At 35.6% G+C, this 69,658-nt stretch overlaps 6 protein-coding genes and 2 long non-coding RNA genes across 22 annotated transcripts in view; 2 read left to right on the top strand and 6 right to left on the bottom strand.

Annotated features, from left to right (window-relative positions):
• Positions 1–9,592: 9,592 nt before the first annotated feature.
• On the top strand, positions 9,593–13,459 carry LOC137496482 (uncharacterized). Of its 3 annotated transcripts, XR_011016872.2 has the most exons (6): positions 9,593–9,885; positions 10,193–10,248; positions 10,804–10,863; positions 11,666–11,780; positions 12,045–12,156; positions 13,223–13,459. It is a non-coding gene; the product is annotated as an uncharacterized lncRNA (long non-coding RNA). The 3 variants fall into 3 exon arrangements; XR_012385521.1 differs by lacking the exon at positions 11,666–11,780 and having other exon boundaries at positions 9,789–9,885; positions 13,223–13,451; XR_012385522.1 differs by lacking the exons at positions 9,593–9,885; positions 10,193–10,248; positions 10,804–10,863 and adding an exon at positions 10,967–11,038.
• A 9,224-nt stretch (positions 13,460–22,683) lies between these two features.
• lectin lies at positions 22,684–34,280 on the bottom strand. Of its 7 annotated transcripts, XM_073911990.1 has the most exons (8): positions 25,961–27,079; positions 25,679–25,790; positions 23,890–23,954; positions 23,724–23,788; positions 23,452–23,537; positions 23,230–23,352; positions 23,021–23,129; positions 22,686–22,870 (listed from the first exon to the last, which is right to left on the bottom strand). In XM_073911990.1, exons 4-8 carry the CDS (start codon positions 23,782–23,784, stop codon positions 22,791–22,793), a joined length of 459 nt encoding a protein of 152 aa, XP_073768091.1. In that variant the 5' UTR covers positions 23,785–23,788; positions 23,890–23,954; positions 25,679–25,790; positions 25,961–27,079; the 3' UTR covers positions 22,686–22,790. The 7 variants fall into 7 exon arrangements, with proteins under 7 accessions (NP_001188329.1, XP_073768091.1, XP_068079500.1 ...); XM_068223399.2 differs by lacking the exons at positions 25,679–25,790; positions 25,961–27,079 and adding an exon at positions 33,870–34,280; XM_073911993.1 differs by lacking the exons at positions 25,679–25,790; positions 25,961–27,079 and adding an exon at positions 24,122–24,287.
• Positions 25,308–50,163, top strand: LOC141376158 (uncharacterized). The gene is made up of 3 exons (XR_012385523.1): positions 25,308–25,717; positions 25,805–25,897; positions 46,218–50,163. It is a non-coding gene; the product is annotated as an uncharacterized lncRNA (long non-coding RNA).
• On the bottom strand, positions 37,099–39,209 carry si:ch211-125e6.14. The gene is made up of 4 exons (XM_003199234.6): positions 37,926–39,209; positions 37,709–37,831; positions 37,483–37,594; positions 37,099–37,331 (listed from the first exon to the last, which is right to left on the bottom strand). Exons 1-4 carry the CDS (start codon positions 38,028–38,030, stop codon positions 37,264–37,266), a joined length of 408 nt encoding a protein of 135 aa, XP_003199282.2. The 5' UTR covers positions 38,031–39,209; the 3' UTR covers positions 37,099–37,263.
• si:ch211-125e6.13 lies at positions 39,266–40,585 on the bottom strand. 3 transcript variants are annotated; one of them, XM_073912084.1, is made up of 7 exons: positions 40,536–40,585; positions 40,385–40,447; positions 40,220–40,284; positions 39,972–40,057; positions 39,757–39,876; positions 39,528–39,636; positions 39,266–39,445 (listed from the first exon to the last, which is right to left on the bottom strand). In XM_073912084.1, the coding sequence occupies exons 3-7, from the start codon at positions 40,278–40,280 to the stop codon at positions 39,366–39,368; spliced, it is 456 nt and encodes a 151-aa protein (XP_073768185.1). In that variant the 5' UTR covers positions 40,281–40,284; positions 40,385–40,447; positions 40,536–40,585; the 3' UTR covers positions 39,266–39,365. The 3 variants fall into 3 exon arrangements, with proteins under 3 accessions (XP_073768185.1, NP_001153806.1, XP_073768184.1); NM_001160334.1 differs by having other exon boundaries at positions 40,385–40,473; positions 40,563–40,585; XM_073912083.1 differs by having other exon boundaries at positions 40,385–40,585.
• On the bottom strand, positions 42,669–43,986 carry si:ch211-125e6.12. Of its 2 annotated transcripts, none has more exons than XM_073911451.1 (7): positions 43,958–43,986; positions 43,793–43,854; positions 43,625–43,692; positions 43,375–43,460; positions 43,160–43,279; positions 42,931–43,039; positions 42,669–42,848 (listed from the first exon to the last, which is right to left on the bottom strand). In XM_073911451.1, the coding sequence occupies exons 3-7, from the start codon at positions 43,686–43,688 to the stop codon at positions 42,769–42,771; spliced, it is 459 nt and encodes a 152-aa protein (XP_073767552.1). In that variant the 5' UTR covers positions 43,689–43,692; positions 43,793–43,854; positions 43,958–43,986; the 3' UTR covers positions 42,669–42,768.
• A 1,108-nt stretch (positions 50,164–51,271) lies between the features above and the next one.
• Positions 51,272–53,407, bottom strand: si:ch211-125e6.11. 2 transcript variants are annotated; one of them, XM_005167658.4, is made up of 6 exons: positions 53,310–53,407; positions 53,129–53,193; positions 52,203–52,285; positions 51,863–51,985; positions 51,657–51,765; positions 51,272–51,482 (listed from the first exon to the last, which is right to left on the bottom strand). In XM_005167658.4, exons 2-6 carry the CDS (start codon positions 53,184–53,186, stop codon positions 51,415–51,417), a joined length of 441 nt encoding a protein of 146 aa, XP_005167715.1. In that variant the 5' UTR covers positions 53,187–53,193; positions 53,310–53,407; the 3' UTR covers positions 51,272–51,414. The 2 variants fall into 2 exon arrangements, with proteins under 2 accessions (XP_005167715.1, NP_001124136.1); NM_001130664.1 differs by lacking the exon at positions 53,310–53,407 and having other exon boundaries at positions 51,393–51,482; positions 53,129–53,246.
• An 11,927-nt stretch (positions 53,408–65,334) lies between these two features.
• dop1b (DOP1 leucine zipper like protein B) overlaps positions 65,335–69,658 on the bottom strand; it is a 54,778-nt gene continuing 50,454 nt past the window's right edge. For all 3 annotated transcript variants that reach the window (XM_073912891.1, XM_017357831.4, XM_073912890.1), the window contains exons 38-39: positions 68,868–69,000; positions 65,335–66,678 (exon numbers count right to left, since the gene is read on the bottom strand). In XM_073912891.1, coding sequence (XP_073768992.1) covers positions 66,430–66,678; positions 68,868–69,000 — 382 coding nt within the window. In that variant the 3' untranslated portion in view covers positions 65,335–66,429. The remainder of the gene's footprint in view (positions 66,679–68,867; positions 69,001–69,658) is intronic.

Here is a 69,658-nt window from a genome sequence, read left to right as displayed (position 1 = left end):
AGGGGTTAAGCTGGGTTGCAGCTGGAAGGGCACCTGCTGCGTAAAAAATATGCCATAATAGTTGGCGGTTCATTCCACTAAAGTGACCCCTGATTAATAAGGGACTAACCCAAAGAAAAATGAATGAATATTAAAGGTACTGTTTACCCATAAACGAACATTCTGTCAACACTTTTCAGTTTTCTATTCAGAATGTCTTTCTTATGTTGAACACAATTGAAGATATTTAGAAAAATGCTGGCTGCTGGGACCCGTTGACTTCTATACTATTTTGTTTCTTTACTATTAAACTCGATAGGTCCAGCAAACAGCATTTTTAAAAATAAATATCTTCTTTAGTGTTCAACAGAAGAAACTTATAAAGATAAAAAATGTTCATGTTTTTTTATTTGCAGCGGTGTTCATTACAGAATATTTTTTTTATTATACAGTTATGAATTCTGTTTAAACATTTTCTTTTTGATTTATGCATGTGTGAAAAATAAGGGACCTTTTGGCAATGCTCAGTTTTTCTTTATTTACAGAACTGTAGACAGCCTAGTAAAAGGGGTGGTTCTTTTTTCTCAAAAGTGGACATTTTTGCAATTGTACGCCTCTTTTTCTATTAAATTATCAAATTTAAATACTGCATTTTAGAGACATTGTAAGCACTATTCTGAATTAGGTTGTCGAATGGTCAACATAACTACACTTTTTGACTATTTTAGCTAAAATCATATTCAAATCAATTTTAATGTAAGCCGCTTCACACCTTTTTTATTGGTCATCTTTTTTTTTTTTTTTTTTAAATGAGGTCCAAGATTTACAATAAAAGTTTCTTGTTTTCTCCATTTAAAAACAATAAAGTAGTAAAAGATGACTTCACTTACGTCAGATTGTATGTTGCACAGCTGGATGTTGGACTCATGAAAAATATTTGTTAACATTGGCCAAAACTGATTAGCAGAAGTCACACCAAAGCGACAGCCAACAGATGATTCTGCTTGGTCTTACAGGCTTCTTCGATGGGTTATTTTTACCATGATGGTATAGCAGATAAACTAGGACAAATAAGCTCACGTATGGGAAAATTCTGGACCCCCCACCCCCCCTCAGATTAAGAATTTTAGTTACACGTTTGAGTAAAATTACATGATTTGAAGCATTATTTTGCACACAAAAAACAAAGAAGATGAAATGTTAATAGACAAATCCCTTTAATTCCACAAGAGTTAAGAAATCAATAATTCATGGAATAACCTTGATTTTCAGTCATAACAAATGAAAGCATTTGTTATTTTGATCAGGTTTAATTTCTCAGAACTGTAAAACATTATATTTCATCTGCTAGAAATGTTGTTAAACTTGCACGATATGTTTTCAGATCTTTATAGATCAAAACAAATCTTGATATTTTACTTAAACAACACATTTAACAAATAAATCAGAAGAAATAAATTTGTTTCTAATATATGTTTGTATTCAAACATAGTGTTGAAAAGTAACTGATTACATGTAATTTGATTTATAAAATTGCTAAAATAATTAGATCATATTACATTTACTTGTAATGCAATGAGGCGTCACTGTGATGCAGAGGGTAGCGCTGTCACCTCAAAGCAAGAAGGTCGCTGGTTCGAGGCTCGGCTGAGTCAGTTGGCATTTCTGTGTGGAGTTTACATGTACTCTTCATGTTCACATGGGTTTCCTCCCAGTGCTCCGGTTTCCCCCACAGTCCAAAGACATGTAAGCGATAAGTGATTTGTGAAAATTGGTGAATTGGGTAAGCTAAATTGAAGTATATGTGTGTGACTGAGAGTTATGAGAGTATATTTGCCACTTATGGGTTGCAGCTGGAAGGGCATAAAAAATATGCTGGATAAGTTGGCGGTTCATTCCGCTGTGGCGACCCCAGATTAATAAAGAGACTAAGCCAAAAAGAAAATGAATGAATCAATGTAATGCAATGTGGGCAGCACGGTGGCTCAGCGGTTAGCACTGTCACCTTACAGCAAGAAGGTCATTGGTCCGAGTCCCGGCTGGGTTGCCATTTCTGTGTGGAGTTTGCATGTCCCCCATGTTGGCGTGGGTTTCCTCCTGGTGCTTTGGTTTAGGTGAATTGAATTGAATACATTTAATTGGCCATAGGTGTAAATGTGATGTGTATAGATGTTTCCCAGTACTGGGTTGCAGCTGGAAGGGCATCCACTGTGTAAAACATATGCTGGATAAGTTGGCAGTTTATTCCGTTGTGGCCAAGGGAGCCAAGGCTGGAACCAGCAACCTTCTTGCTGTGAGGCAACAGTGCTACCCACTGTGTTACCGCGACACCCAATGGAATGCTTAATACCCCCGTAATGTTGTTGCTAAGAAAAATTATTTTTTTTCTTTCTCTTTGTAGTATAAATAATAAGGTACTAACAATAAAATGTGATAAGTTAGATCAAAAGAAATCAAAAAATGTAATCAGATTGCATTACCTAAAATGCAGCTTTTGGTATGTAATTTGGTATAACTTATAAGTAATAATGGACTACGTTTTAAACAACATAAGTTATCTGAACAGCACTGAAAAGAGAAAGAGAGATAATTAAATGCTGAAATACCCATAATTTAAAAATATTGTGTGTTTTGTGTTTGAGACTATGGTGATGGGACAGCAGTTTCTGTAAAGAATGTCAAACAAAGTATATTTCTGGGGGATGTTGTTAATGTGTTGTCTCTTTCTTTAAAATAAATTGTAAAAATATATGCAGAATTTTTGAAAATAGAGAAACTCTAAGAAATAGGAACTCTAGATATCTACTTGCACAATCACCCTGAGAAGTCAACCTAAGTGTCTAGGAGAAAAACCGGTTGCATACGACATGTTTTCCTGCATGCTTGAAAGACTGGGCAATGTCTTAAAAACGAGTGCATTAACAAAACAAAAACTAGCAGAGTGTGAGAGGAGGCTGTACAACCATCACACTGCACATTTTGATGCAGCCTTTAAGCAGATTCTATGTAATCAACCCTGAAACTGAGAGAGTAAAAATTATTCTCAAAAAATGCATTAAAGAGTGGTCACATTACATCATCATGCCATAGAGCAGTTAGACTGGAAATCAAAGCAGTTTCTTGCAGTTCTTTCAAAAAAACAATTATGGCAGACTGAAATAAGCAAGGGGCGACACAGTAGCTGAGTGGTTAGCACTGCCACCTCACAGCAAGTAGGTTGCTGGTTCGAGTCCTGGCTGGGCCAGTTGGCCTTTCTGTGTGGAGTTTGCATGTTCTCCCCATGTTCGCATAGGTTTCCACTGGGTGCTCCAGTTTCCCCCACAGTCCAAAGACATGCGGTATAGGAGAATTGAATAAACTAAATTGTCTGTAGTGTATGTGTAAGAATGGCGAGAGTACTGGGTTGCAGCTAGAAGGGCATCTGCTGTGTAAAACTTGTGCTGGATAAGTTGCAGTTCATTCCTATGTGGCGACCCTTGATGAATAAAGGGACTAAGCCCGGGGAAAATTAATGAAATAAGTAAATTTACGTTTTATCAGACAGGAAATTAAAAGTCAGGTATAAGATTGCAGACATGGGCCAATATTCAATAATACAATAAATACATGGGCATTTCAAAATACAGTGAATAAAAAAATGCAGTTTATTATTTCAAAATATTAAAAGGGGTAGCACAGTGGCTCAGTGTTTAGCATTGTGGCCTTACAGCAAGAAGGTTGCTGGTTCGATTTCCGACTGGGCCAGTGGGTATTCTGTGTGGAGTTTGCATGTTTTCCCAGTGTTCGTGTGGGTTTCCTCTGGGTGCTCCGGTTTCCCCCAGAGTTCAAAAACATACTTGTACAAAATGTATGGGTGTTTCCCAGTACAGGATTGCGGCTAGAAGGGCCCCCACTGAGTAAAACTTATGCCAGCAGAGTTGGTGATTCATTTCATTGAAGCAAGCTCTGATTAATAAAGGACTAACCTGAAGGAAAATTAGTGAGATTAGGGAGATTAGTAAAAGATTCAATGTAAAAACATTCTGTCAACATTTTCTTCCTTTACTTGATCAAAATCCATCCGAGATTCTTTTGTATTGTTAAACAAAAAAGAAGATATTTAGAAAACTCATGTTTTTGTTTTAAAGTTCAGTTGTAATTTTTTAAATGAAAATCAACATATATTCTATAACAAATGTACCAATTTCTCACAGTTGATATTAGTGCATTAACTACCCACATAACAAAGTTTCTCTTTCCCACACAATCAGATTTTGCTTGGCCCACATGCCGCAGTAAATTACAGTACTTGATTGACCAAGTCTGGCTTTAGGTGCCTATCCTTCTATACAAGGGTCAAACAAAGACCATCTGGGCCAAGTCTCAACCAACTAGGCCAGCACGGAATCTGCGGGTGCAGAATTCCGCAGATTTCCACAGATTTTTAGCTCTGAATCGGATTATTGATTATTGAGTTTATTTATTTATTTATTTTTTTTGTAAATGTATGTAAATTTACATTTATTCAGTTTTTAAATTTATCGCAGTAATATTATTGACTAATATGACAATATTCATATGATTAATTTACAGTACATTTTGTAAAGTAGTATTTTCTGTCTTTTAGTAGATATATTATATAAGAAACTTGCTTTGTTTACCAAATGAAGTGGTAAACATTACATACAAGTTAAAAAGGTATTACTTTTTAGTTATGATGCTCCCAAAATAATGCTGCATAAATCCACAGATTTTAACAAAATTCTGCGAAGAAATAGCAAAAAAATGTCCGCAGATTCTGTCTGGCCCTAGTAATAACCTATAACTGGGCCTGAACTGGGCCAGATATCTTAGTGTGTCACAACTGCAATGAAATTGATAAACCTCTTTATTAAAAAATAATTTAAATGTAATTTAAATTAATAATTTAAATTTCTTTACTCAAAAATTATTTAAATCTATTTTAAAAGTGGGTCAGGATAGGCCAAACGTACGTGGCCCACATACAGTATACATTTTGAACATCTGGGCCAAATACTACTTTTCATCTGGCTCAAGTTTTGTGTGCTGCCTTAAAGATGGTGCCACCTCTGCCAAACTCGGGCCATGTTTGGCCCACATGCTGTATGTCAGTGCCAGATAAATGCCTGATGTGCCAGCTTTATGCCAAATCATGGCCAGAATTTTGTGCTACCAGGGAGAAGTCAACTAATTAAGCATTGTTGTAGTGTTATCAATGTATGTAATCCTTTTTCAGTTTAATTTGTTTAAAAATTTGTTTACTTTTATATACAAGCAATAGTATTACTGTATACAATACCATAGTATTGCAGCAATAAACGATGTACAGTTTATTTTGTTATTATACCTGGTGAAGTAAACTTCAGAAAACTTACAGCTTTTGTTAGTATAAACTGCAGCAACAAATACATATATAACATCACATTTCTAGAGCATTACATTCTAGGATACAGAATGCTGTACAATTCACATTACAACATTATGTACTCAAGCAACGATGTATGCTGTATACTATACTGTAAAAGGGGTACAATATTAGTCCAACCATCGCAGACACATTTTGTAGACTGCAGCACTGATAAACACAACAACCACTTGCTTTAGAAGAAAAAGTGCAGTTGTTTCAGCAAAGTTGAACTCGACTACAATGGCCTGGTGAATGAAATGCCTGATGGACAGGTCACCTGAATAACATGAGCTAGTCTCTGCTTGAATAGAGCTTGACCCCTACAGTCCATCCGTGACTAGCACACAATTGATTTTCACTCAAAAGCCTTTTGTACGATGCAGAGAAGACCCCATGTCAGACAAAGTGTGGACATGGGTCCTTGTGCAGGGTAGAGAATGGTAAAGGTTGTAGTTAGTCACCTGACCAAGAGAGGAAAGCACCTTCACTACCAAGGCTGGGATCGTGTTGCTGGTGAACTCACCTGAATATCAACACTGCTTTCAAAATTCACGTTGAATTGGGAATGTTTGTAACTCCATGTATAATATCCAAGTTCATTTATGACAAAGAAACAACGAGCGTGTTAAAATGTGATGGATCAGACTGCACTCTAACTTTCTAAGGCAAATCATTATTAATCAAATATATATAAACAGAAATTGTATTTAAGTTAGGCATTGCGCATAATAGTTGTATTTCAGGGTTTTCCAGGGCAGAGAGGGATTACGGTGCAAAGTCTTGATAACCGCTAAACTAAACAAAAAGTATTAATAATACCGATGTTCCACTGAGACACTTGATGTCGCTGTGGTTCCATGAAGTGTTTCCCAAATGGCGGTTTGTCACATGACGAAAAAAAGTCGTTTGCATCTTAAATCAAGCACCAGTATTTAATTTAATTTAATTTAATTTAATTTAATTTAATTTAATTTAATTTAATTTAATTTAATTTAATTTAATTTAATTTAATTTAATTTAATTTAATTTAATTTAATTTAACATCAGGAAAAAACATACTACACAAAAAAGGTGAAACATAAAAAATCTAATATAACAATAGTAAAAAATAAACAAATATAAATAAAAAAAAATCAATAAATACACAAAGCATAGTGTGCAGTATTTCAACATCCAATGATTTTAAGAATTAACAGCGGAGTCAAAAAAGTATTATAATAATTAATACATATCTCAGATTTTTTGCTTTTCAACAATTTCACAGAAGAAATAAAGAAGTCAAAATCAATTAAAAAAACTGGTAATGTGGGAGTTGACTTTCTGTCTATGTAAAATTCTGCCAATAAAATAGAGATTAACAATGTAGACTTTTGTTAGATTTGTTCTCATAATAAAATATAATATTGTTTAATGTAAAATAAAAGTTAAGTTTTGTCATTTTTAAAAATATATTTGGCTAAATCCTTCCAGAAATTGTTTACAATGTTGCGGTTCTCTTTATCTGCATTGCAGCAACCACAGATATCCTCCATTTCAATGTACTTTGATAATAAAGATTTTACTGGGTAAATTGTGTCATATTTTAAAATAACTTTCCTTAATTTTATTATTAGTGTATTTGAAGGGAGTTAACCAGCCTCTTTTTCAAGTAATATAAACTAGAGTTCCAGAAAATTTTGCCTCTAGGAGTAATTTTATTTTGCTTCTGAAAAATATTACAAATATGTATGTTAGTACATTTTTATCAGTCAACTTAACACCTTCTAAATGTAATTTTGGGTTTCCAAAAGACAGAATTACAGCAAATATGATTTTAACAAGTTAAATAATTTTCGAATAGATTTAATAACTAAATTAAATTCTCTTAACAGTATTGGAAAATTGTAAATAGACATGAATTGTTCATGTGATAGAATATTCCCGGAACTGTCAAAAAGTTTTAAAAGATGATTGATGTCTCTACTATACCAAGTTACTAAAAATAAAGATTTTTTGAAGAGGTTATATTACCATTATTCCAAGGTGTGATGTTGTGAGAGTAACAAATTTTCCAAGCAAGAAAGGCTTGTTGATGGAATTTAGAGAGTGTAAATGGGATTTTAGAAATATTATAATCACATGTTAAAAATTTTTCAAGCCACCTATTTGGTTAACTAGATTATGAGGAATATGGTTTCAAAACGAATTGGGGGTAGATGATATCTTTTAATTCAATTGAACTTAAATATATTGATATCCTCAAAATAAAGCATCTCTAGACCTCCTTCAGCTTTCTTATTAGTGATAACTCTTTTTTGATTCTTTGAGATTTGTTTTTTCCAAAAAAAAAAAAATATTAAGTTATTGATATATAAATAAGTTATTGTTATTGATGATGGCTATAAGAATCTTCAACTAATAAAGACAGGGAGGGATAAACGAATCAAGATAAACCTTCAGCTTTACACATCAAGACACGACAATAAATGAATCACGCACCAGTACCTTTGTAAGCCCATCTTCTTATGATGACACTTCTAACCTTGCCCTAAAAAGCCATGGATATACCATCCATGATAACAACTAAACATGTTTTGCTTCATTAACCCTAATGTAACACCATCATATTAGTAAAATTGTAAAATTGGCTAAAAGTTAATCCATTCACGTTTCCCTTATTTAAAATTTCACTTGCATCAAATGTTTCAAAAGCAATCCAACAATGCTAAAATTGTAAAAAAAAAATTTTTTTAAATATTTGTTATTATTATTGGCAATATGCATTCATTTTATAAAACATGTTAATCAAAACACTAAAAACTCTAATGTGGAAGTGAAAAATAAGTCACTGCTATTAGCCGTGGGTCATAAATAATTATAAGTGTTACTTTTGTCCCCACAGGAACTCTTGCCATTTAAACCTGATTTACTTTTAAACTGAGTTAAGAATGTACACTGTAAACGATTTCTGTTGTTTTCACGGTATTATACTGCATTTCTCAACAGTTATTTACTGTATAAGCTGTGCACAGTGTGTTACTGTATATATTGCTGTTTTCACAGCATGATAATGTATTCTCAACATTTCCATACTGTGAACATGATTAACAGTATGCTACTGCAGATTTTACAATGAATTTTGGGAAAAAAAACAGTTACTGTGCATCTAAATACAGTACTGCAAATGACCATGAAAAACTCTACACACACTTTATATTATTATTATTATTATGTTTATTTTATTTTTTGACAAAGTATTTTGTGAAGAAAAATAAAATAACCTGTTTCTTCAGACTGTTCAGTGCATAAAACTGTCCCCTGGTTTTCCATTTTTGGGTGTACTGCACCTTAATTTTATAAGGTTAACATGAAAATATTAAATCATTGTTAATCAACATAACTTTGTGCTTAAATAAAACGTAAACTGGAACAAAAGTAATTGATTCATGAAACCAAAGTCCGCTTAAATGTCATAATGACCAGCCTGCTTTAGACGGATTCATGAGGTTAGGGCACCCGTTATCACCATGGAGGTCACATATCTCCGCATTTTCAAAACAATATTTTAAAATACCCACCATCTCTATAAATAAACCACAGACTTGAGTTTAAAACAACTACATTCCCGCATGAAAAACGGTTAAAACTAAATTTCATAACACATTCATTATAGAGCCATCTAAGACCGGGGCAAGTCTCACATGTCTAGCCGATTATAACCTCGTTTCGCCGGATACATGAGTGATGATGGACACCCTGGAGGTCAGAATCTCCGCTATCGGCAAAGCACGCTTACAATTTACACATGATATCTATAAATAAACCACAGATTTGAGTTTGTAAGAACTACATTCTCGCATGAAACACTTTTAAAATTTCATTTCGTGACATATTAAACGCAATATTTATAATATTAGCTGGGCTTTCTCATCCGCCATTACCATTTGCTTGTTGATGTGAAATGAATTCTGGGAGAAATATATATATATATATATATATATATATATATATATATATATATATATATATATATATATATATATATATATATATATATATATATATAAATTCTCAAAACACTTCAAACGAACTTTATTCGTATTGTCAAGGTCAGATATATGTAATAATTTCGCTGGTAAAGTGAATAAAAAACAATGTTACTATATTGTAATCAATATCACGTTTGCACTGGTTCGGTTCAGCACTCGAGCGACTCTGAATCGTATTGAACCGAATTGAACCGTTTGCTCGGGAATTATTTGATCACACGTGTTCACAAGCACATTCAGCAATATGCAATTAGTGTATAATAATTAGTGTATAAATGCGTGTGGCCAAGCAGTATAACGAAATAGTAATGAATCATATACAAAAAGGAATCGGTTTTAGGCGGATTCGATTCTTTACTGTTCACTAAGGAGCCGATTCATAGAACCGAACGGACACGACTCGACATGCAGGCAACGGCTCTCCTAATTTGAAATTCACCTGTCGTGTTTCATCCAGCGAATTCATCCTCGGTAAGTGTTTTAAAGTCAAATTCTGTCCGTTAAAGGATTGTTTTATAAGTATTTCTGTGTATTGTGTGTGTAATTTATAAGAATTAACCAAGTGACATTAGTTGTAGGTTCTTATGTTATGTCACGCTATCCGTTAACAAACGGTATTTTAAACAAGAAATAACAGACGCCAGGCGGTCATTGTAGTGTTTGCGAGGTATTAGATACAGTGAGTTTATCTTGAGTGAGTTTTTGACCATACGTTAAGTTACCTGAAAAAACATAACTTTAACTTATTGTAACTGCATTAATGAATTCTCTATTTCAGCACAACACTGAGATGAAGGCGAAGTCACCATGAAAAGTTAAACGTTTACCGTTAAGGTAAGCTCTGGTCTTCACATAGTCATTTTGACTAAGCTATCATTATGGTAAAAATTTTTCAACTGTAAGTTAGTTATTTAAACTAAACTCATAATGAAATGAGTCTTAACTGTTTTATAAAATGGAGCTGAAAATTAAATGCAGTTAAATTATTTTAAGCTAACGTTAATATTAACAAAATACATATTAATTGTCTATTTCTCAATAATGTTAATGAGCTTGATGTATAGTGTGTCATTAATTGTACATTTAATTTTTGGTGTTCAGGTGTACCTGGGATGAGTGTACGTTCTGAGTACACAGATATAAGCCAAAGTCATTATCACTATATATATATATATATATATATATATATATATATATATATATATATATATATATATATATATATATATATATATATTCATCCCAATCTAAGATAAATTGATGGGGTCAGGGAATGATTTGTGTACAAATGTATTTTAACCCCATACAGATTGGTATGGTTGTACCATAGATTTAGATTAATTAATGTTAAGTCTTATTTTACTCTTATTATATTTATCTGTTTTTCAGCTACAGTAATTGATGTTGAAAAACTGATGCAACCAATTACTCCTCACTTGATTATTCAAGGTAATGTTGATGTCTTCCTAATTTTGATTAGATTTTTAAATGTCAAGTTGTTCACAGATTTGTTGTGAGGAGTTTCATGTACAACCTCTTTTTCTTCTTCCAGCAGTTCCTAAGATAAAAAAAAAATCTGGTGTTAAAACAGCCACGGCTATGCTATTTGCCTACCAAGTGCTGAGTAAATATTAGACAAACATTTTTTCTATAACTGTTGTCTTTGTGTTTATTAGCAATTTTACTGGGCGTATGTGTTTGTTTGTTTTTTCAAACAGCCTGGAAACTGTAAGTTTAGTTCAGTATGTTATTTTATGCTATTCATTTTTGTCTTAACATGGATTGCATGTTGAAGCTATCGTTTTATAGTGGGAAAATGTAAAAGAGAATCACTGAATACAATGGCATAATGATTCTGTTTGTTCACAGAAGGTACTTGATTTAGTTTTCCTCAAGCGACACATCAGTTTTTATGACTATTGCTTTGACACTTGAATTGAAGGGACAGTTCACCCCAAAATGAAAATAATAGCATCTTTGGCATCCTCCATTGTTTCAAAATAGTTATATATTTAATTTGTTCCGTTGAACACAAACTCGTATTTTTTAAAGAAATTTGGTTCAAATATGGATGTCAATAGTTACTGGTTACTAACATTCTTCAAAATATCTGCTTTAGTGTTTAACAGAAATTCAAACTAGTTTAAAACACGTGGAGTAAATAGTGGCAAAATAGTAAACTATTCCTTTAAATATTTTATTCTGAGACTTATTTATATGTGTCTTTTCTTTTTTCATATTGTCCTTCTAGCCCAGATTGTGATGGACCTGGAATGCGACACCAGTTACTCTTAAGACAAGAACCGAATAATGCACAGATGTGGAGGGATTTGCAGCCAAACTAACTTGAGGGAAGGAACCTTTAGGTAAAAGCACCTGCTTTATTTAGATCTGAAGTATTTTATTTGACATAGAGATTTATTGTTTTAATTCTAATTTAAAGCAAACAAGGTTGAGCACCCCTAGTCTAAAAGCTCAAAAATGCTGTTTCCGTGATAAGGTTAAATGTAGTTCAGAAATAGATTCATTAGGATCAATGCTTAAAGTAAACATTTTCTTCTCTCTGTAGACCAAACATGTTTACTATCCCTCACATTTTAATAAATTGTTTCTGTTTTTGTTTCTTATAGTGTGGGTGAACAAACTACCTGGATGTCCAACAAAGGCTGCACAAGAGCTCATTTGATAGCACACATTCTGTCCTGTCTACATCTCTGATGACCTGGAAGTGCTTCGACATCAGTGAGTAATACATCTTTATATTGTCATGCATACAGGATTTCTGTAAGCTTAGATTTAATGATAGTTTCTAATCAGCAGTGACTGTTTGAAAAAATTAAGTATTTAAATTATTCTCAACATTTTACTGATGCTGTGCACAGTAACGTTATGATGATTTAGTTTGAGGAAATGTCACTAGAGGGTTTGTATAAAAAATAAATAAATAAATAAATTGTATGAAATAACTCGATAAAATGTTTATTTGTCTCGCTGACATGCCATCACTGCTGCATATTGAAATACAGTAATACGAATTGACCGCAGAATATTACCACAAACATTTCATGAAGTAGGCTAGACTGCTCTTTAGTTCTCTACTCAACTTTAACACATTTCCTCGTGTCGCTGAGCCTCTCTGCAGATTTTGCCAAAAATGAATGCTTAGTGATTACTTTGTTTTATGCAAACCAAATATCAGTAACTCATCATTAGCATTATTTTAAAAAATCACCCACGGCTTTCATGTTCTCTAACGCAATCTTGTCTGTAAGTTAGAAGTGGATTTATACGTGTTAAAAGCCTAAAAGTATTTAATTAACATTAGTCACGTTAAATTAGATTATTTTTATTTATTTAATTTTAAATATGTAGCCTCTTAAAGTGAGAATGAACTGTGTTTACCCCTCTTAAATCCGTGGAAGCACTAGTAGTGTGATCATGGAATCAGATATTCGAGCCATACAGAGTCGGACATTAAGTTAAGACGAGACTTTATTTTTTACACACCTGTGTGGACACTTGACTAGCGATCTTCAAGAACAATGCTCGCTGATCTTTTCCCCGTTAACGTTAGTGTAATTGTGAATTGACAACAAACTGTATTTCACCAACAAAAACAATTTAAAAAACTGTTATATATATTATAACTGTTATATATATATATATATATATATATATATATATATATATATATATATATATATATATATATAAACAACAGTGCAGTGTTTCGTTTCTGAATGAATAAATGGTTTGAGGGATGATTAGTTTTTACTTCAGTGATTGATTTTGCTTGTCATTTTTGCAGGATCATCAGAAGTGCTGCTGCCCTTTTTCACTGTCCCTTTCCACATCATTTGGCCTTCATCATTTCCTGTCTTGTAGCAGTATTTTTACCTGTTTTTAAAATTGTAATAATTTTTGATGCATTAATTGTTGACTGGTTTTAATGATCAATTGTTTATTAGTGTTCTGTTGCTTTGTTATATTGAATTATTGCTACTGTTTTAGCATGGTTTACACAATAAACCTTTATTTTGAAGTTAAAGTTTCAGTTTCTTTATTTTTCTTGTATTTCTTGAAGTTAAAATAACACTTGTGCAATTTTTGAACATTTTTACCCATTATAAAGTAGCACTATTAGATAAAATAAAATAACATTTAATAACTGTAAAATACTATACAGTAATAATAAAAGTAACGTTAAAATACCGTAGTTCTTCATGGTAAAAATGTACAATAAAATACTGTTTTCAGTTTTGCAGTATGTGTATCACTACTGTAATTGGTGTTACAGTAAAAATCAACAACAGTAAAATGATGTATTACACTATACAGTAAATGTAATACTAATGTAATTAGTATTACAGTAATGTTACTGTTTTATGAAATACAGCAGCTACTGGATAATTGTTGCCAGTAACTTACTGTTAATTTAACAAGAAATCGTTTACAGTGTACTTAAATCAGTTAACAAAGTGAAACTGGAATGACAGATATCTTATTTGAGCAGTTTAGGTTTTTAGGAGACAATGTAGTTTTACACAATTTTATTTGTAATGTACATTAGAATTTACTGACCTTTTACTTCCACAACCAACTCAGTTACACACTATGTTAAACATGATATTTGATGGAGCACAATAGGGGCACTTTAATTTGTAAAAATACTTAGCATTATAAGACCTGGTGGGTCTCAGCCGTTCTTTTTTTTTTTTTTTTTACATTAGGCCTACATAATGTAGCACAATTCTTTAAAATGCTTTCATGTAATTTGTATGCCTAAATTCATTCCTGTCTTCTCTCTAGAAAAAGCACGAGCTTTTAAAGTGTTTACTACAAGTTTTTTTGTTCGGTATAAAATAATTTATTTAAAAAAAGTCTAATTACATCATGAGTGGTATTTAAATTCAGGCTTTCATAAATGAAGGGGAGGGGCGGTGTGTGTGATTACAGGTCAATGGTTTGGGAAGCACTGAAGAATAAACCACAGATTGGAATAAATAACAATAACACTGTGATGTCTGAGACACTTGATGTCGCTGTTGTATAATCCACATTCTATCAATATTATCTGGATGATGCAGCATTTACGATGCAAGTTGAGATTGCATCACTCAGCGACGCAATTTCAGGCACAATGCACTCAATAAAGTGATTGACATCACGGGTTAGGGGTGGGGTTAGGTGAGCGTATTAAAAAGAAATGGATGCAGCTCAGATTGCACTGACTGCACCAGGTCTGCATCCAAACCCCTCTCCAATCTAAAGCAGGGTTGTGAGAGTCTGAAAAGTTAATACTTATTTTAAATGTATGTTAAAGTTAAATAAACAGTTGGAACAAATTTTGTCGCTGTGGGATTTTGTAAGCCCCTCCTCACAACACTGTTGATAATAGTGTTCTAATAACCACACTTTAAAATATTATTATTAAGTATGCTTTTATAAACAATTCAACACCCCAACACAGATGATTTGCTTTGATTTATTGATTTCAGAAGCATTTAAGAGCAGAGAACAGAATTGTAATTTTAAATTGTGCATGTATACTGTATATTTCTTTATTAGTTTGTTTGTAAAGTTAAGAAAATATAAATGTCAAAGTTGTCTTAAACATAGAGCTGGATGACTGCATGGTCCCACACATTTTTGGCTCAAATATACCCCATTGACTTTGAACAAGGCGTATCACTCCAGCAATGGTTGGCTGTAGGATGGAAAAATGAAGCAAGTTAGGCTATTCTGATCATTACAGTGGTGATAAATAAAAGCAAAAACAACTTTTATAAGTATTTCGCTTCCTGACAAATGAGCCATTTTATGTTCCTGTAAGAAATTTGAAAACTGCAAATAATTCTTGTAACTAGAAAACAAAAAACAAAAAAAAAAACTACTCACTGCTAAAGTTTATCTCCGTGCAGTGCTCCTCATTATGGCTGTTGTTAGGCTCTCCAGTGCACCAATCTGTATAATCATACACAGATCCATCAAACCACAGCCACTTTCCTTCCTAATGAGTGAAGAATGAATTTATGCTTTACTCGGACATCAGTAAGCTGCAGATTTATTTATTCATTCATTTTCAGCTTGGTCCCTTTATTAATCTGGGTTCACCACAGCAGAATGAACCACCAACTTATCCAGCATATGTTTTATGCTGTGGATGTCCTTCCATCTGCAACCCATCACTGGGAAACACTCATTCACACACATGCAATATGGGCAATTTAGCTTACCCAATTGATATAGCACATGTCTTTGGACTTGTGGGGAAAACTGAGCACCCAGAGGAAACCCACATGAACACAGGGAGAACATGAGTAGCAAATTATCAAACTACTTTTGGCAACTTTACCTTCTGTTAAAAACTAGTGCTGGGCAAAAATTAATAGCAATTAATCAAATCCAAATAAAGTCTGTTTTGACGATTTAAGAATGTGTACTGTGTATATTATACAGTTGAAGTCAGAATTATTAGCCCCCTTGTTTATTTTCCCCCCAATTTCTGTTTAAAAAAATGTTCTCAACACATTTCAAATAACTGATTTATTTAATCTTTGCCATGATGACAGTAAATATTATTTGATTAAATACTTTTCAAGATACTTCTATCTAGCTTAAAGTGACATTTAAAGGCTAAACTAGGTTAATTAGGTTAACTAGGCAGGTTAGGGTAATTAGGCAAGTTATAATGATGGTTTGTTCTGTAGACTATTGGAAAAATATATAGCTTAAAGGGGCTAATAATTTTGTCCTTTAAATAGGTTTTTAAAAATAAAAACTGCTTTTTTTCTGGCTGAAATAAAACCAATAAGACTTTTTTTCAGACATACTGTGAAATGTTCTTGCTCTGTTAAACATAATTTGGGAAATATTTAAAAAAGACAAAAAATTAAAAGGTGGGCTAATAATTCATACATACATATAAATTAATTAATATACAAAGATATATTATGTTTTAACAAACTTTTAACAAACTTCAGATGCAATTTGTCACCATTAATCTTTGCTTAGCAATATTAAAACACTATGTTTTTGTGTAGTCTATTCATATATTACAAAGTAATCAACAGATAAGTCTTACATCTTCACCATCATGGCCACCAATCCAGCAACGTGTGGAACCAGGTACCAGAGAAAGCAGGAAATAATTTTCCACTTTGTTATGCACAGAAGCGAGATTTGCTCCAAGACTTTGACAGTTTCTCTGAAGAGGCATGTTTTAAATGGTTAACACAAATTGTAATTTTTGTAGCATGATCATAATTGGCTTTTAAAATCACAGTGTTGTTTCAAACAACATTCAAACATTATCATTATCATTCAAAGGGGATTTATAAAGCTTACAGTCCTCACTTTAGATTAGGTCACAAAACTGTATGAAGTTCAGTAAATAAAGCATTTATTAACATACAAATTAACTATGACCTTATTCTCCGCAGACGAGCGGGCGCTGCCATTTGAATCTTTTTGGCACGAGACTGGTCCTATTCACTTCCATTCATTTTTAGACATTAAAAACTGCTCATTTCGCTGTTTGATGTTGTAAACTGATATTTCCTTGTTATATTATTTTACTTGGTCTGTATAGTCATGCAAACATTTGTTTGTAGAGCAAGTAGTTTGACCGTTTTTTGCCGTTTATTATTCCTTGTCATTTCTCCCATAGGCGACTGAAACGAAAGTTCTAAGACAATCGCGAAAACAGGCGCACTTCCGCATTTTAGAATAAGGTCATGATAATAAGATATAAATATGTTAATTTTAATAGTTTATTAATTATTTAATTTAACTCATTCTGAATGATCTTTAAAAACCACCAACTATTCTTAATTAAATGGTTTGTAAATAATGCAATACTTTAGCAATGAAAAATTAAATCCTGAACAAAGTATGAAAACACAATAATTAGGCACATTATACATGTTCTTATAAGCCAAGAAGACAGCATTTGTAGCTGCAGTTATAAACCGCTTACTAATGCTTATTAGTTAATGCTTAACATAATATACACACTATTTGCTAATGCTTAATAAATGATTCATAGTTTGCAGTTATTATAAAGTTACCAATATTACTTTACAAACTGTATTGTAAATAAATCAAATAAACACTTTCATATTAGTCAATAATATAATGAAATTAAAAATAATAAATAAGAATAAATAAATTTATACACAACTAAATAAATAGACTCAGTGAGGTTTACATGGACATAAGTAATCAAATTATTTGCCTTAACCTAATTAAGACAATATTAAGATTAAGATGTTTAAATGAGTTGCTTTTTGAATGTTCCTTTCATGATCTCATTTAACATGTTATATCACATAATTTGATTAATGTCATTGCGTCACAGCGCTATCCACATTTCCTCCAGAGTTTCATGTAATTTCAGGTGAATAATTTTTAATTTGTCGACTTATATACAGTTTGGCACCTTCACTTAGGAACATTTCATGCATGTCCCCCGTGACAAACCAGATATTGGCTGCAATTATGAACTGCTGGAACAGTATAGTTTGAAATGGAAGTTCATGCTAAACGGAAGAAAAAAAAAACTCCACATTTCATGATACAGGTGTCTGTGTTCTTCTCTGAGGTGCTCAAATAGTCAAAGTAGGTGCAAAGAATAGTAAACAGTTGACTTAATTGTCTTAATTGCAATAAAATTGAATTATTGGTTTCCATGTAAATATACTCAATGATGGGCTTAAAATCTGCGGATTTCTGTGCGCACAGATTCTGTGTGGACCTACCCATGAGTCACGCAACAGTCTGTTGTGTTCTGATTGGCCTGGTTTCTTTACAAGGTTTTACACTCGCAGTATTTAAGTGAGAACAAGAAAACAATAGTGTTTGAGGTTCATGGTATGGCCATTGCCATGCACTGAATGAAACCTTATTATCCGACTATATGCCTATAAAAATTATTCAAAGATTTATCAATTTTAAGTTAAGTGGTTGGGCTTTATTTGGGCTGAATTTAAACAAACCAATTAGGTTGAACAGTACTAAAATTTATTTGTTTAAATTCAACCCGTATAAATTGTTTGCAACAATTCTGCAGAAATAATTTTTTCAGTATAGGTATACCCAGAATTTATTTAGAGTGCACCTTTAATTATCATGAAAACAATCAAACAAAATGGACAGAACATGTTTGTATATAGTCAGGTAAAATACATCAGTACATAATCTTGTAGAAATGCATGAGACATTTAGGGCGCTATTTTGACGATACATGCGCAAAGTGCAAAGCACAGAGCGAAAAAGCAATAAGGGGGTGTCGGAATACGTTTTTGCTATTTTAAGGACGGTAACATCCACGTTGCGCCATGGCGCATGGTCTAAAAGGGTTGAGCATATTTTCTTAATGAGTTATAGGTGTGTTTTGAGAATAAACCAATCAGAGCCAGCTTCTTTGTTCCTTTTTTGACCTTTTGTTTGAGTACATTTCTTTTTTTGTTCTTGCACTCTGATTCATTGCTGAACCACATGCACAATGTAAGATTTTTTCTATGTTATTTTACATCTTTGATTTGCTATCCATGGTTTGATTGAACCACAACTCTTGCCCTTGATTCACCTACTGTCCATTACCTGCTTCATATATAAGATTGTCACTGCATTTCTGGGCTTTGTGTTGTGTGTTGAGTGTTGTGACACTGCTGCTCAATTTAAAAACCAGACACTTTATCTTAATTCTTTAGCCTATATTTTTATTGACAACGACTGTTTGAAGGGACAAAAACAAAAAAACACACACACACACACACACACACACACACACACACACACACACACACACACACACACACACACACACACACACACGGAATAAAAATGGCAAAATGGCAAGTTTCTTATTGCAGCGATGTACAACAGAAATTCGCATGCTCAAACTCTAGTGTTACCGCAGCACAAGCTGGGATTTTGAGGCTATCCTGGCTGAATCTAGCCTCAACTAAAGCTGCGGTCACACTAGAGTTTGAGCTTGTGAAATTTCTGTAGTACGGCGCTGCAAAGAGGGCAGGATTAAACAGAATGATTAGACGTTTAAAAAAAGCAAGTGATCGGTCTCCCTAAGTTAAGTGATGTATTTCCGCAGCCAGTGGTGAAGAGTAGTGAAAAATTATATTCAAGTACCATTACTTGTCTAAAAATGTAGTGCAAGTAGAGTAAAAGTATCTGTTGTAAATATTACTCAAAATGTAAGTAAAAGTAAACCTTTTAAAAGCACTCAAGATTATTGAGTATTACACTGTGAAAAGCTGATGCATTAACATGTAATTTGTCCATGTGTGTGTAAACATATTCTGTAGTGCATTTAGTTATTGGCCAGCAGGCACACAGCATTATAAGACATTAATGTTAGGTTAGATTTAGATTGTAACGTCAGGTGCCCAAAATTCATGTCTAGCCAGTGTCTAAGGACAATGTTATTTTGATGTTCAATAATGGCATCAAAAGACATTGATATTTGGTTGATTTTAGGTTGTGTTAGAATGTGACCAAAATTCAATGTTGAGTCAACATCTTAAACCAACGTCATATTGATGTCAAATACTGACATTTATTCATCATGTATGGCAACCAAAATCCAACTTCTGATAGATGTCATGGTGGTAACGTCCACACAACAGCAAGCTGTAAACATTGGACATGGATATTTGGTTGATTTTATGTTGGACATTGGACATTGATGTCACACTGATGTTGGGTTCTGATGTCAATCAGATTTTCATTTGCAATTCCAAAAATGCAACGTCCCCACGACATTGGGGTACAACATCAATCTGACATTGTGTTGATGTCTTGTGCCTGCTGGTTGTTTAAGGTAATTTCAGTCATCATACAGCAAACATCTATCATCTTCTCATAAGTGATCTAAACAGTCTCTGGATCATTGTGTAAAGATTTTGGATATCTTATTAGACACTTTTAATGCTTCCAAACAGTTTGCTGCAATTGTAAAGTCGTCTAAGTCTTGAGGTAGTTCATAATGATGCGGTTTACCTTCTATGTGTGATTTGATTGGACAGGAATTACAAGACTGATTTTTACAATCACCATAGACATAAAGAAATAAAGTAGTGACTGCAGGTTGAAGGAAAGTAGTGAAGTAAAAGTACAGATACTGCACTAAAAATGTACTCAAGGGAAAATAAAAGTACACATTTATAAAACTACTTTTGAATTACTGAATTACAATTTCAGAGAAAAACTACTCAATTACAGTAATTTGCCTATTTGTAATTTGTTACTTCACACCACTGTTCGCAGGTCAGGATTCACCAAGCTTAAACTTTGTAATTTCAGTGAACTGTGAAACTTGTTGAATGAGCTTGTATTTTCAGTCTGACGCATTCGCTTGCGTACAAATTGAAGTCTATGAGGGGAAAAGTGCAGTGTGACCGCAGCTTCAGTTGCACAAAAGCAGACCAAATTAAGCTATGAGCTATGCATGAGGTTACTATGCATGGATATTTGTTCTTTGTAGCTAAGATTAATCCTAGTGATCTATATGTTAGTTTCGTTGTCAATGCTAGAAATTAGTCACTCCATGCTCTTGGTTATTTACATATATTTTCCAACAACTAGAAAAAAAAATTATGTGTGTATATATATATATATATATATATATATATATATATATATATATATATATATATATATATATATATATATATATATATATATATATATATATATATATATATACACACACACACACACACACACAGTTGAAGTCAGAATTATTACCCCCCCCCCCTTTGATTTTTTGTTGCTTTTTTAATATTTCCCATATTATATTTAACAGAGCAAGGACATTTTCACAGCATGTCTGATAATGTTTATTCTTCTGGAGAAAGTCTTATTTGTTTTATTTCGGCTAAAATAAAAGCAGTTATGAATTTTTTAAACACCATTTTAAGGACAAAATTATCAGCCCCTTTAAGCTAACTTTTTTTTTTCAATAGTCTACAGAACAAACCATCATTATACAATAACTTGCCTAATTACCCTTACCTGTCTAGTTAACCTAATTAACCTAGTTAAGCCTTTAAATGTCACTTTAAGCTGCATAGAAGTGTCTTGAAAAATATTCAGTAAAATATTATTTACTGTCATCATGGCAAAGATAAAACAAATCATTTATTAGAGATGAGTTATAAAAACTATTATGTTTAGAAATGTGTTGAAGAAATTTACTCTCTGTTGAACAGAAATAGGGGAAAAATAAACAGGGGTTCTAATAAAAAATAGATGAAGGATTTGAGGGAAAAATACATATACAGCGCTTAGCACAAATTAATACATCTCCCTTTAAAAAATGTATTTTTATCTATTTCCCAGTGAATATAGACAACTTTTGGTGCACTTAAACAAAACGTTTTTTTAACTGTTATATTCATTGAAATAAGACATTGTTCACCTAAAATCTTTAGGTACAGAAAGATAATATAAACTCTATGGAAAAAAAAAATGCAAAACTAATTAGGTTTATTTGTAAAATCAACTAGTAATGAATGTTATTTTAATGTATTTTTATGAAGTAAAGGACACACAAACAATGCAAAATATTTTGCTGATAGCCTAGTTGAATAGTAAATAGGGCCAGGCTGGATTGCCAGGTGTGTGCAAATTTGCAGTTCAACTCCAACCCTGCCTCCAATCTTAAATGCTAATTTTACCCTTACGCTCCATCGTAACATCACAACTCGCAAGACAACTTTAAACCTTAAAAAGAATCTCATCATGATTTAATTTCGATGTCATACCCATAACGACCCCATGGTCATTTAACAAATGCCAAAAATGGACACTAATCCGGACTATCCACATTAGGCTTGACATAGCGGCTTATTCTCAGTCCTGGATGAGCAAATGTGCAACAGTTTAAGCCAAAAGTGCAGTACTTAAACGGCAGCTGTTTGACACCTTTGCTATGAACAAAATCTTTTCAATTCTATAATTTTAATATTAAAATAACACCTGGCAGATTATGTACAAAATTAAAAGAGCAAGATCAAAGGGTTTATTAAAATTTGTCAGATCCTTTTATTTTAGACACTTAATACTGGGTTACCCAAACAGGAGTTGAAAATATCGTTGTAGTGATTTTTCAACCAAATGTAAAAGTACAACTTAAAATTTGGGACAGATTTTCATCAGTGTCACTTGAGGTAACAGCACCGTTGTGAGCACCTTTGATGAAGTTTAACTGTAATCCATTGAAAGCATGCCCACAGTAACCATGAAGACCATTTGACACAGATGATTTGCTTTGATTTATTGATTTAAGCAGGTGATGAGAAGAGTATCTTAATTGGCATATTTAGCCTTGTGATTGAACAAGATGAACACTTAAATTAAGAGCACCCATCCAGGTTTTTGGCACATATATAGCCTTGTTCAGTTGAACAAGGCAAGTTATTCCAACAACGATCCGCTAGAAGAAAAAATAAAATCTAATAAATAATAATAATAATAATAATAATAATAATAATAATAATAATATTAGTAAAGTAAGTTGGACTAAATGCTTTGCAGAAACTTTATATTTTTGACAATTATACACAATTAAATTAAGCAGTCTTACATGTCCAGTTGATCTCCAAGCAGTGCTCCGTATTCATGTTGTTAGGCTCTCCTGAGCACCAGTTGGTATAACCAAATGAAGATCCTTCAGACCAAAACCAGTTTTCTTCCTAATGAGTGGAGAGGTTTAGAGCTCTTGTATGTAGACAACATTGGAAACTTAACCGACAATTGTTTACTCCAATATAACAAAAGTTAATTAAGTCTTACATCTTCACCATCATAGCCACCAATAAAGAAACGTTCGGAGTTGGGTATAAGACTCAGCAGAAAATCATTTTCCATACCATTTTGCACAGAAACAAGATTCCCACCAAGAAGTTGACAGTTTCTCTGAAGATAGACATTTTGTTTTTATAGTCAATGCAAACATATTTACATACTTTGCTAAGATCATAAATTACTTAAAATTAGTGTTGTATCAAAAATTACCTCTGCTGTGACCCAGTTCACTGGTACAGAGAAATATCTAAAGCATCGAGATCCAAACCTACTCCATTGACGTGTGCATCTCCTAGCTTTGCATTTACAGTATAAATACATGGTTATTGTGATTCCCAAAGTTAATTAACTTTTTTTATTTATATTTTTGTATGATCATGGTAAGTACATCTATTACTTTTCCCATACAACTACAAAAAAAGTATAATCTTGAAAAAAAAAAATCTCTCTCTCGATAAATAATAATACGAAATGTTGATTACCTGCTGCATTCCCCATGGAAAACAAGGAAAGCAGCAGAAGACTTCTCAGCATCACCATCATGAACCTGAAAATAAAACAGAAAAGTTCAGCGTCTGAATTAAGGTGCAGAGGAAAATATTTTGTATATAAAAAGTGGTTCAGAAGCTCTTGGTGCCTAAAAATTACTTTGATGTTCAGACAGAGGTCTCCAATGAAGTTCCAGAGGAGTTTGTGAAGTTTCTCAATCAGCCCTGCATCCACAAATAATGCACAAACACTATAAAAAAAGAACTATAAACATGGAATAAATTATAAATTCACAGATACAAACACTGCGATTCTAAATAATTAGAGAAACCTTAAGTAAAGACAAGTCAAATAAAAGCTAAAGAGTGCTGAGGAACTCAAATACACTCACTGATTAACTACAGGTGATACAAATTGAACTAGGAATCAACACAGGTGAAGAAAATTAGTGGCAGAAATAAGCGAAAGTATCTGGATGCAGCATTTATGATGCAAGCTGAGATTGCATCACTCAGCAATGCAATCTCAGACACAATGCACTCAATAGAGTGAGTGATGTCACTGTGACGGGTATGGTCGGGTTAGGTAAGTGCATTAAAAAGCAATGGAGGCATCTCAGATTGCACTGCTCCAGGGGTCCGTTCTTCGTACGTGGATTACTCAGTTAGCTGGATTTGGATATTGACGATTTGACACGATCCAGGATCGTTTCGTTCTTCAAAGCTGATCCGAGAGTTGTTGTCATGGCAACAGTTCTGCTAGGTCAAACCTGATCGGGAGCAGGTTTAATTCATATAAACAGGATTAGATCGGCTTAGTTCAAAAGATAATACAGAAAGTATTTACCGAATTCTGATATTTTCTTACAGTAGTAGTTATATACACTTGGGAAAATAATACATAATTTTTAAATATATATATAAAGTTATAGTCATTAATAAAATAAATAAAGTTATACATATTAATAAAACGTATGCAATCTGCACCCTCGAAATGAAAGTACAAAGACTGCCATCTGGTGCAAAGAGAAAACTTATTGAAATGAACTTTTTAGATCGCTTTAGAACAAATTGTGTATAATAGAAATGCACAATATGTGATTTTTTTTTTAAGCAATAATACATTTATGCAGTCATAAACATGTTTTGATAGTTAATATGCCAGTGATTTGATGCTTCACAAAAGTTGCAGACACCTTTACCAATATCAAAATGCTTTTGTAAACAACCAGTTATTCTTTATACACCGATTAAAAAACGGCTACATTAATAAAGAAAATCTTTTCTAAATGTAGAACTAAATGCATTGATTTGCATTGAAATACATGATGAATACTCTTGTCTTGACAAATGAAAGTGTAAAGCCTGCAGCTCACAACAAATGTGGAAAGTTCTTGCGTGTCATATTTAACAAACCATTTACTGCTAATTTGATGTAATTTTGCTCACATGGATAATTGAATATTAATCAGATGATGTCATTACGCTGCTATGCCGTCAGCCAATCGTTGCATTGCTGATCATGATTTCGAGGATCGATAGATCTGTCCTTCATAACACACGCAGCGATCTCAGATCAGTTTATCCAGACATTCTAATCTGATTCGTGAACTTGTTTGAAGAACCAAATTAGCGAGAGATCAGTTATCAAGATTAAAAGATCCAGGATCTGCCAAATCATCTTAGATCATTTAAGCGAAGTACGAAGAACGGACCCCAGGTCTGCATCCAGACCCCTCTCAGAATAAATGCAAACTGGATAAAGCAGAAACACTAACATAAACATAGACTGTGTTTCAAACCAAGTACTTCTCTTCTGTTGGGTATGGAAAAAGAGTAGGCTATGTTTAAATTTCCAATGTTCAAAAAAGAGTAGGCGAAAATTACTTTAATCCTCCTGAGATTTGGCTGTATGTATAATCAATTTGCCTAGATATGTGCATACTCACCTACAACATAAAGGGAGAATACAGTACGTGAAGAAAGAAGTACGTTTGAAACTTGAGTAATCATAAAAAGTGTAGGCGAGAAATGCCCGGATGCCGTGTTCTCATATGGTTACTTATATATCCCAGGAGGCCATGGGAAAGCAATCGGCATGGAGAAGAAGCAGGAGAAGAGGATACGTCATAATATGGAGGAAAAATGGAACGTGGACACTTTGAAACGTAAGTTATAGAGTGGAGGAACTATGACGACAATTTGTATGCAAAAACCCGGAAGCGAGTTACCATTTTAGCAGTTCCGATTCCCTCATCCCAAAGTCAATGGGTTTTTTGAATGGAGTTTCAGTAAAATCGCTTAAGGTTCGTGGCTAACACAAACTCAATATACTTTCACGTTTTGTTCTACGACATGAAACACAGCAGTTACAACACACTCTTCATTTTTTAAATCGGTTATGCTTCTTTAAAATGACGGTTGATATCAAGTTGCTAAATAGGACTACAGGTGGTGTCGGAGGCATTATACGTCATCGAGCTGATCTGGTCTGGAGCGTAGCTCGCTTGTGTTGGGCATTTGGATTTGTCTGTGTATTTGTCATGAATTTTATTTTAAAGTTTGTTCTGTTTTTCTAATTGGGAATTCATATTGTTTGTAGACAATGCCTTCACTTGTAAAGGCTGTCGAGACAGACTAATTTGTTGATCATTAAATTTAACGATATTATGAAGATACTGCTTAACAGTGCAGCCTGTCTCTTTCCTTCTTTCAGTAATGCAAACGTGTGAAGAAATGTGTAAAAATACATGCATATTAACTGTCATTTTAACGTGATCAAGTGAGTTTCCGTCGTATTTTTCTTCATCTAAACACATTTAATTCTGTCATAACTGCAATATTTACACTCCTCCTTAAAAGGTATAGCATATGTGACTGTATGGGCAGCTTTTTGCTGAACTTTGTGACAAAAAACAAGTTTTGAATGTTCTGTGTCCATGATGGAACTTGGAGGCATTTAAAAGACTTGTTCCTCACACATTCCTGTCATCTGTTAAGGTAAGCTGGTTGTATGCACGCGAGCGATACACTTATTGAAATGTCTTGTGATAATACTATGTGTAGGCATATTTATACATTAGAACAACAGCAAAGCAAAACAGCTGTATTTCCTACGTAAAAACAATTAAAAAAGATTGTAGGTCTATGTGTTTTTGCGTATTTATTTGTTTACAATATATAGTGTGCATTATAATATAATAAACTGAGAGATTAACTCTTTGTCATCGACATTTATTCTAAACATAAGCATCAAAAGTTATCTGTAGGAGTGTGGTGCTGACGCCACATGCGAGCGCCCCAAGGGCACTGTAGTCCGTTTATAGCCTAATGTTAGATTTTCAGTTCTTGCGTTTGCATTTAAGATCCAAAAGTGCTCAAAGTTGTATTTTCGTGAGAGGATTAAATGTGTAAGTGTTATGAACAGTGTTTGAACACAGAGCTTATTATTTGCAATCTTCGAAAAGCCTATGGAAGAATCTGAGAGCGCTAGCATTTACAGCAAGAGAATGACATGCTGTACAGAGTTTGTTGTTGTCTTAGAAATAAGTTATATTGATTACATATTATATTTATTATTTACATAACGCTTTCATCGTAATACAACAGCTTGTCACCCAGTGATAAGCACAGTAATTCAGCATAATTAACGTTATATTGAGTGGCGTTCATCTGACAGGTCCATTTGCAATAGCACTCTCCCAATGGATATTGAATAAGACAAAATGACCAAGCATCCAGCCCCAAAATACAATCTCATTAAAACTCCAAATGATTTTACAAGAGAGAAATTAAAGGTCTGCAAGTCTATGGATGCCTACAATGTTGTTCTGTGTAGTCATGTGCAAGAAATAATGATCCATGATGACCAGATTTAACACTATGTAAAGCTAAAAACCAATATTCTGCCTAGCCAAAGACAAAGAGAGCAGACGGAGCTGTACAAGGATTAGCAATCATCAACAAGCAAAACAACTGCATTCTGACAGTGAACTGCACCTGTACAGCAGGGTATGTGAACTTACACATAGAGGTTGGTTTTATGTTCACACATTCGGACTTTCTCCTTAATAATATAATTTCATAAAAGCATTATTTGCAAACTCTAAATAGCGAAATCATATTAGCAGCCAATGACTATCAATGTACAACATTGTTCACAGTCAAATAAACAGTGTTAATGTTGTTTTCAAGTCACATTTGCAGGTTATTTCAGACCGAATATTCAAAGTGCCGTGGTAAACAATATAGGGAGTGTGTCACAAGTTGTCACTGAATGAATGTGTGAATATAAAACGCTAGGTTACTTGCGTAACCCCGGTTCTCTGAGAACAGAGCGAGGTATCTCACTATGGGAAACGCCTCAGGCGTGACAGACTGTGGAAGCACCAATTACACCACGTCCGTCTGAGGACGGACAAATCACAGCTCGCGATTAGGAGCCCACCCTCTACTTTATAATCCGCTGTGATTCCCCGAATCGGCATTCGAAGCATGCTCTTCTTGAGTGTAATGCATGAAGGGAAGTCTGGTGAGATACCTCGCTCTGTTCTCAGAGAACCGGGGTTACGCAAGTAACCTAGCGTTCTCTTTCAAACATTCGCTCGGTGTCTCACTATGGGAATGATATATACCACTCCCGTAACGCATGCTTTCCGAAGCCCCCGGACAGAATCGGTAGAAAGACAACCTTTCAAGCTTATAAGGGACACACATTAAGAATCGCGTGAGCCAATGAAGGCGCGGTGACGTCAAGGCGGTAAAACCTGAGAAATGTATGCGTGGAAGACCAACTTGCCGCTTTACAAATATCTCTTACCGAAATCCCTCTGAACAAAGCCCATGAGGTACCGATACCTCTTGAAGAATGAGCTCTTAAACCCTCTGGGGAACGAAGACCCCTAGATGTATAGGCCAGTTCGATCGCCTCCACTATCCAGTGCGAGAGCCGTTGAGATGAAACAGCCTCACCCTTACGGCGAGTGACCCATGACACAAATAACTGATCGCTTCTCCTAAACGATCGAGTCCTGTTCACGTAGAGGCGTAACGCCCGTAAGGGACACAAAGTGTGTAACTTTCTCTCCTCCGCTGACAAATGCGGAGGGGGATGAAAGGCATGCAACTCAATAGCAGAACAGTTATAAGCCGAATCACTGACCTTGGGAACGAATGCCGGGTTTGGTAGCAGTGTAACCCTGTCATCATCCCGGATAAAGTCCATGCACACTTGATGCACCGACAAAGCATGCAGCTCGCTCACTCGCTTAGCTGAGACTAGAGCGAGTAGTAAGGCCGTCTTCAGTGATATGAGCTTAATAGGAATATCCTCCAGAGATTCGAATGGGGCCCGAGTTAAAGCGTCCAGAACGAGAGACAGATCCCATGACGGGACCAGCCGTTTCACCGCTGGTCTCACGCGCTTCACTCCTTTCATAAAACGACATATAAGGGGGTGCCGTACAACTGAAACCCCTTCGAACCCTACATGGCAAGCGGAAATAGCGGCCAGGTAAACTTTAATGGTAGAGAACACTCTCCCATTATCCAGTAAGCTTTGTAAAAAGCAGAGAATATCCCTCGCCGAGCACTGGAAGGGGATAAGCCCTTCACTAGTGCACCAGTCCTCAAACACACGCCATTTCAGGTCATACAGTGAGCGCGTTGAAGGAGCCCTAGCGCTCTGGATAGTGCTTATGACCTCCCGTGGAAGCCCGAGAGCATTTAGATTTAACCCTTCACGGGCCAGACCCAAAGGTTGATTTGTTCTGGGTGAGGGTGAAATATCTGTGCCCCCGCTTGTGACAGCAGGTCCCGTCGCAGCAGGAGCGGCCAGGGCTCTCCTTGCAGAACTTCGGCGATCTCTGCCAACCACACCAACGGGGGGCTATTAGAAGGAGAGACAACCCGCTTTCTCTTACTCTGTCCAGGGTGGGAGAAATTAGACTTAACGGTGGGAATGCATACAGCAGCACGTTTGGCCACGGGTGCGCCAGCGCATCCACACCCAACGGCGCATCCTCGTCCTCGAGAGAGAAATACAGCGGACATTTTGCGTGTGCCCGCGAGGTGAAGAGATCTACGGCAGCCTTGCCGTACATCTCCCAAATTTGATTTACCACCTGCGGGTGGAGAACCCATTCTCCGTACGTCGGGTTGCCCCTCGACAGAAAATCCGCCCCCACATTTCTGACTCCCGGGACGTGCGTCGCGCGCAGTGAGCTCAAGTGAGCGGCGCGCCAGACAATCAGCTTGCGCGGTAGATTGTGCAGCTGCAACGATCGCGTTCCCCCTTGGCAGTTGATGTACGCCACCACCGTTGTGTTGTCCGTCCTGACTAAAACATGAAAACCCTTCAAGAATGGAAGAAAATGTTTTAAAGCCAGAAAAACTGCCATCAGCTTCAGCATGTTTATGTGAAGCTCGCGCAGTCGGTGTGTCCAACGACGTTTACCGATCTGCCCTGAAATACGGCTCCCCATCCCGTTAGGGATGCGTCCGTAGTGACGACTTTTCTCAGAGACACACTCCCCAGCGGAGCCCCTGATCGGAATATGCAGGGGTTTTTCCAGTGGTGGAGAGCCATCACACACTCCGTGGATATCCGTACCTTGCGCGCAAGGTGCCTGAGCGGGCACAGGTGCTTTGCGGTAATCCAACGCTGAAAATCTCTCATCTTTAATAACCCCAGTGGGATCACAGACAGAGATGAAGCCATCATGCCCATCAGACAGAGACAGGTTCTGAACGAGACCAGGTTTCCTTTGCGAAAATGGGTCAGGCATAGACCGAACGCCGTAATCCTTCTCTCCGAAAGCATGGCGGGGTAAGTTACCGAGTCTAGGCGCAGGCCCAGATACTCTATCTCCTGGGACGGAATCAGCTGGCTTTTGGCGTTGTTGATTCTGAATCCCAGCCTTGTGAGATGAGACAAAAGAGTCTCTCCATCCCGCTCCGCGCGCTCGAGTGTGCGAGCGCATATCAGATAATCGTCCAGATAAGAGGATATGCGCAGACCCTTGTGTCTCAGCGGAGACAGCGCTGCTTCCATGCATCTGCTGAACACCCACGTAGCTAGACTGAGCCCGAATGGAAGAGTAACAAATTCGAACACTTCGTTCTGAAAAGAAAACCTGAGATATTTCCTGTGTGCTGGATAGATGCTTATATGAAAGTAAGCATCCTTGAGATCGATCGAGGCGAACCAATCGCCCCGGCGGATCGAACGAGTGAGAGCTCCTACTGTGAGCATCTTGAATTTGTACTTCCTTAAGTGCTTGTTTAAAGCACGCAGGTCCAGTATTGGGCGCAGACTCCCATCTTTCTTTGGGATTAGAAAGTAACGTGAGTAAAAACCCGTCTGAGTTTCCTCCACTGGAACTCGTCTTATAGCTCCCTTCTCCATGAGGGAGGATATCTCTGCCTCCAGCACCTGAGCCAAATCCTCGTTTGCCACAGATGCTATAACCCCATTGAAAGGAGGGGTTTTTTCCAGCACCCCTGGTTACAGTTGCGAGGACCCACGGGTGCAGAGAACACTCTATCCAGGCCTCCGGGTGAAGAGACAGAGGCTGCTGCCAAACCGGCCCCACTGGTGGAATCTCTGGCGCCCTCTTGTGGCCAGAGAGAAATTTGGCCAGGAACGGTTTGGCTCGGAGACTGGCCCGTTTCTCGGCTTTGAGCTTTCGCTTTTCTCTGTGTTTTTATTTTGTTTTTGGCTTTCTGCGCCCTCGGCATTGAGCCTGGATGCGACAGGGGATTTTTTATTTGCCATGAACACAGGGAATGAAGTGCTTTGTGACAAGACACTTGCGAACGTGTGCCTGAACTCGGCAGACCGCATGGTGGCCGAATGCTCCGCACATGAACTTGTGGAACTGCCGTCGGCAATCCAGGGAACATTGTGTGTTGAGGGGAAGCTGAACTGGCCTGAACACAACTCTGAACCATTTCTCCACCCAAATTCCTCCTCCTCTGCATTTTTGCGGGTGGTGAAACAAACGCGGCGGACTGTGGAGAAGCTATGGCAGAAAACCCTAGGTGCTGCCCGTCTCTCCTCTCCAAACATGGCGTCCTAGGAGTCCCTATTTTTTTGGCGGAGGGGTTAGCGGATCTAGACTTTGCAGCCGCTGCCGCGAATGACTGCTTTCCCCATGGCTTAGCGTTTGGAGCAGCAGGGGGGCGAGCCATCTGCTCTGTGCTGTGGGGTTTAGGCGGTCTGGACGCACTAACAAATTTTCTGCCCTGCGTCGGAGGAGTGGGCCGAGTAGCAGGAACAGGAGGGCGTGATGTATTTTTACGAGGCAAGCAGAGGTCAAAAGTCTCCTCGTCCCTCTTTTTAAGGTCGCATCTCTGCCTCATCGACCCGACCGACTGACCGAATAACCCACTCGAGTCTACGGGAGCGTCGAGATAATCCAATTTTTCCCTGTCCCCGATACTGAAGAGATTTAGCCACAGCGATCGCTCACCCGCAACGGCAAGAGCCATGGTACGGCTGGAGCTTTGCACCGCCCCACGTGAGGTGTGCGGATTGAGGTCTGTAATGTTGCAGATCTCTTCCCAGACTGCCGGGTTTGGATTGCCGGCGTCCAGCTGCGTGCCCAGCTCCTCCAATAATTCAGCTTGATAGGCCGTCAGCAATGAAGTGACGTTCAAAGCCCTCACTGTTAGCGCCGAAGATTTATATATCTTCTGATACATGGAAGCAGTGAAGTGTTCCATTTTACCAGGGAGGGACGGTGTGGCCGAGGAAACAGCAGCCCACCTGTTTGGATGCAGGTGAAGAGCCACCGTCTGCTCGACCACTGGAGGGTTAGAGAGCCCTAGCCCCTCCATCTCGCTCACGTCGAGCGACGAGTAACCCTTGACGGGCACGCGGTTGGTAAAGGGTTTATCCCATGACCGCTTCATCTCCGTGATGCAATCTGGGAGAGCGGGAAGTAGTTGTTTTGCTGGGGGAGCGCGGGGAGCGAGCCTTTTCCCGTCATACACATCCCGTTTAACTCCTGGATGACCAGGAGTCACAGGCCACGCCACGCCGAGCTTGGCGGCAGCACGTTTGCAAACCTCTGTGAGGTCGCAATCTACCACGGTCGACGCCACCTCACCGCTTTTGCGCACTAGTCGGCCTGGATGCGTGGGAAGAAGGGCGGATGACATCCTCCTCCTCATCGTCCGGCTCATCTCGGAGGAGACGGGCTAGTGTCTCATCATCCTCCTCCCCTTCCATCTCATCCCCGCCCGCCAGTAGCTGCTGGTCGAACAGCGGCTCATACTCGGGGGATTCTACCTCCATGATGTCCCCCCACGAAGCAAGATCCCGCGGAGGAGAGGATTTGGCGTCATTAGCTGACGACGGAGCGGCAGAGAGAACCGGATCGTCCTTGGGAGATGCCGCCACTCGAAGCCTTCTCTCCAAAATCCTCATCGGCATTGCCTGGCAGTGCACGCAGCTTTCGGTGTTCGCCAACGAGGCCTGGGCGTGCTTCACACCCATACATGCGATGCACATCGGATGTGAATCCCGGCCCGAGATCATAAATCCGCACGCTGACGGGCAGGAGCGCGAAGAGGTCTCCTTCCCCTTCTCCACCGTGACTTTAGACATGGTGAGTCAAAATCAGAGTTAGCTCGCCTTAACGTGTTAGCTATATCAGTTGCTGCAAGTAAAAGCAGTAAAAAATACTCCGTAACGAGCAAAGAACCCACGACAGATTCAGATGACTGAGCTGCATTCGGCAACGTTAGCCTTGACGGTACGTTTGTGAACAGAGCAGCGCAGCCTGGGTGCTTAAGGAAAGTCTTCACGAGGAATAGTGCTAGAATGCCGATTCGAGGAATCACAGCGGATTATAAAGGAGAGGGTGGGCTCCTAATCGCGAGCTGTGATTTGTCCGTCCTCAGACGGACGTGGTGTAATTGGTGCTTCCACAGTCTGTCACGCCTGAGGCGTTTCCCATAGTGAGATACCGAGCGAATGTTTGAAAGAGAACCAAGTTTACCTTAATAACTTACACTTTCACATTTCTTAGCATTCAATGTCAGCAGTTTAATTAATCATATGTAACTGTTTTTGCTGAAATCATTTCTGCAATCAAAAACAAGTGATGTGTATGATTTAGCATAGCGTGAACTTACCTGATATAACATGAGAACTGCAGATTCAAGCATTTCTAATTAGGTCGTCACTTCATTCAGCTCCCTTTTAGCCAAAGACGTCTGCAGTTAGCATTAAAGCAGTGTGGTGTATGGTAAAAGATGCGTTTTCTATTTTTGGACTTTCTAATTTGGCATCCTACCGCACAAGATGACATTTTTACTATTGCAGCCTGTCTTTTATTTTGCAACCGGGGACCCGTGTGACATCAAGTGTGATGTCAAGTGTGACGTAGGTTGGTAATGGGTCTATTGGAAAGCAAAGAGACGCCCCACTGAGTTAAATTACACGTGTTGAGCTAACGTTAGTGTACAGTAAACTGTAGTTGATTATTAAAGATGATTAGTAAATGTCTGACATAGAAGTGTTGCAGATCAGCAAATGACAACATTAAACAGACACCTGAGTGAGCGACGTGTTTGTGCTGATGTATATACACTATTGTCCACACTGTTTACACTGACTAACGTTATATATAATATTGACAAACCATAATTCATTTGTTTTATCTATTCATTTGTATAGGTTATAATTAGGAATTTATTTTTATTTATTTTCTAACACAAAATGACATTAGTCTGTTAAAATTACTTCTTTATTTTGTATGATCTGAAATGTCTTTAAACTGGTGCGGTGTGCTCCTATATTTCTTAGCTAGAGTTTTGTTAGAACCATTTTTTGTAATGTTTCAAGAGTTCACATTTAGATATTGCTTGACAGCTGTAAGCAGGTTTGGAATGCTGTCCCGGGAGAGAACCCTGAGCTCGGAGATAGTTGAGCCCAGGGCTCCCGCCAGGTCCATAGAGCATGTGAGGGGAGTACGAGATCAGGTGGTTCTCGAGAGCTCCCCTTTTTGTAAAGGAGAAAAGGAGGAGAAAGGGGTGGATGGGGGGTTTCTTCGGAAAACGAAGATAAGGGAGTAATGTCTAGCTAGGCTACTTATAGTGGGTTAGGATAGATCTGATTGGCTAACTAATGAGTGTAGATAGGTGGCCAGCTGCTGTCAATTATATCATGTGCTCCTCTCGAAATTAGTTTAAAAACTTCACTTAAGGAATAAATTAGATTCATATCTTACCAAACAAGGTATTTTGATGGATTTTGGAAATGAAGCCAATGTCCACTCAATAAAATTAATAAAATACACTTATTTATAAATTTATAAAGTAAATCCAGTGAACGGGAAGGATAAAAACAATCCCAATAACAAAACCCTTTACTTTATCCTCTGTTGAGAATAAAGGGGCTAATATATATATATATACTATCGAAAAAAAATTAGCTTAAAGGGGCTAATAATTTTGTCCCAAAATGTTTTTAAAAAAATGCTTTTATTCTTGCCAAAATAAAACAAATAAGACTTTTTCCAGAAGAAAATATATTATCAGACATACTGTGAAAATGTCCTTGCTCTGTTAAACATCATTTGGGAAAGATTTAAAAAAGAAGAAAAAATTAAAATGGGGCTAATAATTCTGACTTCAACTGTATATATTTAATATAAAGAAGTCAGTTAAGCGAGCTGCTTGTCTCTATGCTCCAGCCTTTTATACAGTATTCTAGCCTTAAATACAGGCGCATCTTTAATGTTTTAAGCAATCAATGTTTGATACTTGAAGATATCTGTTAACACAAAGAAGAAATCCCTGTGAGTAAATACATAGCAAAAAGTTTCTTTTATTACACCAGCATTCAGGCAGCCTTCCATGTGTATTGTCCTCTAAGGTCATAGCACCTAGTTGGCAAAGAATATTTTCCTCTGATGATAACGCTCTCAGATTTTCGATTGTAATATTTGGTAAGAAGTGTCATCTGGACCATTTCTGCCTTTATGGTGAGCAGAAACTGACATTTCAGTAAGTTGTCCTTGACCTGTTCGAACTCAGTTGAAAGCATTTCTTATGTTTCTTCTCATTGCTTATAGTGGGTTTTGCAAGCATAAGAGTATCAGAATATCTAAGTAAAGTTTTGAGTCTTATACAACTATTGTCATTAAACCATCCAGACACTACTATACCTAACTCAGAACAAACAACCATAAATTCAAGACAATAAAAGCTTCACAAAGACACTTGTCTGGTCTTGATTTGATGACACGAAGATTATTTTCCCTGGAGTGGAGCATTTGGCAAGATCAACAGATACAAGTGGCTACTGTAAATTTAAGACCATTTTACCATCACATAGACACATTGAAAATTATTATTATTATTATTATTTCCTTTATATAGCAAGGAGATCACATTGGGACAGAACTGTTTCTTCTTCCAGTGAGACCTGGTCAAGATGGCAGACAGCACATGAAGTTTCACATAAAAATTTAAAAATATAATACCACAAAATTGTAAAATCACCATTCAGAAAAAGGTCAGATCAGATAAAAAACAATTACAAGTATCCTTTAAGATGTTGTATAGAACATGTTTAAAGGAATTTAGAGTCGGAAGTGTATCAAGATTAAACTGATTTTACAGGTCATTCCATGCCCTAGAAGCATAAAAGGAAAAAGCACGCTTGCAAGGTTCTGACAATACCCTTGGGACTGTTAAACGAATACAGGAACCAAATCTAGAGTGTTGGTTATTTATGTGAAGTGTTAGCAAATTAGAAAGATAGGATGGTAGTTCACCTAAGAGAGCCTTTAAAGTAAATAAGTACAAATATAATTTTCTCCTTTGATGTATAGATAACCAATCTAAGGAATCATACAAAATATAGTTATGTGTCTGAGTCTGCACCTGTGGCTGCATATATATAAATGATCACCAAATCAATTATAGACAAAAATGTACTCTCTACTAATTTCTTATGGGCCTTATAAGGAAAATCATTTTTGACCGGTAAAAGAAACCTATTTTTGGCCTAAACTTTTTCAATAAATAAATAAAGTGATACCAAACATGAAAGGGAAAATTATAGATCCACAAGATACACCATATTGCAAATTTAGACATTCTGTGTAGTGTCAGAGAGAGGGGGTTCATGAAGGGTGATCCTGACGGTTGAACTAGCTTATCTTCTTCACAAAGTTTGTTGTTTTATTGCTTGACAGTTCTTGTGGTCTTGCCTCAACTAATTCCTTAACAGCTCTTGGGTTCTGATAATATGGAGAGATTTAACCATCCTTACATAACACACATATGATAATCACGCTCAATTCTTATACAACAAATATATTTTGAAACATTTATAATTTAACATCACAACACACACTATTTGCTTTGCTTTTATTAATTCGGAGAGTGTTACAGAAAAAGTATTGAGAATATATTTAGGTAAAGTTTAATTTCAGAATTTCATTTTTGTAAAGATGGTGTTGGTAAAAGTAAATGGAGGACAATCAGTGTAATTGAAACAAGATGCCTGCATTCAACCTCATAGTTTTTTACCACACAAACAGCCCATTGAGGTTGAGCAGCGCTGATCGTTCCAGCAGCGGTTTGCTGTAGGATGAAAAGAAGGGAAAAAAAAATCAAATGTTAAACTTGTATCTTTTTGGACAAATGGGGTATTTCATGTTACTATATGAACATCTACAACTGTAAAAAGTTACTGAAAAAAAAAAAAAAAAAAAAAAACAGACTGCACTCTCACAAGTCCAGTTGATCTCCAAGCAGTTTTCTTTCCCGTTGTTGTTGTTAGGCTCTCCAGGGCACCAGTTTGTATAATTATACACAGATCCATCAGTCCACAGCCACTGTCCTTCCTAATGAGTGAAGAATGCATTTATACAGTGAATCAATCATCTTTATTAGAATGTCTACAGTATGTTTAGAGCATCACATTAAATCTTGACAAACAAATAAGTCTTTATGCCTACTTGTTCACCATCATGACCACCAATCCAGCAGCGTGTGGAATCAGGCACCAGACTCAGCAGAAAATCATTTTCCACTTTGTTTTGAATAGAAGCAAGATTCGTTCCAAGACTTTGACAGTTTATCTGAAGCAATGTTTTAAATCGTTAACACAAAAGTAAACATTGTTTGCATAATAATAAGTGATTTAAAATCTCAGTGTTGTATCAAACACATTACCTCTGCTGTGATCCAGTCAACTGACTCAGAGAAAAACTTAAAGCATCGAGAGCCAGAATTTTTCCATCCACAGGGGCATTTCTCATCTTGGCCTATACAGTACATTTACAGTTGAAGTCAGAATTATTAACCCTCCTGAATTATTAGCTCCCCAGTTTATTTCCCCCCCAATTTCTGTTCAAGTATTTTTTTTCAACACATTTCTAAATGTAATAGTTTTAATAACTCATCTCTATTAACTGATTTACTTTATCTTAGCCATGATGACAGTAAATATTATTTTGCTAGATAATTTTCAAGACACTTCTATACAGCTAAAAGTGACATTTAAAGGCTTGACTAAGTTAGTTAGGTTATCTAGGCAGGTTAGGGTAATTAGGCAAGTTATTGTATAACAATAGTTTGTTCTGTAGACTATCAAAAAAATACAGCTTAAAGGGGCCAATCATTTTCACCTTAATGTTTTTTTTTAAACTGCTTTTATTCAAGCTGAAATAAAACAAAGACTTTCTGCAGAGTAAAAAATTATTATCAGACATACTGTGAAAATGTCTTTGCTCTGTTTAACATCATTCAGGAATATTTAAAAAATAAAAAATAAAAAATTCAAAGACTAATAATTATGACTACTGCTGTATATTGTGTTATATACCCAGTTATTCTGCAAATTCAATTTTGGGGTAAAAGCAGGGTAACAGAAGCTTTTATAAAAGAAAATATCAGGTTAACTGAATTATATATTTAATTTTATAAATTTAGATAGGTCAAATATTAGTGTAAAAATATTTCTATCCAGAAACAAAAATATTTTAAAGGACAAAGAATAAACTATCCATATTTAATAATTCATTTTTAAAACAGGACATTACAGCAGCACAATCACCTGACAGTAAGAAGGTGGCTGGTTCGAACCTTGGTCAGTTGACATTTGTGTGGAGATTGCATGTTTTCCCCTTGTTCACACAAATTTTCCCCTCACAGTCCAAAGACATGTGGTTTGGGTAAGCTAATTTGTTTGTAGTGCAAGTGTGTGAATGTGTTTCCCGGTGATGGGTTGCAGCTAGAAGGACATCTGCTACATAAAACATGTGCTAGATAAGTTGGCAGTTCACACAGAACTCTTGTAAACCCAGAATAAAAGCAACCAAGCTGAAAAGAATATGAATTATGCAAGCAAAAACCAAAAAAAAAAAAAAAAAAGTACACCAAGGAATATTGGACAGATTTTGATCCTGGTATCACTTCAGGTAACAGCCCCTTTGTGAGCCCCATGTGATGTTTAGCTGCAATCAAAAAAAAAAAAAAAAAAAAAAAAAAAAAAGCACACCAAGACTATTAAACACCAATGATTTGCTTTGATTTATTGATTCAAGCAGGTGATGAGAACAGTATCTTAATTGGCATATTTAGCCTTGTGATTGAACAAGATGAACACTTAAATTAAGAGCAATCATTTAGGTTCTTGGCACAGATATAGCCTAGTTCAACTGAACAAGGCAAGTTGTTCCAACAACGGTTTGCTAGGAGAAATAAAAATAAATAAAGTCAAGTAGGTTGGACTAAATGCTTAAGGTCATTTTATATGACATTAAGAAGTCTTACCGGTCCAGTTAATCTCCAAGCAGTGCTCCGTATTCATGTTGTTAGGCTCTCCTGAGCACCAGTTTGTATAACCAAATGGAGATCCATCAGACCAAAACCAGTTCTGTTCCTAATGAGTAAAGAGGTTTAGAGCTCTTGTACTAAAACATTGGAAACTTAATTGACAAATTGTAAATTAAAAAAAATAAAAAAAAAACCTACTCATATGACAAAGTTAATAAAATCTTACATCAACATTATAGCCACCAATAAAGAAACGTTTGGAGTTGGGTATCAGACTCAGCAGAAAATCATTTTCCACATCGTTTAGCACAGAGGCAAGATTCCCACCAAGACGTTGACAGTTTTTCTGAAGATAGACATTTTGTTTTTATAATCATTTTGAAGTTGACATATTTTGCTAAGATCATACATTTAAAATTTGTGTTGCGTCAAACACATTACCTCTGCTGTGGCCCAGTTCACTGATGTAGAGAAAAGCCTAAAGCATCGAGATCCAGACCTTCTCCATTGACGTGGGCATCTCCTTTCTTTGCATTTAAAGTAGAAATACACTGTTACTGTGACTCCCAGCAAAGTTAACGTCATTTATAACCGTTTGTATGATCACAGTAAATGCTTTACTTTTCCTTAATAAAACTACAAAAGTATAATATTTAAAAAGAATTTAAAAAAATTAACATATTGACTACCTGCTGCAATGCCCATGCAGAACAAGAAAAACAGCAGAAGACTTCTCAGCATCACCATCATGAACCTGAACATAAAACAGAAAAGTTCAGTGTCTAAATTAAGGTGCAGAGGAAAATACTTTGTAAATAAAAGTGATTCAGAAGCTCTTGGTGCTTAAAAATTACTTTGGTGTTCAGACAGAGGTCTTCAGTGAGGTTTGAGGAGTTTGTGAAACTACTCAGTCAGCCCTGCATCCAGAAATGGAGCACAAGCACTATAAAAAATTAAACAAAATAACAATAAACATGGAATAAATTATATATCACAGATACAGACATTGGGAATCCAAATAACTAGAGAAACCTGAAGTAAGGTCAGACCAGATTTAAGCTAAAGGGTGCTGAGGAACTCAAATACACTCACTGATTAACTAATACAGGTGATACAGATTGAACTAAGGATCGACACACGTGAAGGAAATTTTTGGCAGGAAACTGGGTAAAACAGAAAATGCTACAAAAAGTCCAAAACTGTGACATCTGCAGTTGAGTAAACCAATACAAAATTTCATCATTTAATTTAATACAGTTTATAAATAGGAGAATGGGGGATTTGACAAGTCTATAAAAATAAAAATCTGGTGAATAGTTTAATATTTAAAAAAAGGCATTGTGAAAAGTACAGAGACCCAGTAGTGACACTTACAAATATAGTGAAAAATAATTTTATCAATTTAATTAAAGCACATTTTAGTGTGTAAATAAATAATGCCTGGGTAACACTTTATTTTGATGGTTCATTTGAGTACTAGTAGACTGTCTGCTTAATGTGTTGATACTGCTCCTTCAACAGACATTTAACCGACTATTTGATACTTTGCAAGTACATGTCAACCTACACTAGCTCTAACTCCAACCTAACAGTCTACTTATAATCTAAAAATTACATGCATACATATTTATTCAATGTTTACAGTTCAGATGTTTTTTTTGTTTTTTTTTGTTAAGAGCACGACATTTAATGTCTTGAAACTCAAGTTTAAACCTACTTGTTCACCATCATGACCGCCATTCCAGCAATGAAGGCAGCATCTTACTGAGCAGAAAATAATTTTCCACTCTATTATGCACAAATGCACGTCATATTTGTCCATCCATAGGGACATGAGCCTTCACACAGTATATAAAGGCAATAGTAACATTCAACATTTTGACCATTTCATGTGGCTTATTTTTAGGGTTTGTGATTTTGTTGCAAATACATTTAATCATTAATAATAATAATAATAATTTTTATTATTATATAATTTAAATCATTAATCATGCAATTATTAGTCAGAATATTCAAAATATTTTGCCATTACTCTTCATAAAGCTACAAAAATGTCAAAAGGTTTCTTACTAACAAATTACTTGATGCATTCCATATGGAGAACATGAAAAGCAGCAGATTTATTAGCATTGCCAGGATGATCCTGAAAATGAATAAGCAGGAAAAGTTGGTGTATTCACAATCTGCACATGCAAAAGAGAGTATACTATATTACTTCGAGTAGATCATCTATTTAGCAGGTCACTGTCAAAACTCACCTTAGTGTTCAGATTGTTTCCTGTAGTGAAGATTTAGTGAAGTTCTTGAAAGAGCTATGCTTTTAAACTTTACTCTATGTCAAGTGAGTGAGTCAGTCTGTCTCAAGGATGATACAGGATATACCTGTCTGATTTGGGATGCAAATTAAATTTTGGGGTAAAAGCAGGGTAACAGAAGCTTTTATAATAGAAAATATCAGGTAAACTAAATAATATATATTTAATTTTAAAATTTAGATGGGTCAAATATTAGTGTAAAGATATTTTTATCCAGAAACAAAAATATTTTAAAAGACAAAGAATAAACTATCCATATTTAATAATTATATATATATATATATATATATATATATATATATATATATATATATATATATATATATATATATATATATATATATATATAAATAAACAGGACATCACAGCTGCACAATCACCTCACAGTAAGAAGGTGGCTGGTTCAAGCCTTGGTCAGTTGACAGTTGTGTGGAAATTGCATATTCTCTCCTTGTTTACATGAGTTTTCCCCCACAGTCCAAAGACATGTGGTATGGGTGAATTGGGTAAGCTAATTTGTTTGTAGTGTATGAATGAGAGAATGTATGGCTGTTTCCCAGTGACAGGTTACAGGTGGAAGGACATCCGCTGCGTAAAACGTGCTAGATAAGTTGGCAGTTCATACAGAACTGTGGTAAACCCAGAATAAAAGCAATTAAGCTGAATAGAATATGAATTTCTATGCAAAAATTAGTACACCAAGGAATTTGGGACAGATTTTGATCCTGGTATCACTTGAGGTAACAGCCCCTTTGATGATGTTTAGCTGCAATCAAAATTAAAAAAAAAAAAAAAAAAAAAAAAGCACACCAAGACTATTAAACACCAATGATTTGCTTTGATTTATTGATTCAAGCAGGTGATGAGAACAGCATCTTAATTGGCATATTTAGCCTTGTGATTGAACAAGATGAACACTTAAATTAAGAGCAATCATTTAGGTTCTTGGCACAGATATAGCCTAGTTCAACTGAACAAGGCAAGTTGTTCCAACAACGGTTTGCTAGGAGAAATAAAAATAAATAAAGTCAAGTAGGTTGGACTAAATGCTTAAGGTCATTTTATATGACATTAAGAAGTCTTACCGGTCCAGTTAATCTCCAAGCAGTGCTCCGTATTCATGTTGTTAGGCTCTCCTGAGCACCAGTTTGTATAACCAAATGGAGATCCATCAGACCAAAACCAGTTCTGTTCCTAATGAGTAAAGAGGTTTAGAGCTCTTGTACTAAAACATTGGAAACTTAATTGACAAATTGTAAATTAAAAAAAAAAAAAAAAAAACCTACTCATATGACAAAGTTAATAAAATCTTACATCAACATTATAGCCACCAATAAAGAAACGTTTGGAGTTGGGTATCAGACTCAGCAGAAAATCATTTTCCACATCGTTTAGCACAGAGGCAAGATTCCCACCAAGACGTTGACAATTTTTCTGAAGATAGACGTTTTGTTTTTATAATCATTGTGAAGTTGACATATTTTGCTAAGATCATACATTTAAAATTTGCGTTGCGTCAAACACATTACCTCTGCTGTGGCCCAGTTCACTGATGTAGAGAAAAGCCTAAAGCATCGAGATCCAGACCTTCTCCATTGACGTGGGCATCTCCTTTCTTTGCATTTAAAGTAGAAATACACTGTTACTGTGACTCCCAGCAAAGTTAACGTCATTTATAACCGTTTGTATGATCACAGTAAATGCTTTACTTTTCCTTAATAAAACTACAAAAGTATAATATTTAAAAAGAATTAAAAAATTTTTTAACATATTGACTACCTGCTGCAATGCCCATGCAGAACAAGAAGAAAAACAGCAGAAGACTTCTCAGCATCACCATCATGAACCTGAACATAAAACAGAAAAGTTCAGTGTCTAAATTAAGGTGCAGAGAAAGATACTTTGTATATAAAAGTGGTTCAGAAGCTCTTGGTGCCGAAAAATTACTTTGGTGTGCAGACAGAGGTCTTCAATAAAGTTTCAGAGCTTGTGAACTTGCTCAATCAGCCCTGCATTCACAAATGGAGCACAAATGCTAGATAAAAAGAACAATAAACATTTAATAAATTACATACACATTCAAACATTGAATGACTAAATAACTGTAGAAACCTGAACAAGAAGCAAGGACAGACCAGATTAAAGCTAAAGGGTGCTGAGGAACTCAAATACACTCACTGATTAACTAATACAGGTGATACAGATTGAACTAAGAATCAACACAGGTGAAGGAAATTTTTGGCAGGAATAAATGCAAACTGAGTCACACTGAACTTTTCTCCCCATAGACTTCTATTCATATGCATGCGAATGCAGCAGAACAGAAACACAAGTTTGAGCGACAAGTTTTTCATTTTGCTGCGTTGTAAAGTGCAAGCTTTGTGAACTCTGACCTGCGAAATAGCCTCATGAGATTTTGTAATACAAGACGCAATGGTGGGGAAAAATAAAAAGGTCTGTGCATTTAAGTGACAACTCTGTTATGAAACAAAACAAAACCAGAGATTCATTTGCTGCTCTTCACTTGTTTGATAACAGAGATGTGTATAGAAGCTGGTCTGGGATTAGTTCATCATACAAAGCACGTCAGTCAGTCATTGCTTTATACATGCATTCGCTGATTCAAAGGTTGCATAGGAAGGGTGATGATTGACGGGCAGAAGATTTTTGTATTTCAACGTGCTTTCATAACTAAAAATATATCAGAAATATGGGAAAACACTTATTGACACAATGATAATAAGGATAGAATGGTAGTATATTAGATAATTTCGTCAAAATGGAAGGGTTGACATGAATGAAGTGAACAGGGAGTGTTTGTGGAAAATTTTTTAAAAAGTATGTTTTCCTATCACTCTGTTTTTTTTTCTCCCACCTCGTTTTTTTTGAAACCATCATGTCCCACTCCCTTCCGGGTCTCCATAGTGTAAGACCAATCGAAGATCATAACAGTTTCACTGTTTTGAAAAGTTAAAGGTTGGTGAACTCTGACCTGCAAAATTGCATCACATGATTACTTGAGACCAATCGAAGATGAAAACATGACTTCTCTGGACAAGAATTTAAATGGACCAATCGCTTTTTACAATGTTTAAAAATCTTGTTTAATCCTACCACTTTTCGCAGCACCGGACAACAGAATTTCGCTTGCACAAACTCTAAAGCCGCCTATCCACTGTACACAACATTTGAACACAACTGTTGGATTTGAGTACGCCCCCTTGTGGCAGTCGCACAGAATTTTCAATGTATCATGCACCATGGGAGAGAAGCTTAATTCTCGTGGTGTCCAAAATAAAGTGCAAAAACAGCCTTTATTCTTTGTGCATTCACCACGATTGAATGGATGAATGAACGAATACTAGAAACTCATAGACTGCTGTTGGAGGGAATATGGAGACAACATTAAAATCATATATTTTTATTACTCAGTTATGAATAGAAATGTTTTTTAATAAAGACCTTTTTATTATTCAGAAAATAATGCAGAAATTATATTTCTCATCTCATGCGCACAGACCTATTGGGCAATACTGAAATACAGTACATCCAGTCGGCTGGACGCATACGGTTTAGTCCAGGGGTGGGCAAACTCGGTCCTGGAGGGCCAGTGTCCTGCACAGTTTAGCTCCAACCGTAATCAAACACACCTGCTTATAGATTTCTTGTGATCTTAAAGACACTGATTAGCATGTTCAGGTGTTTGACTAGAGTTGGAACAAAACTCTGCAGGGACACCGGCCCTCAAGGATCAAGTTTGCCCATCTCTGGTCTAGTCGCACGAGTTCAAATATTTTAACAAATCTGCAGCTCAATTCGAATCCAAATTTTCCACATATGGAGATGATTGGAACTCCACGCAGCTCCACTACTCTTCATTGGAAATGAATTACTTCCGGTCTGTTGCTTGTCGTTTGTCATGTGCAGATTATGCAGCTCCTAAAAACCACTCCTGTAAACTGAGCGCTTACTTTTCGCGACTGTGATTTTACTTATATTTTATCGTGACTGTGTCGTGACTTTTAATCAGAGGTGGAACTTTACTGCCTTCGCCACCAGGTATTCCTTACGCTCCGTTTAGCATCTGTTTTGCTAGCACACAGCTATGCACCTTTTTATTGCTTTTATCTTAGATTTTATTGGAGCACTTGTCATAACCTTTATTGGTCCCCTGGATTTTAATATGATCATCTATTCTACCAATGAACTGTACAATTTTTAACACACTTCGTTTCCTGATACTGATGTGCTGTCCACTCTACGCTCGCTACGACTTCTACGTCGCCCAAGATACAACCACAGGGGCTCTCGCCGGAATCTCCAAACAACGTTACACCCTGCTGGTACAACTAATGCTGGTCTGGTTTTACAGGTGTGTGGATCATCATCGTCTTCCATCACGGTGTTGTCCTGCAAATCTGGCTTGTCTCCAGAAGTCTCCAGCTGTCAAGGGAGTTCGCCTCAAGACAGTCAGGTTTGCACATTTAAACGCTTGCTCTATAAACAACAAAGCTGCCTCGATTTGTGATCTTATTGTTGACAATAAGCTTTCTTTGCCCTAGTGAGACTTAGCATCAGCCAAATGACTTTCTTAATCTAAATATGTGTACTTTACCTGGCTATAAATACCCTGAGCGGCCACCCCGGCTGGTGGAGTCTTGGCTGTTGTTTTCCGATCGGCTGTATCTGCAGTAACACTGCCCTAATTCTTCCCCACCTTTGAATGTTTGACGTTTAAAATATCTGGTCCATCCCCAGTCCTGATTTTAAATATCTATCGTTCACCCAAAATTAATATTGACTTTTTTTTACCGAATATTCTGAGTTGTTGACACTCACCAGCACCCACTGCTCTGCTATTCTTCTAACTGGTGACCTGAATTTTCATGTTGACAATATGAAGTGTGTCCATGCTTTATGTTTAATGGACATTTTAGACTGTCTAAACTTCATTCAGCATGTTTATTTTCCGATGCACAAACATGGTCACACACTGGACTTGGTCCTCAGGAGTGATTATTAATCCACTTGCAGGGGCTGAAGTTTCGATTTGTGACCATAAACTCCTCACTTTCAATCTCACTCTACCCGCCACACAGATTGTCAGAGAACACACTATTTTCTTTTGGCAACTTGGAAAAATTGACCATGATCAACTCAGGCAAATAACTGGTGGATTATCTGTTATTTCATCTGTCGATCAGTACAATCTTGTTTTCAAGTGTATATTAGATGACATTGCTTCCATGAGAAGTCATGTTGTTACATTTAAAGATCATCTCTGTGGTATACACACGATCTTCATAAATGAAAGCTGTTGGCAGGCAATTGGAGCGAAAGAACATTAAATCTGGTCTCCTGGTGCATAGACTTAAGTTTTATCAGCACCAAAATAACTATTATGATGCTCTTACAGCCGCAAAAAGGGAATGTTATTCAAGAACCATATGTAGTAATAGTTTAAATTCCAGAGTTCTATTTCGTACAGTCAACAATTTGATTAAACTCTCTTGTAACTCAGACCCCTCGCCTATTGAATGATGCAACGAGTTTCTTAAATTCTTTACAGATAAAATGAATGACATATTCAACTCTATTGCCTGTAATCATACTTCTGTCCCTGTTGAGTTGTTTCCCTCCGTTCTCAACTTTAAACACGGTTGACTTTGATTTTATTATACATCTTGTACTGTCAATGAATTTTACCACCTTTATACTCGATTAATTTCCTACGACTGTCTTGAAGCACTCTGTGTCTGTTTTTGAGCCCCACATCACTGCCATTGTTAATGCCTCCCTCAGTAGTGGGTTTGTTTCATCGGTTCTGAAGATGGCTGCTATGACTCCATTTCTTAAAAAACCTGGCAGTGACTTTTCGCTGATGTCTACTATTGTTGGCTAGTCCTTGATCATGTGGTGGTGTGCCAACTACAAAACCATCTCCAAACAAACAGTTTATTTGAGAAATTTCAGTCTGGTTTTAGACCGGGTCACAGTACTGAAACTACCTTAGTGAGAGTTTTGAAACTACCCCTCCCTGCCTCCTCCCCCGTATGAATATGCTAATGACTCTACTTTGGCAAAACCCAATAAAAAAGCAATGGCAAAAGCAAGCAAAAAGAGAAACTTTGAACAGAATGTGAATTGGAGGTGCTCCTTTCGGAGGTGGACCTGAGAAAAACGGTGGTATTTGCAAGTTTGTCCTTCGGAATAAATAAATTGGAATTGCTTAGCTGACGCGGTAAACGCAGTTGGGTCTGAACATTGCACTGTGAGTGAATTAAAAAATAATTGGTCCGATATTAAGGTGTAAAATTTTGTAGTGTCTTTAGCAGCGTGAGTAACGTAGCTCGTAAAGCGCATGGCAACATGTTTTGACACGTTAAAGCATGAACTCGGTTCCAATCCAGCATCTGATGAACTCATTCTTCTTTTTTTCCCCACTACATATCAGATTTTGCCTACTCTTCATCACAAGGAAGACAAGTAGGAATCATTAATAAGTGTGAGTATTATGTTAAGCAGATTTGAGCATCACATATTATTTGCACATTTATTGAATGGAGATATTTCTGATTCATGTTTGCAAATTCGTCTTCAGATGGTGCTTTTATAGCAATGTGCGTGCAGTCGATCGCTCCGATTAGATTGGGAAAACCGCGTTCGCGTTCATTTCATACTTAGTAAATCTAAACGTGAGCGTGAAATCTGGCGTACGCAAAGTTTTTGTGCATACGCAGCGTTGATACATGAGGCCCCAGGTGACTGATTTTGGTCCCTCTTGATCCATTTATTTACGCTATTTATTCACTTATGTGGTATTGCTTTGGCAGTAATATGCTTTTTATAGTAATAATACTACTACTAATAAATAATAATAATAAACAACAACAATATTAGTTAGTTCAGTTTTGCTATTACTAATAATAGTATCAATGAAGGTTATGCAACGATACACTGAATTTACACTGAATATATTGATTTACACCAAAATATATTGAATTTGTTTTCTTTTGCTAAAATAAATATTTATCATATTGGACTGCATCTATTTTATTATTTATTTATTTTTTCCAGTAAGCTAAAGCTGCTTGTTCTTTTCAATGAGTAGTTCTCATACATAACCCATTATTTCACTGTTTTATTTTCAGGGTATTTTGGTTATTTTATTTAATCGATAAACATTAATTCTGTTAAGTTAAGATTTTTTTCTGTTAAGAAGAATTTTTTCAACACATTTCTAAACAATCATTTTAATAACTCGTTTGTAATAACTTATTTATTTTATCTTGGCCATGATGGCAGAAAATAGTATTTGACTAGATGTTTTTCTAAACACTTCTACAGCTTAAAGTGACATTTAAAGGCTTAACTAGGTTAATTAGGTTAACTAGGGAGGTTAGGGTAATTAGGCAAGTTATTGTATAACGATGGTTTGTTCTGTAGACTATCAAAAAATATATAGCTTAATGGGGCTAATAATTCTGACCTTACAATGTTTCTTTTTTTATTATTATTCTAGCCGAAATTAAACCAATAAGACTTTCCCCAGAAGACAAAATATTATCAGACATACTGGGAAAATGTCTTTGCTCTGTTAAACATAATTCGGGAATATATATATATATAAAAAAAGAAAAATTCAAAGGCTAAAAATTCTGACTTCAACTGTATATTGTGTTATATACCATATTATTATGCATATTGATTGATTGATGATAAAATCGCAGTTTTATGTCTTTCTTTTCTTTGTCATTCTTTTATAACCTAAAGAGTGAATAGTACAGTAGGCTATAATACCTTATCAAGTTTTCCCTAGGGCAAGGCAGTGGCGCAGTAGGTAGTGCTGTCGCATCACAGCAAGAAGGTCGCTGGGTCGAACCTCGGCTCTGTTGGCGTTTCTGCATGTTCTCCCTGCCTTCGTGTGGGTTTCCTCCGGGTGCTCCGGTTTCCCCCATAGTCCAAAGACATGTGGTACAGGTGAATTGGGTAGGCTGAATTGTCCGTATTGTATGAGTGTGTGTGTGAATGTGTGTGTGGATGTTTCCCAGAGATGGGTTGTGGCTGGAGGAGCATCCGCTGCGTAAAAACTTGCTGGATAAGTTGGCGGTTCATTCAGCTGTGGCGACCCCAGATTAATAAAGGGACTAAGCTGACAAGAAAATAAATGAATGAATAAAAGTTTTCCCCTATTTTCTCACAGTTACATTTCTGCTTGCGTTAGTTATATTTTAGTTTAAATGTTTTTTTTATTTCATTAGTATGGTGCACCTTTTGGATGTTTAGTAAATGTTTTTAAAATAAAATGTATTCTTTACATCCACTGTCTATTCTCTGTGTCTTTAAATGTTTGAAACTGGAAATATCTCATCATATAACATACAGCCAAAAAGGTTATGATTTATTGGATTAAAATGTAATATATAAGTCTATTTTAGTATTTGGTTATTGTTAATAAATAGTGCACCAATATGAATCATATCAAAAAGCACGAATAGAAGAGGGAACACAAGACACAAATTGTGAGTCTGCATATAATCTCACTGAGCGAGCAGTGTACTGAGAGGGCGCAAGAAAATTTGTTCGTGAGCAGTGCATATTTGAGAGAGCGTGAAAAAAATTTGCACACAAGCAGTGTAAATTTGAGAGCTCGCAAGCAGTTTTGTCCAAACAGGAAATCGGTGCTCGAGCATTATATTGAGAAAGCTGTTCATCATGCTCACTTTGTGCATGACAGTTTTATGTTGTGAACCTGAATTTAAAGTGAATACAATAATTGCAACAATAAGAAAAGAAAAAAAAATCTGCATCTTGTCATTGCATTGCAGTTTACATATAAGTTTGTTGCGTCTAATACGAATATAGTCAAGCTATTCACTGATCTTGCCAGATAATCACTTTACCTCTACCATACTTTTACCACACTTAAATAATTTGTGATTCTGGCTCTTATCCCTTTTTGCATTGTCTTGAGCCTTCACATTGCCAATTATATATTGTTAGTAGCCTGGATAGGTCACAGTCATTCTGCTACATCATATTGCTTTCTACTGGATGTAAAATTCTCTGCAGTACATTTTGTTATTTTAGAATGTAAAATTCTTATTCTGTAGTTATTTTGGTAAAAGTAACTAAAAAATAATATAAGAGTAATGTAACATATTACAATTCTGAAACAGTAATATTGTAATGTAAGGGATTACTTTTAAATAACAGTAATAAGTAATCTGTAATGTATTACAGTTTGGAAGTAACTTGCACAACACTTTAAATCACACAGGGATGTTTGCGGATTATATTGCAGCACAGCCCTATAATATTTTCACCAGCCAGCGCTGCTTATAATACAGACATGATAACCTCCCCTAATTTTTAATACAACACAAATATATATTTTGCAAATAAATAATTAAACACCACAGCAAACACAATTTGCTTTGCTTTTATTGATTAGGAGAGTGTTACAGAGAAGGTATTGAGAAGATCTTCAGGTGAAATTTAAAGATAGTATTGGAAAAAGTGAATGTAGTACAATCAATGTAACTGAAGCAGGATGCCTGCATACGACCTCACAGTTTTCTTTCACACATGAAGCCCATTGAGGTTGAACAGCCCTGATCGTTCCAGCAATGGTTTGCTGTTGGAAAGGAAAATAAAAGATTAGATCATTCTTAAAAATATTTATAATAGCATGTTAAACTTATATCCTTGAGGGCAAATTAGACTTTTCATGTTACTGTATGAACTTATACCACTGTAAATAATTGCTATAAATAATAAAGAAATAAAAAAAAACAGATTGCACTCTTACAGGTCCAGTTGATCTCCATGCAGTTTTCAGAGCGCTGGTTGTTAGGCTCATCAGAGCACCAGTTGTTGTAATCAAACATAGATCCATCAGTCCACAGCCACTGTCCTTCCTAATGAATGAAGAGGATGATTATGTATAGAGTGTCTATATATTATATAAGATTATATAAGATTGTGTGTGTATCTTCATGTATATTTTAGACCTACTTGTTCACCATCATGACCGCCAATCCAGCAACGTGATGAAGAAGGCACCATATTCATTAGAAAATCATTTTCCAGTCTATTATGCACAGATGCGAGATTTCCACCAAAGCCTTGGCAGTTTTTCTGAAGAGACATGTTTTTAAATCGTCAACTCAACATGTATTAAAAAAAAATTATAAATCAAATTCAAGAAAATGTAACATTAATAAATGATGCACAAGCTTTTGGCATTTTCATTTAGGCTGGTTGATTATTTGCTCAAAATGAGTTAAGCATGCACTTTCAGATTTGTGATTTCCTATCAATAATAAAGCTGTAGCGGTTGTATCAAACACATTACCTCTGCTGTGATCCAGCTAACCGACTGAGAGAAAAACTTGTAACATTTCACTCCAGTATTTATCCATCCATAGGGACATGAGCCTTCACACAGTAAATAAAGGCAACTGTAATATTCAGCATTTTGACTGTTATTTCATGTGCCTTATTTTTGGGGTTTGTGTAATTATGTGTTGCAAATACACTTTAAACATTACCAATATAATATAATATAATATAATGTAATATAATATAATATAATATAATTCATCCATTCTCTTTTCGACTTAGTCCCTTTATTAATCTGGGGTCGCCACAGCAGAAATGAACCACCAAATTATTTAGCCCTTCCAGCTGCAACCCATCACTTAGAAACAACCGTACACACACACACACACACACACACACACACACACACACACACACACACTATGGACAATTTAGCTTACCCAATTCACCTGTACCACGTTTTTAGACTTGTGGGGTTAACCGGAGCTACCGGAGGAAACCCACGCCAACATGGGGAGAACATGAGGTTCGAACCAGCAACCTTCTTGCTGTGAGACGATTGTGCTACCCACTGTGCCACCATGCTGCTAATATAATATAATGTAATGTAATGTAATGTAATGTAATATAATATAATATAATACAATATAATATGTTTCCCAGAGATGAGTTGCGGCTGGAAGGGCATCCGCTACGTAAAAACGTGCTGGATAAGTTGACAGTTCATTCCGCTGTGGTGACCCCGGAATAATAAAGGGACTAAGCCGAAAAGAAAATGAATAAATGAATAATAAAATATAATATAACAATCATTAAGTCATTAATCATGCAATTATTAGTCAGAGTATTCAAAATATCTTGCCATTACTCTTCATAAAGCTACAAAATGTCAAAGGGTATGTAGAACAAGTTTTAAAAGGGTTTCTACAAACAAATTACCTGATGCATTCCCTATGGAGAGCATGAAAAGAAGCAGAAGATTTCTCAGCATTGCCATGATGATCCTGAAAATGAATAAGCAGGAAAATGAGTGTATTCATATTCTGCACATGCGAAAGACAGAGTATACAACAATACTTGAAGTAAATAATTTATTCTGCTGGTTGCTGTCAAAACTCACCTTGGTGTTCAGATTGTTTCCTTCAGTGAAGTTTCAGTGAAGATTTAGAGAAGTTTGAGAAAGAGCCCTGCTTTTATACTTTACTCCACACCAAGTGTGCTTATGTCACAAGGATGATACAGGATGTGCCTGTTTGATTTGTGGATCAAATTAAACTCTAAGAATGTGGTAAGATGAGCCTTTAAAAAGGAAATGTCAGGCTAACTAAATATTAATTTTTAATTTAATAGATTTAGTTAGGTCAAATATTAGTCTAAAGATATATCTATGCAGGAACAAAAATATTTCAAGGTAAACAAAGAACAAAGTAACTATGCATATAGACTGAATAACTAATTTATAAAAACAGTAAAATACCATGATGACAGTATTAAAATCTTACTATAGTTCTTTTGCAAGATACTAGTATTCAGCATAAAGTACAAATTAAAGGCTTAATTACAATAACTGGGAAAGTTAGGGTAATTAGGCAAGCCAATGAACAGCAGTGTTTTTTTTTTTTTGTTGTAGTTAACTGGGGAGAAGAAAATAAAGTAAACTTTTAGAGGGTTACTAATACTGAATCTCACAGTCAAACTAAAAGTAGTGCGACTTTTCTCTGAATTAAAATATATAACAGGAAACACAATGAAAATGTCCCTGCTCTGTTAAACATTTAACTATGAATAATAATACAAAATTTCACAAATAAATTTGCCTTCAAAGTTCAACTGTATACAGTGCCCATAAATGAGCATACCCCTTACATACAGTATATCTCTTTAAATTATTATTTTCAACAGGATGCTATACTATACTATAATAAATAAAGTTAAAGAATTATTAGCCCTCCTACCCCCCCCCCCCCATTTCTGTTTAACGGAGAGATTTTTTTCAACACATTTCTAAACATAATAGTTTTAATAACTAATTTTTAATACCTGATTTGTTTTATCTTTGTCATAATGACAGTAAATAATATTTGACTAGATATTTTTCAAGACACTTTTATACTGCTTAAAGTGACATTTAAAGGCTTAACTAGGTTAATTAGGTTAACTTGGCAGGTTAGGGTAATTAGTAACACAATAAGTTATTGTATAATGATGATTTGTTCTGTAGACTATCAAAAAAAAAAAAAAAAGCTTAAAGTGGCTAACAATTTTGACCTTAAAATGGTGTGTGGCACACACACACACACACGCACGCACGCACGCACGCACACACACACACACACACACATTAGATTAGTCAGTAGCTAAGCCAAAACTAAAACTAATCTGACAGTTTTTTTAAATCACTGTGCAAAAAAATAGTACACCCCTATAATTATTCATTCATTCATTCATTCATTCATTTTCCTTCAGCCTAGGCCTTTTATTCATCAGGGGTCGCCACAGTGGAATGAACTGCCAACTTATCCAGCATATGTCTTACACAGTGGATGCCCTTCTAATATCCATAATACACACTCAATCACTCACATACACTACGGCCAATTTAGTTCATATAATTCACCTATAGCGCATGTCTTTAAACTGTGGGGGAAATCGGAGCACCCTGAAGAAACCCAAGCAAACATGGGGAGAACATGCAAACTCCTTATAAATTCCGAGACTCGAACCAGCAACCTTCTTTTTGTGCCACCAACCCCAGTAAATATATTAGAGAATAACAATAACAGAGAGGAAGAAAAATCAAGAGAAGCATAAAGTCTATAAATGTATATCTTTCTTTGCAACACCTCATTTGAATTTGTTTCTTTTCCTAAAGATGTTACCTGACCACACTTCTGATTTCATCAATATATCGGTTTTATAAAACTGTTTTGTTTTACTGAATCAAAATATATTATTCAAATTCACTGAGAAATTTAAGCGTTTAATTCCTCATTTAACCTGCCATTCTGGCTTTTTTATATCTAATTAAAGAGATTGTGTCATGGGTTCCTTTAATAACATTTAATTTCCACAAACCTTTTAACTGCACCAAATGTTATATGGTGAATAAAATAAAGGTTCTTTAGATTGTTTAAATAAGTGGTTGATTATGTCTTACAATTATGAGGCATTGTCCAAAGAAATTGTCAAAGCTTCGTCTGATAGCATGTAAGATGGTAACATTGTAAAAACGTCCTGAAAAACTGAAGAAGAGACCAAGTTTTGCCCGGAAGGATGGGACTTATTGGAAGCGTGTCACCTTTCATCCAAATAAAGGTGTCCTTTACTGATTTGCTTAGGAAAACAGTAAGTTTAGAAACCCATGTAGACACAGATAAAATAAAATAAGAAAGAAACCATTCATACCTTGCCAAAATGACTGTAGACTCAAGAAGATGCTGATGTCAATCAGTTGTGAATTTGTTTATTAGCGACACACCACAAATGGTCTACTATTAAAAAGGCAGGCATTTTTTTTAAAATAATAACTTTTGAGAAATGTTTGAGAAATGTTAGTCTGCAAAGATTTCTATGAATAAAGCCTCAAATGCATCCGACATTTCTTGTCACAATACAGTGAAGAGATTTGTCACAGCCCGGACTATCTCAAGACAAAAACAACCAAAACAACATTAGAACTATGCCTTGACGTCAACAACAGCAAAGCATGCACACACATGCATCACAATCAAAGACTTGCATAAGAAAAATGTGACCCAGTCGGATAAATGTTTTTTGACAAAATAGTTAGTATTTAAATATATAAATTGACATTGCCTTCGTTTTCTTTCTTCTATGCTACTTTGCCTACTTTTAAATAGCTATTTTTGACTGTGTTGTCATTTACTTAGTACCTGTGATTTATGTCTAATGATATTATTGCTAAAAACATTACAATATTCTCTACCTGTTGATCAAAACTTCAATGAGTGGAGCAAACCACCATCATTCAGTATAACAAGGTTATGTAAAAATAACACAACATACTTAATTTGCTGAAAACAAAGTGAATACAACTTTTTAATAGATTACAAAATTTATACATAAAAGGATTTGCTGAGAAATTATATAATATTTTGAGATTTGAAAGATGTGGCAAAATATTAATTATTTACAATTACCATTAAAATTGTTGTCACAGTGGCGCAGTGGGTTTAGCATGATTGCCTTACAGCAAGAAGGTTGCTGGTTCGAGATGCTAGGTCAGTTGACATTTCTGTATGGAGTTTGCATGTTCTTCACTGTGTTCGCGTGGGTTTCCTCTGGGTGCTCCAGTTTCGCCCACAATCCAAAGACATGCACTAATGAGTATAGGTGAATTGAATAAGCTAAAATTGGCTGCAGTGTGTGTAAATGCAGGATTGTATGGGTGTTTCCCAGTGTTGGCTTGTGGTTGGAAGGGCATCTGCTGCGTAAAACATATGGTGGATAAGTTGGCGGTTCATTCCATTGTGGCGACCCCTGGTTAATAAAGGTACTAAGCCGAAAAGAAAATGAATGAATGAATGACCTTTGTTGTTATTTTAGCATTTGGGAGCTGCCCTGTGACCCTGAAATGATTCTGATTCTAGTTTTGGATGACAGGAATTTTTGGAATTATTTTTACACTGAATGACATGTAGTGTGGATGTTTTGCATAAGTCATGCTAAAAATGTATGATAGTAATTTCAATAGCAAATTAATAATGATTGCAACATTTTATTGCTTTATACACTTTAAAAAATGCTGGGGTCTACACAATCAATTTGTGTCAAGACAACATGTTAACTCATTAGTTTTTTCAAATTTAAGTGGATTGAAAATAAAACAATTAAGCTATCGAAAAAAAATCAAGAATTGTGTTGTTTCAGCTCCCTTTAAATTAGTAGAGAACAATAAGCAAATGCCATTTTTCGTGTATTTCTACATGTTTGAAACCCCCTTTTATAAACAATTATGTTAAACAGTTTTTTTAATTGTTCTTTATTTATTCTCAATTTATTGCTCTATTTATTTAAAAATTGTATGGTTTTGTATGGTATAAACCATGGTTTATATATATATATATATATATATATATATATATATATATATATATATATATATATATATATAGAATTTTTTTTAATTACTCATTCATTTGTTTTCATTTTGCTTAGTGCCTTTATTCATCAGGGGTTGCCACCGTGGAATGAACCGCCGATACACTCTTAAATAGTTTCAAATTTTTGTTATTGATGCATCAATAACAAAAATTTGAAACTATTTAAGAGTGTATTCAGGTAACAAATTTACACTGCAGAATAACATTGGAATCTTTTTATCAGTTTCTAAGTTAGAGATGATTAAGATACTGTAAAAATTTTTTACCAAAACATTTTCACTTTTCTAACTTCAATATAAATCAACACTATGCTGATTATTAGGTACAAAATTAAAGGCAAGAGAAGAAATTTTCTCAGCAGAGTTTTATGGTCATCATCACCATCATTTTTGTCATTATTGATAGATTCATTTAAATAAAAACACTGGATGAACGTTTATAAGGCATAATTAATAACACTCTAGTTCAAGTGTTTTCCTTAATGTCCTTCAATTTATTTTTTCAACAGCTACAGAGGACAAAATCTTCCTTTTACCTAAACAAATACATCGTAACTGTATCAAATGCTTAAAAACAAATATTAGTTAACCTAATATTGTGTTTTTAGATGTGCTCATCTTCTCAAATTTAAATTTATGTTAATGTCCACAAATCAAACAGTCATATCCTGTACCTCCTCATGACTTACACACACCTGATCTCAAGTATAAAAGCAGGACTCTTTCTGAAACGTTACTCAAGAAACACCAAAGAAACACCATCTGAACACCAAGGTCAGTTTTTACAGCGACCTTCTAAATAAAGTATTGGGTCACACTTTATATTGATGGTTCGTTTGTTGAATTTAAGTTACATTGCATCTACATGCCAACTTATTCTCATTAGATTATAAGTAGAATGTTAGGTTGAGGTTAAGGTTAGTGTAAGTTAACATGTACTTGCAAAGTTTCTTCTAGTCAGTTAAATGTCTGTTTAGCAGCAGTACCAACAGATATTAAGCAGACAGTCTACTAATACTCAAATGGACTATGAAACTAATGTGTTACCAAGTATTGTTGTACTGTTAAATACACTGAGAATTCACAGTGTGTAGAATATGAATAAATACTGTACATGAACTTTTCTAGCTCATTTTCAGGTTCATCATGGCAATGCTGAAAAATATTCTACTCCTTTTTGCTGCTTTTGCCAAACTATTGATATTTTGTAGCTTTACTGTATAAAGATGGATATAGCAGGAAATTGTGCAGCACAATAAAACAAGCTATACATAAAGATAATTATTTTAAAAAGTAATCATAAATACAATATTTTTGTGAATATTAAAGCCCTAATGTTTAAGTACTAAATGCAGTTAATTTAGTTGAAAGATGCCCCTATGGATGGAAAAGTTTGGAGTCCGATGCTACAAGTTCTTCTCTCAGTCAGTTAACTGGGTCACCGCAGAGGTAGTGCTGGATAAAGTCATTTTTAAGGGAAAATATTTTCTGCACATTAATAAATCTCAGTTAATTTAACTTTGTTTAAAAATGTTGTTATTCCCACAAATTTCATACTGAACACTACAAATCTGTCTTTTTAGAGAAACTGTGAAAGTTGCATCATGAAACTAGCATCTTCAACCAATAAAGCACAACATGATTTTCTGCTGAGTCTGGTGCCTCCAAACACACATGCTTGGATTGGTTCTCATGATGCTGAACAAGTTAGTTATGTCTTCTAATCAACCCAGAAAAACTTGTTCAACTGCACTGGTGACATTTTGTTTATTTTAGTGCTTTGATGTCCTCAAAAATTAGCTTAATACTGGAGTCTGTATAACTAGGCTTTTCTTTCAGTAGGAAGAACAGTGGTTGTGAAATGATGGATCTGCATTTGACTACACCAACTGATGCTCTGGACAACCCAACAATTCTGGTGTTGAGAACTGCTTGGAGATCAGTTTTACCTGTAAGAATGCTGCATGGTTTGCTTTCAATACTGATTCACTACCATAATCTGGGGGCTATTTCATAAAAGTGGTTAAGAAAAGCAGGGATTAAAGTCAAAAGCCTGACTTTAATAAGCCAAACTAAACGTCCACGCTTAAATTGGTTCCATAACTGCAAGTTGAAGATCATTTGATCTGACTAGTCTGAGTTCAGTTTAAATAATCTAAATAACTCGTGCACATTTCTGTCGTGAAACCTTAAAAGTCGAGCATAGATACATTATAATATCAAAATGAAACAAATTTTCTTATATTGTGTTTTCATTGTTTAGATAGTGAAACAGCTAGCAGGGTGAGGTGAATGAGGTTATAAAGTATACCGTTCCTTTTGAAGATTTACCCATGCATCAACAGGCAGTTTTTGTTTTGTTTATTGTTTAATATAGGCTGAGTGAATAGTGTATTGAATAAGCTAAATTGGCTGTAGTGTATGAGTGTGTGTGAATGAGTGTGTATGGGTGATTTCCGATATTGGGTTTGTGGCTGGAAGAGCATCTGCTACATGAAACATGCAGGAATTGTTGGCAGTTCATTTTGCGGTGGCAGCCCCTGATATATAAGGGACTAAGGCGAATAGTGCATTTTTAGAACTTAACAAATATCTTTATGGACAGCATACAGAAATTAAATTGAGATTAAACTTCGAGAACTGAAAGAGCTCTGAAATGAGACAGTTGTTCACAGCGAGTGAGCCGCGAAACTGCAGATTGTTCAATAGGCTACATTTGTAGCAATATATTTTTAAATATAGGCTATTATTTAGGCCTATTAACATTAAATTTAATATTTGTTATAATACATAGTAATTGTGCTTGACCGCACATGTGCATGAGAGAGAGAATTTGCGCTTACTGCCAATTGTTACTTGCAAGGAAAAGTTTGAATGCATTGCAGGCTCACTGTACAGTGGCGCCCCCAGAAAATTTTCTTAGGGGTGGCCAGAAGAGGCCGCACCAAATCTTGGGGTGGCACACAAAAAAAAATAATGAATTCAGTGTAATGTTATATTTTTGTTTCTGGTAAATGAAATAATGTAGTTTTTATTCATTTAATTAATTCTACTTGAAATATTACAATTTATTCTTTGAAATAATTCAGCAAGTACATGTGCAAACCAAATAAAAATCTATGTTTAGTTTAAAAACACTTTTCATATACTGTATAAATGACTTCTTTTTTACGTGCCTTTATTGTACATCATACGAGATATGCCATGTCTAAAATTAATGAAGATTAATGAGTTTATTATTCCCAGTGATGGGTTGCAGCTGGAAGGGCATCCACTGTGTAAAATTGTGCTAGATAAGTTGGCGGTTCATTCTGCTGTGGTGACCCTGGATTAATAAAGGGACTAAGCCAAAAAGAAAATGAATGAAAGAATAATGAGTTTATTAATTACACAAACAAATGAACAAACTGAACAAAAGGCATTACTATACACACTCACTATACCTAATAATATTATTTATCCATATTGCTTTTTGAACCATTTTATTAATGCAGCTTCTTCTATTGATATACTGTAGCTTAAGGTAAATATTAAATAGCCATTGCTGTCTATTGAAGGTGTGTGTGTGCTGTCAAGGACGATCGGGGAGGGTAGTGGTGGTTCTAGTTTAAATGACACCCTGGGCGAACCACCCTATACACCCCCACCTCTCTTGAATTGTTAGATTTGTTATTCAATAAATATAACAATTTATTTATATTTATTCTAAATAAATACAATTAATATTAATATACAATTATTATTCTAAATAAATAACAGAAATCAGTCCTAAATATTACTGGAAAACAACAACTGGAGTGATATGCCAACATCACTTAAGAAACCTTTTGCATGAAAATTAATTATGACAATTCTAAAGAATACAAAAAATGTATTATAGAATTATCTGTGGTCTTAGACCAGATCATAGCTGAGAAATCATGTTATGAAGTCTTACCTCCCTGATTCATTATCCCTCCTTTCTGCTTTAAAGGCATGCTTAGTGAAAGTAACAACATCATCATCATCATCATCATCATATTATATAAACTTTAAACGACTTTCAAAACTCGCTGCGTGCCGACACTTCTGCACAAAAGGCTGTTACTCCGGTTTCACGGCGCATGAGCGGTGCCTATTATGTCGGCGTGCATGCAAACAACCAACCGGGATTCACACAGGAGTGCGTGAGGCGCGCGGGAATGGTTTTCCGCGCGCATGCGTCAGTTTGCTTTCACCAGCATTGAACCAGAGGGGGAGAGCTACGTCAGTAACACCAACAATAATTTAGTGACTGCATTTTATTTATTTATTTATTTATGTATTTATTTATTTATCTAAATATTGGGAATTTATAAGTTCATTTAAATCAATAATGTCAACCGCAAAATTATATTGGGGTGGCCAAAGGGGTGGCCACAGGGGTGGCCAGAGTTTACCGAGGGGTGGCCGTGGCCACCCCTGGCCACCCCTTGGAGGCGCCCCTGTCACTGTAACATACAAAATGTTCTAAATGTAAGCACATAAGTTTAAAAGCGGCCCAATACATTAATGCCTGTCACAAAAAGAGAAAGCAGACCAATAAAAACATCAATGAACACACACACACGCACGCACGCACGCACGCACGCACGCACGCACGCACACACACACACACACACACACACACACACACACACACACACACACACACACACCTAGATGATTGTAAATTAATCATTGTAAATATACTGATTATTGTTTTTATTACTGTTTTATGCTAAAATGTTGATTGTTAAATGTACAGTTTATTCTGATCTATTTTTGTATAGATGTGTATGAATAATATGATATGTTGAATAATAATATCTGTAGGGTCCAGCCAGTTGGTCCAATGATGGTATCCAATGGTGGATGAAGGTTCACTGCATGTTCGGTCTTTCCAGTGCACAATGTTGATTTATAATAAACTTAACTCATATCTGACTCCAATTTTAGTATGAGGTGGTTTAGAATTAGAATAATAATATATTTATCCTCGTTTTATCTCACTCCAATTATAAAACATTGATAAGATTATTTTGTTTCCTTTTACATTATTTTAGATTATGATTAAATATTCTTTCGATTTGTTATTATACCTTATTCTCATTTACTCAGATTATATATAGATAATAATACGAGGTTTGAATAATTGAAAACATAAAAATTTATTAGCCAGGTAAATGTATTATGTCAATTCAATCAGTCAATTCATAAACGATCAATATAAGACATCAAATTATCAAAGACAAATCCAAGATGAAAAGATGCATACCTGACTTCAAAATATACATAACATGGAACGTATGCTCCATGTTACGGGCTGATCTGGGTAAGCAGAATCGCCCTGAGCCTTTCTCAAACCTTACCTTAAGTAATCCAAGAATTCCCTCAAGGAAAGGGGTGTGTGCATAACAAAAGGCATTTGCATTTAGTGCTGCCTGTGGAAAAGTCACACCCTTCACAGTGATTCAAAATGTGCCTGAAGTTATATATTTATTGTTTTGATTATGTTTATTTCTGAGAGAATGAGACCATTGTACCAGTCGCACTGAGACATTTCAAATGATATCAAACATGATAGTTAAAGTCACTTTGGTTAATCTAGAACATTCAAACATTGAAATGACCATATGTGTGAGTTGGGGTGGTTGAAATCAAGTTTCAGCAGATTCAGATACAAATGCAGCAGGAGCTGGTTTTTCCCGCATTCCCACCTGCTGGGTTGTGGAGTCAACCGTCTCTGTTTTCAGCTCATGTTTGAATTGTCAAAGATATCAAAATATTTACAATATCTCAACTCTTACAGATCATATATTGAATATCAATGTGATATATTGAATAATATGATGTATTGTTGATAATTTATTTAATTATTTTATATAAATATATTTTTGTTACTACTACTATTTACTGTGTGTACTGTTTTATTAGATATGTATGTTACCTTTTTATGTAAACTTTATAACTGTTTTGGCAATACATTTGTAACATTTGTCATGCCAATAAAGCAGTTATTAAGAGAGAGAGAGAGAGAGAGAGAGAGAGAGAGAGAGAGAGAGAGATATGTCCTTGAGAAATGAATAAACTAAGAATTATATTGAGCATCAAGAACTAAAATTAGGATTATTATACATTACACAGACAAAACCAAAAAATGGTTAATTGCAAATTAGTTTGTTGAAATTCAGCCCATATCAATTGTTTACAACAACTTACCTTACAATAATTCAGTAAATCCAACTTAAATTTTTTTCCCAGTGTAGATGCTTTGTTTCTAGTGAAGACTTAGAGAAACTTGTTCATGCTTTTATCAGCAGCAGGGTGGATTACTGTAATGGACTCCTCACTGGTCTTCCTAAAAAGACAGTCAGACAGTTGCAGCTCATCCAGAACGCTGCAGCCAGAATTCTAACCAGAACCAGAAAATCAGAGCACATCACACCTGTCCTCAGGTCTTTACACTGGCTGCCAGTTACATTCAGAATAGATTTTAAAGTCTTATTACTGGTCTATAAATCACTAAATGGCCTAGGACATAAATACATCACAGATATGCTCACTGAATACAAACCTAACAGATCACTCAGATCATTAGGATCATATAAACTAGAAGTTCCAAGAGTTCAGTCAAAGCAGGGTGAATTGGCTTTTAGCCACTATGCCCCTCACTGCTGGAATCAGCTTCCAGAAATGATCAGATGTGCTCCAACATTAGGCACATTCAAATCAAGACTGAAAACACATCTGTTTAGCTGTGCCTTTACTGAATGAGCACTGTGCTGCGTCCGACAGATTGCACTATCATGTTTTTCTCTTCTTCTTCATTCTTTTATATCACATTTTACCTGTTTTTATGTTTTGTTTTGTTTTGACGCATTTTTATTATTTGTTTTTATTTTTATTTTACTTGTTTCTTTTATTCTTGTTTATGTAAAGCACTTTGAATTGCCATTGTGTATGAAATGTGCTATATAAATAAACTTGCCTTGCCTTGCCTTGCTGTCATCATCAGCAGAAAGGCTTGCATAGATGGAGGTAGGACAGGGACTTGATGAAAACTTCAGGTGCCTACTATGCAGTAAGAAAAGTTAATAGTGTTAATAGTAGAATAGAATTGTTGGAACAGCCATGGCCTAATGGTTAAAGAGTTGGACACTAGCAGGGATTGTAGGCGCTGGGAGTGTATTACCAAAACTCTCACCACCCTTAATACCATGACTGAGGTGAGTTCCTTGAACAAGACACCAACCAATCCCCCAACTGCAGCAATGACTGTCTACTATACTCTGGATGTTTACTGCTGTTTGTGTGCAGTTAGTTGGGCACAAATTCTGAGCATGGCTCACCATACTTGGCCACATGTCTTTGCTTTATTAAAAAGTCTCTGTCTTAACTGAGTTTGATGAAAAATTAACAACACAGAAGAAAAACAGGGAGCACCACAGGATACAAGTGGAACTCAACTAGATCTTGGAGAAGGTCAATATTTGAACAATAGACCAGAGCATATGAACTGAGGTGAGTGAGTCTGTTATATGCAGGGTATTGAGGTGTGCACAGGTGTTTGTGATTAGTAATCAGGGTAGAGTAAGCGAGGGTGATTGAAGTCCATGGACGGCGTTGCAGTCGGTGGAATTCTGAATATTTGAACATCAACAATACATGAATGAAATGAAAGTTCTTTGTATACACCGTTTGCATTATGGGTAAAAAACTACCCTTATGGATTAAACCTCTAAAATAAAGCGCATCAATTTAATTTCAATCCTAAAAAATTATTTTGCATGAAAAAACAACATCACAAACAATGTGAATGTTTGGGTCTTCACTGGTACTGAAATTTTGGTACCGTGACAACCTTACATTCTTGTATTACTTATTAATTTTCTATGCCCATAAAAATGCTTTTAACACTTTTGAAATGTGTTTGCATACAAGTCCAAAAATTAAGTGTAAAAAACATTTTCTGATGAACAAAAGTTAAACAAAATCATTAGGTAACAAAACATAAACACTATTGTCTGGTTCTGAGCAATTTTATTCAGATCTGCAGAATATTTGCTTGAAATAATTCACTTTAATAAGCATTAAGATAAATTAAAAACTACAATTTAAAATGAATACATTCCAGAGAATAAACAACATGGAGTGAAGATGTGGACGTTTTTGTGTTTTCACTTGAGGAATAATGATTACTGGAAATATTAGCTTCTCGTTTGCCGTTTTCTTCAACTACAACTACAGAACAGGTAAAACTGTTCCTTAACTAGAGCATTTGTTTTGAGGCACTTCAATAAAAGGGCAAGATATTCTAGCAAGTAGCATTTGAGATTGCTGAATCAGGTTCTGCATGCTAAAATTAAAGCGACAACCTAAAAACGTCCTTAAGGTCACACACAGACATGGATGAAAACAATTCCCTTGGGTACAGAAAAAAGTGCATTACAATTCCTCTGCTGTAAATATTAACAGAATATTTATTCTACATAGACATTCAATATCCAAATAAAAATAAACATGTATTTTCCTTAATTTAAAGTGGGAGAGGAAATACAGCTGAATAAAAGACATTCAGAAAGCAACGGATACTGGCAGGCAAACAAATGACATTGTCAATATTTTCCAACAGATAGATGAGACTTCCATGAAGACGAAAAAAAAAACAGTTCAGGAAAAAACACTGCAATTGGATTTCAGTTTGAGAAATGACTGATAGTCTAGGATACAACTGAAATAAATGCCATGGACCAATCAATTAATACATTTCCTTAATGACCAAATAATCTTTAATTTGGCTCAATCACTAACAAACATCAATGGAATGTGCACAGAATGAATGCAAAGCCCACATTAAGCCCAATTTAAACACAAAAATGATATACATTCACAGCATGTACGACTTAGAATAGTCATAAAGTTTAAGAGACCTTTAACAACTTGACGTGCATCGATTAAGATCTTAAGAAACTGATCAGGGTCCTTTAAACATTTCATGTAAACTACTATGCTACAATGAAAGCTCATTGCACCTTTAACAATGAAGAGAAACTGATTACATAAAATACAAAAGGAAATACAGACTTTGAGTAAAAGGCTTAGGGATGGGATTTCTCATTTAACTGTCCATTCCATCTAGGAACTCTCCTTCGGTGATGTGCTCCAGGCGCTTCATGACTTGATCACTGCTGGACGGCGGGTAATCAGCGGCATAATGAGAGAGGTGTGCAGAGGAGGAGCCATTAAAAGAGCAGCAGAGGGTGTTGAAGAACGGCACCAGATCCACAATTGAGTAGAGAGAGCGCAGCGTGAGCAAAGGAAACTCCACTCGATCTGTACTAGACTCCGCTGCTGTTCCATTCAGCTCCTGAACACAGACATTTATAGACTGATATAGTGAACATTTGTAAAAATCATGAACATATTAAAGACTTAGGTCATCTAAAAATAAAAATATACTGTTAATTCACTCATCCTCAGGCCATTTAAATTGTAGGTGATTTATTTTACTTTAGTAGGATTTTAAAGAGGATTTTCTAGCCAAAATCGTTTCCCTTAATGATTCGTAATGCAAGGCAAAGGCTACTGCCACTTTAAATATACAGAAATACAGTTAAATTGATACCTTTGTCTTTTATGATGCACTGATATACAAAACGTTGTGTTGTTGTTTAGTACTTTTAACATAGGTTGACAAACTTCTCCATTTGCGCTCTATATGACACTTTCTTACACACGTGCACGGCAATTTTTTTAAAACTTAGTTTTTCTCTTCATTTTAGTTTAAATGCTCAAAATTATTAAATCAGGAAGCATTTTTTAGACAAGCAAAAAATGTCATCTTGTAAGAAATATTATATTAAAATTAAGTGAGTTTTCCTTAAAACAAGCTAAATAATCTGCCAATGGGGTAAACAAATTAAACTTAAACAAGACAACATTATTTGCTTGTCTAGAAAATGCATCTTGATTTAAAAAAGTAAGTTAGAAAAGCTTTTATTGTCAGTGGGCTTGACAAACCATGGAGACACTGCATGTATATACTGTATGCAGTGTATGTGTGAGGGTGAGTGTGTGTGTGTGTGTGTGTGTGTGTGTGTATAAACAAAAAACCTGCTAAACTAAGTTAGACATGTCATGGTATCTATTGAGTGATACTGTACGGTAAACTCTTGTTTTGCTGCTCCCTGGTCATTTTTTCATGATATTTTTTTGCTTTGGATAAAAAGCATCTGCTGAATGAATAAATGTTAATGTTGCACCCTTCATTATTGTCACAAGTACATATCATTTTGAAGACCATCCTCCCATTTTAAACTAACAGTGTCTGTCAGTTCAGGTTTATATTTTTTGCTGCAAAGACATCATCATGTGACAGGACGCTTCATACTGTCATGAATGTTCTCATGACTGTTTACATGTGGAAGATGTATATGTAAAGGTAAGAATGTAAACAACATTTTGTTTTTTTGCACAGACCAGTCAATTTACATTACTAGACCTCAATGTAACATCAAAAGCCACAGGTATTTATTACGTAAAGGAGGTAGACTAGCATTTTATTACTCGCCAAGGATGTTTAAAGTCAATGTGAATTTAAAATGGACATTTATTTTGCTAGTTCACGTTGTTATTCTTAAGTTGAATAGATAACCAAAGTCAATCAAAGTTTGAACATTTGCTTCCTTATTTCGAGTGGCGGTGCTTCTCTGTAGCGGCTTTTCAATTGCCGCTATCGTTGGTAGAATGAGCAAGTTTTGTATACGTAAAAGTTCATTCATTCATTCATTTTCTTGTCGGCTTAGTCCCTTTATTAATCCGGGGTCAACACAGTGGAATGAATCGCCAACTTATCCAGCAAGTTTTTACGCAGCGGATGCCCCTCCAGCCGCAACCCATCTCTGGGAAACATCCACACACACTCATCCACTACGGACAATTTAGCCTACCCAATTCACCTGTACCGCATGTCTTTGGACTGTGGGGGAAACCGGAGCACCCGGAGTAAACCCACGCGAACGCAGGGAGAACATGCAAACCCCACACAGAAACGCCAACTGAGCCGAGGCTCGAACCAGCGACCCAGCGACCTTTTTGCTGTGAGGCGACAGCACAACCTACTGTGCCACTGCTTCGCCCTACTTAAAAGTTTGTAGGCAAAATAGATGCAAATAAAATGTCTTCAAAACAACAGGATTCTATGATCTGTATTGCTCACTACTCTTTAGAAACTTACGGTAAAAACTGTGTGCATCCTCCCAATACACTTCCTCAATGCAATGAAGCCACAGTTATATAGTATCGTACTGCCACCTAGTGGCCATGTATGGCTTCAACAGTAGGAGGCCCCGCCTCCTACTCAATATTCTGTTTAAGTTGGAAGTACATCAACATACTGAAATAAAGGGAACCAGAGGTTGCATAGACATTTAATACTTAACCAAAAAAGAACAACCTACATAAATAGCATGACATGAGTGTATAAAAAAAAAGAGAGAGCAAATTCATAGTAAACTACCCCTCTAAAGCAGGTCTTTTAGTGTGTGGAGATTTTACCCCATAGCGTCGGTTTATTCCATCCAGTATCCTGACAATATGAGGTTTACACTCTTGTTCGCCTTCCAGCAGAGTGTTTCCTGGTCCGTCATAATGGTCAACATCTACTTCAGGAATGAAAGCCCAGCGATACCTGCATGAATGAATAGCAATAAATAAACATCATTAAGGTCAGTCGTTAAGGCTTAGAGAAGATCACTGATTCTCTATGTTGGGTTAGGCATGACAAATTTCCAACTGTAGCCTACTGACAGTTGCCAATGTTGGGGAAACCACAATTCACTTAGGTTAAAATGTCAAAAGACCTAATAAGTAGTTACCCATGAGCAGTAACTTTATATTTATAGAAGTTTGATATACCTTAAAGGGGTAGCTCACCTAAAAATGAACATTTCCTCACCATTTACATAATATATCGTTTTTGAACAAACGAAGAGAAAACAAAATTACACAAGATTGAAATCACCTGATTATGAGTAAATGAAGGGGGAATTTTTTTAATTTTGGATGAACTGCCTCTTAAAGTAAAAGGGATTTTTAAGGCAAAGCAAATGAATTTTGATAATGGTAACAAGGTCATGTTTTGTTTAGTTTTACCTTCCTATGAACAACATATTATTTTCCATTGGTTTCACATAAAGATTACATTACAATAAAATAATAATTAAAATTGTGAACTTTAAGCACACCAATCATACGAAATATTTTTTGGAGGTATTTTAAGGTTTCTTTTTGTGTGTGTGCCTTTAATTTAAATAACTGTTTAATTAAACTAACTATTCAAAAGCTTC

Source organism: Danio rerio, chromosome 9 (genome assembly GCF_049306965.1).
Source record: "Danio rerio strain Tuebingen ecotype United States chromosome 9, GRCz12tu, whole genome shotgun sequence".
NCBI lineage: Eukaryota > Metazoa > Chordata > Actinopteri > Cypriniformes > Danionidae > Danio > Danio rerio.
This window is presented reverse-complemented; position numbering and strand designations above follow the sequence as displayed.

Excerpts from the sequence above, each read along its gene's own strand:
- lectin (XM_068223399.2), bottom strand. The coding sequence starts at position 23,784 with ATGATGGTGATGCTGAGAAGTCTTCTGCTGCTTTCCTTGTTTTCCATG. Across the intron at positions 23,130-23,229 it reads GTGGCTATGATGGTGAAGAT|GAAGAAAACTGGTTTTGGTC; the intron begins GTAAGACTTAAT and ends TCCACTCATTAG. Across the intron at positions 22,871-23,020 it reads CTTGGAGATCAACTGGACAT|CGGATCGTTGTTGGAATAAC; the intron begins GTAAGACTGCTT and ends TTTTTCTTCTAG.
- si:ch211-125e6.14 (XM_003199234.6), bottom strand. The coding sequence starts at position 38,030 with ATGTACTGTATAGGCCAAGATGAGAAATGCCCCTGTGGATGGAAAAAT. Across the intron at positions 37,832-37,925 it reads TTGACTGGATCACAGCAGAG|ATAAACTGTCAAAGTCTTGG; the intron begins GTAATGTGTTTG and ends ACATTGCTTCAG. Across the intron at positions 37,332-37,482 it reads CTTGGAGATCAACTGGACTT|CAAACCGCTGCTGGAACGAT; the intron begins GTGAGAGTGCAG and ends TTCATCCTACAG.
- si:ch211-125e6.13 (XM_073912083.1), bottom strand. The coding sequence starts at position 40,280 with ATGATGGTGATGCTGAGAAGTCTTCTGCTGTTTTTCTTGTTCTGCATG. Across the intron at positions 39,877-39,971 it reads TGAACTGGGCCACAGCAGAG|AAAAACTGTCAACGTCTTGG; the intron begins GTAATGTGTTTG and ends GTCTATCTTCAG. Across the intron at positions 39,637-39,756 it reads TTGGTGGCTATAATGTTGAT|GAACAGAACTGGTTTTGGTC; the intron begins GTAAGATTTTAT and ends TTTACTCATTAG.
- si:ch211-125e6.12 (XM_073911451.1), bottom strand. The coding sequence starts at position 43,688 with ATGATGGTGATGCTGAGAAGTCTTCTGCTGTTTTTCTTCTTGTTCTGC. Across the intron at positions 43,040-43,159 it reads TTGGTGGCTATAATGTTGAT|GAACAGAACTGGTTTTGGTC; the intron begins GTAAGATTTTAT and ends TTTACTCATTAG. Across the intron at positions 42,849-42,930 it reads CTTGGAGATTAACTGGACCG|CAAACCGTTGTTGGAACAAC; the intron begins GTAAGACTTCTT and ends TATTTCTCCTAG.
- si:ch211-125e6.11 (XM_005167658.4), bottom strand. The coding sequence starts at position 53,186 with ATGGCAATGCTGAGAAATCTTCTGCTTCTTTTCATGCTCTCCATAGGG. Across the intron at positions 52,286-53,128 it reads CTCCATAGGGAATGCATCAG|GCTCATGTCCCTATGGATGG; the intron begins GTAATTTGTTTG and ends TACTGTGTGAAG. Across the intron at positions 51,766-51,862 it reads GCGGTCATGATGGTGAACAA|GAAGGACAGTGGCTGTGGAC; the intron begins GTAGGTCTAAAA and ends TTCATTCATTAG.